Source organism: Enhydra lutris, unplaced genomic scaffold (assembly GCF_002288905.1).
Source record: "Enhydra lutris kenyoni isolate GAN:26980312 unplaced genomic scaffold, ASM228890v2 scaffoldscaffold20, whole genome shotgun sequence".
Classification (NCBI taxonomy): Eukaryota; Metazoa; Chordata; class Mammalia; order Carnivora; family Mustelidae; genus Enhydra; species Enhydra lutris.
The window spans coordinates 17981463-18053551 of NW_019154104.1; the positions used below are offsets into that span (position 1 = coordinate 17981463).

At 41.3% G+C, this 72089-nt stretch overlaps 1 protein-coding gene across 3 annotated transcripts; it reads right to left on the reverse strand.

Annotated features, from left to right (window-relative positions):
* Positions 1 to 6178: 6178 nt before the first annotated feature.
* Positions 6179 to 58753, reverse strand: LOC111148497 (G-patch domain containing 2 like). 3 transcript variants are annotated; one of them, XM_022505093.1, is made up of 10 exons: positions 58705 to 58753; positions 55877 to 56548; positions 40692 to 40756; positions 34812 to 34988; positions 33133 to 33212; positions 29965 to 30023; positions 27548 to 27698; positions 24793 to 24878; positions 12548 to 12642; positions 6179 to 6536 (listed from the first exon to the last, which is right to left on the reverse strand). In XM_022505093.1, the coding sequence occupies exons 2-10, from the start codon at positions 56536 to 56538 to the stop codon at positions 6376 to 6378; spliced, it is 1536 nt and encodes a 511-aa protein (XP_022360801.1). In that variant the 5' UTR covers positions 56539 to 56548; positions 58705 to 58753; the 3' UTR covers positions 6179 to 6375. The 3 variants fall into 3 exon arrangements, with proteins under 3 accessions (XP_022360801.1, XP_022360803.1, XP_022360802.1); XM_022505095.1 differs by having other exon boundaries at positions 27659 to 27698; positions 58705 to 58746; XM_022505094.1 differs by having other exon boundaries at positions 27548 to 27602; positions 58705 to 58745.
* Positions 58754 to 72089: the final 13336 nt, after the last annotated feature.

The following is a 72089-nucleotide window of genomic DNA, read 5'->3' on the forward strand; positions in this document are numbered from 1 at the left end:
AAAGGAGAGGGACGGAGGCATGGAAGGGATTTGCCTTGGGCAGGGCAAGCACTTACAAGGAAGAGGTGAGGAAGGGTGTATGTAAGCGTGTGCAATGGGGGACTCCCGTCTAATGCATTATTCCCTGGAAGGAGATGGGGGAGATTAGCTGCTGAGGTGGAAAGAAGGTGGGGGGTAAGGAGTGTGAAATGGCCACTGTCCACATTAGCTAATGACAGGACTAGGATAAATCCTGAGAGCAGTTCCAAGTGTTGCCACGATTGTTCATGTAGAAATACATGGCCCACTGGGAGGAGCAACAGGTAGAAACTACACAGTGAAATGGGTTGATTTAAGTCCAAGCCACCAAGGCCACTTATAAATTCTCTGATATTCTTTTTCTTTTTCAGTTAAAAACATTCCATTGAGGGATCTGCAAGGGTTAGAACTCCCTTCTAGAGAAAGAAAATATTCATTTTCGTAATTTGCATCTTAAAAATCTTTTTATATTTCCATAACTTTAAAGCATCTACTAACAACACTTTTGGCCAGAGGTATTTTTAACTGGTTTTCAAGATGGAAAAGAAAAATTACATGGTTTTAAAAGACTGCAAAAATCGAAAGGAGAGCTTAACAGCTTCCACATGTGTGTTAATCGTGTTTTCTGCTTTCTATAATAATTATTTTTTAACGGAGTAAAAAACCTTTCTGGCTGAGGGAAAACTACCTCTCCCAAAGCTAGCTGATTCTTAGAAAGATAGCAAAGGACTCAGCCAGCACCATGCTTTCGATGTGCAAACGAAACCATGTATGATACAGCCATACCCTCTCCATCTGACCTGTTACACTCTAGGAAGCAATCATCCCAGGGCCAGGTACCAGGCAACCAGGGACTAGACTATAGCCTAAAGGCCTAAAGGTCAAACTAGCCATTTCTAGACTGTTCACCCTGCCTTCCCTTCCCTTCTTAGAGGAAACCCCAATAAAGGCTCTGGCCTAAACCTGCTGCTTGCTCCAGTCTTCGGCCTCCTGACCCAAACCTGGTATTCATCCTCTGGTCCTGTGTGGCAAGCCGTGCCTTATTTCCAGGGGAACTGTAATTTCAAACTTTTCTTTGAGTGGCACAGACCTCTCCATGTCCTCACTTAATCACCTTTGTAAATCAAGCCCCGGGCACAAAACAACATGAACACCTGAGAGATGATACCAGAGAACTCCTCTTTGGCCAAACAAATTCCCAGAGAAAACTTGGGTTTGTGGGCTTTGGTCATAAACTAGAGCCTTGCCCAATTCATACAAATAAAACCCAGAGAAAAAAATGGTTATGATTTCATTTCAAAGCTTTAAGATTAGAGCATCATATTCTGAAATGATGAATCCATGAGTTAGAAAAAAAATAGAACAAGCAGTTGCTATTGGCCACCAAGCCCTGCAGAATCACTGAAATGTAAAACAAAGACAATAGGGTGTGATTAAGTGGATCACTGAAAATTGATTTTTACATGCTCTGAAGTACCAAGATTAAGCCCTAGCAAAAGACCACCAATAACTCAACAAGTATTTATCATACAATACCATGTTCTCAGGGTGGTTTTCTTCTTCCAAATATTTTCATTTTTGTGAGCCATACCTTAACAACTTCATCATTATTATGCTGGAAAATGCATGACATTTCCCCAGGAAATTAAGATGTAATTATTAATTATTAATTAAAATATCATGAAATCATGGATAGCAGTATCTTACATAAAATGTTTTACCATCAATTGTGAAAAATGACTACCACTCACAGACTAAAAATTCATTGTTATATTTTAATCCACTTTAAAGGTTGTTTCTATCCATCCAAATATGGCCTTGATGGCAATTTTCTCCACATCATTCTTTCTCAATATTTCCAGATCTTTTGGAGGCTTTAGGGGAAAAGTGTGGGAAATAAAGACATTAATTAACAGTTGCTGCAAAGAATCGTGTACAAAACATGTCTATACTGATGGAGGGAAATGTAAGTGCACCTCAGAGCTTAGGGGGATGCCAACATACTAAAACATTTAGTTTCAGCAAAGCCTGTGGTTCTCAAATGTCCACGTGCACCAGAGTCCCCAGAGGGCTTGTGAGACTGCCGGGCCCACCCTGTTTCTGATTGAGTGGGTCTGGTGGAGGTTAAGTATGTGCTGCTGCTGGTGGTTGAGGGGCCCCAACACCCCCCCTCTGAGCATCTCCCCTTCTCTTCCTCATGCCTTCTCACTTCTAGACGTTGCCAAGATTTGTTTTCCCTGGTCAACATCTTTGGGATCTGCCTCATTCTTCAATACTGTAGTTGAAGAGCTTTTATTCCAAAAACTCGGCAATTTTAGTAAGTGCTTATCATATCTATTTGCGGTGGCAGGAAAAGTTCTCCTTTTGGCAATAAGTTTATTTTGTCAGGCTTCTTAAGAACCTTACAATCCACACTCTTTGGTGAAACATTCATTCTCCTTGCTTCTTTTCGATGTTGCTGTTTCCAGGCATTTGACATTTGTCTGTTTGGGGATCTTAATGTAGTGTGAAAGCATCTCTGGGCCATCGAAGCAGAACGCACTGATCCCCTCACCTTCCTCTGTGCCATTTCCTGATGGGGTAGGAACCCATCCTGACTGCTTCCACCATCAGCAATTCTACTAGCTGGCACGACCAGAGCGGGAGATAAGGAAATACGGACAAGTAAGACAGCTCAAGCATTAACAAAGGAAGCAGCTGACACCAAGGGCAAGCTGCTTCTACCATCCCTCCCGCCACCCCGTAAATCATGACGGATCCTGTAAACTGTGCCCCCGACCAGACCGCATCCGCAGTCCCTAGAGTAAGCCATTCTGTTCTCACGCTGGCTCACAAAAGGTTCACCAGACTTAGGGAATACCGACTGCGGCTCCTAATGCTGAGACTTCTACAGAGCCTTGTCCCCAGGAAACAAAAGTGTATGGCCCGCACTACAGTAAGGAGGCCAAACTTAAGACCTGAAATGAATCAAACATCACCTGGAGCCCAAGCAGAGAGGCCACGGCATCAGCACTGACACTTGCCAGCCTAGCTCCTTGCTCTCGTTCAGTTTCAAGTGACAGAGGTCTGTGATGGCTCTGCTCCTCTGCGACTCCATAACTTCCAATGCTGTGGTCTAGACTGGGTCTCTGATGCCAAAAAGCAAAAAGATAGGCCACAGTCCTCTACGTGGGAATCGTGTAAGTGGTTTAATTACCTATTGTCAGTGTGGAACTTTACTCATTAGCAAAGGACGCCACCAGCACCAGAGAATAAGAAATTTTATTTCAGCTTTTGGTCATTTTGCTGCCAAAACAGCTTTGTTTGCAGCCTGTTTCACAGCCCAGCAAAACAAATTTTCAACTGCATTTGATTTCAAAAGAATTCAAGGTTAAATGTGCCTTATTTATCAAGCACACACCACTCAATAAAGACCACACTCTGCCTCTCCTAAATTTGGCACCATGTAAACAGCTAATTCTCTCTTCTGCACAGGTCTTACCAAAAAGCAACACAAGAGTTTTGATGCAAATGAACTTGTTCCCTTTAAAATGCTGTACCTGAAAAATAATCTCAAATTCCCTTGTAAGCAAAATTTTTTTAGGGATTTCTAGGAATGATGTTCATACAAGTGGATAATGTCTTGACTTTTGCTCCTTGTGGGAAACACAGAAGGTTAGGATTCAGACAGGCAGACTGTGTGGCCAGCTAGGATGAATCAGAAGTTGGAAATACATAAAAACTGTGGAACTCAGCTTCCTTACTACTTTTAGGCAGATAAAACTCATGTGAGCTCCATGATTATCCTCAAAGGAAGTCATGCTATCAGTTTTTTTAAGAGACTACAAAACCTGATTTTGAAATTGTATCTTTCGTTAAAAGGTAACAGACTTTACTCAGTGTATGATATCATACACTTTGCTACGTAAAAAAGAAATTTAAAATTTATGGTTCAAAAAACACTCAATTCTAAGGTTATTCCTCTGGAATTGACTCATATAGAAAACAAGCGAAGTTAAGTTGGTTAAGAATTCTGTCCGCACGCTCATGCAGCAGCTTAAAATGAGGAGCACAATTTACAACCCTGTGTTGCAAAGTATTCATAGCTGTTTCTTAGGCAATTAATTTTCTTCCCCACTTATTACAGGCATATTTGGCATTTTTGGATAATCCCCATTGAATGCATTCAAAGTAGAAAAGCATGCCCAAGAAAGATGATAAACATTCATGACATACTGATTCAAAATTATGGGTCTCAGAGTGACTCAGATATACCAAGGGAAAACAAAAGATTATAACCCAGGGCAGAGGAAGTCTGAAAGTCCGGGATTTTAGTCTTGGCTTGATCACGTGATTTTTTTGGCAAGTCGCTAAACTCTGTGACCATTCTTTTCTCTCTAAAATGGCAGTACAACCTAGAGATGTTAAAAATGTAAATAAAGTCATATATAGAAGTTATTTGTAATCACAGGTAGATAGGAGAACTGCCAGGCAAAAGATTCTATCTGCACTGTGGAGATCTGAATAGGACATGATCACAGGACCCATCTCTGCAAGAGCCAGAGCCTAGTGCAAAGAAAATAAAATTGTGTCTGTGTATTTTTCTCTTAAATCCAACAAATTGTGTTAGAAATGTGTCTCAGGACACGATGGGGACTAGGTAAGAATGCACATACGACAATAATGCACATACGATAATAAAACCCCCCTTCATTGCTAAAACAATATAGTAGTGCCATTTCATATTCAATAGGCACTTTATTTTCTGTACTGCCCTGGATGCAGCCCCAAGGGGTGACAGGAGAACTGGGGGTGGCTCCCCAGGGATGCTGGGCTGGCTTTAATGCTGCTCCTCACCTCCTAATCTCCCACCTGCCCCTCCCTCCACCAGACTCCTCGTTATGAACAACTGAAGGACGTGTTCTCCCTCTTACAGAAAGTGCCATTTAAATCAGCTTCAAGTCCCCCCTCCCAAATAGAGTCACACCCACCCATCAACAAGGAAATCCTAGAGTTAAGCACTGATACATAAGGACTATCATTTTTAAAGGGAACACAACAGAGCAGCCCACCCTCACGTTCTGTGCGAGGAAAAGACGCAGCTGCACTTCAGGGAAAGGAGGCTCTGTCCCACTCGGCACCCATTCAAGCACAGAAAATATCCAGGGGCAGGACGTTGCCCCTGGGTAACGTTGCCAGAGAAGTGGGCATTGAGAGAACAGTTTCTCTGTATTTCAGAGCGAATGTACTCAATTCATACAAAAAAGAACCCTTCCGTCAACCAGGCCCCCAAATGACACTCACGATAATACTTCAGAAAGGGCGGCTTTTCTCCAGCAGCTCAGGCAGCCACTAATTCCTCATTTTGACAAAGTAGCATCCAACTTCAGGCACGGCCGTATATATAACTCCACACGCAGCTGAGCCGTCATACACACACCAAGTATAAAGGCGTGTCAAAAAGACATTTTTCTCCCCAAAGTATGGCCCTGAGAAGCCATTATTATAATAGAGTGTGGATTTCTGCTGCAGGTTATTGACCTATAAGCTAACAATAAAAGTCCCATTTCGTACATAAAAGCTTACACTATGACATGAAGTATTAAGACACGATCCACGGACTATTTTAAGTTTGCAGAACAACTCAACCACTTCTTCATTACAGCATGAATGTACACATCCTCCTGTGGGAGAACACCAACTCTGGAGACGCGGCAAAGTACAGTCCAGCCGCCGAAGATCCCATGAGGCCGTCTAGGAAAATGGAAGAAGTTCCCACTGTCCGTGCTGCTGGAGTCTCCTCTGAGGCTCCCGAAGGAGAAAGTGGTGAATTTGGCTTATGGCACTCTCAGTGAATCAAGACCAGGCTCAAAGGCAAACTCTATCTCCTGTAAACACAATGTCACACACAGGTCTCAACTCAGTGTTTACATCTGTCCAGAACTGGCTGCAAATTTGGGACTTCCTCAAATGATATTAAAAGCTCTACATAAAAAGTATGCAAAAGCAGTTACTAGTTTTTCAGGAAAAGAGACATACCTGCTAAAAGCAACAGCTCTGCACACAGGGCTGTAGGAAGCTGCTGGGACTACAACAGCAATGTAACAAACACAACATAGGATGACCTTTTTTTTTTTTTTTTTTTAAAAAATTGCTGCTGCAATAATTTAATTAAAAAAAAAAAAAAACAAACAGAAAACCAAAAAACAGATTTCCACATGATTTCATAAGAGAAAGAGTCCACTGCTTGGTGTGAAAGAAGGGTCATCCTGGCGGTGGAAGGACTGGGAATGTCAATTACGATATGCGAGACTGATACCAAGTTTAGGATGCGTTTCACAGCATCCAGTGGGCTCCTGGTGGGCGGGATCCTGCTCTCTAGCTGTATCCGGAGCTCTTTTCTGGTGGCATTTTAAAAAACGTAGCTGGAGCGGAGTCAGTGGCTCTCTCTGCGGCAGAGGTCCTGACCAACCACTCGGGGTTTGGAGATTTCGGGACCTGTGATGCTGGCGTGCTTGGTTCCGCTACATCCACGTGAACTGGTAAGGTGGTTACAATGAAAGGAAGGAAGAAAAGATCAAGGGGAGACAAATTAGAATCAGAGACACTGCAATGCACAAATCTCGGAATGTTTTTATTTTTTAACCTATGAATCCAAGTGGCTACACAGGTTTTTTTTTTCCCTTTCCAAAAATACATACATACATACATAAATAAATAAAGGCAAATTTCAGAGAGAGAGTAAATATTTCTCTACCTGAGAAAACGGGCTGAACAGAACAAATAAATAAATTCAGTCATACAAATTCTTAAGACAGTCATGATCACTTATCGAGCACTCACGAGCCGTGCACTGTGCTATGTAAGTACTGTCCAACCAGAATCTGATTTCCTAATGCAAACCCTTCCAAGTAGGATTGTCATCTCCATTTTCTCGATCAAAAACTGAGGCAGAGAGACAGCAGATACACTGCTCGGGGACACAAAAGAGCTAGTTAAGTAGCAAGATTTAAACTCAGATACTGGACGTCAAGCCCTTAGGCTCCTTCTGTTACATCCCATGCCTCCAGTAACACAGCATTTCCAATAAATAGCGTTATCATAAGAAAATCACACAATCAGGCCCAGTGTTTTTCAACAAGGACACCAAAGACATTCTGGACATGATCATCACTGCTTGTGCAGGGCTGTGCTGTGTATTTTAGGACACTTACCATTCTGGACCCCACCCACTGAATGCCAAAAGGACTCCTCAGTCATTGTGATGACCAAACACTGTCCTCACATTTCCAAACGCCCCCTGAGCTGAGTGGTACAAACCACCATCACGCCCACTGCTTGAGAGTGAATGAATATACACTAAAATACAGCAAAATCTAGAAAATTTTCATTTTTACCTTGTCACTCAATTAATTTCACTCCTAGAAATGTAACTAGAACAGTAATTTTCAAGTTGTAGGCCATGACCAGTCCTTTTCTTCTTAATGGAAAGGAATAGGATAGGTCAGAGCGAACCCTTATTTCATATTTACACATACACTCACATACATATTCAAACAGGAATTTCTCACTGTGAGTTACTGCAAAAAACAATCCACAGGCTATTACTCTGTGGCACATATATGAGAGGCTCTTGAGGGCAACAGCTTTCAAACATTTTGGAACCTCAACCATGGCAGCAAGAAATACATTTGACACCACAGCCCAAATCTCTGTCTCTCCCTCTCACACAAACACACACACGTGGGCACGCACTCGCTCACTCACATTTGGCTGAAAATAAATTTCACAAAACTGTATTTACCGTTACTATATGGTATTCAACCGCAGTGGGGGAAACCCCTTATCCTAGGGAAACTGGGGTTTTTTGCTCTATATTTTTTTACTATATTTTTTTAACTATAATATTATTTTACTACAGTAAAATACACGTAACACAAAATTCACCAATTTAATCATTTTTACAGGTACAGTTCCGTGGCATTTACGTATATTCGCACTGCTGTACAAGCATCACCACTATCCACATCCAGAACTTCCTGACTGGCCCAAAGGGAAGACTGTACCTGTTAAACAGTAACTGCTACTCTCCTCCTTCCCCTTTCTGTCTGCACGTATTTGACCATTCGAGGTACCTCACACAACTGGGATCACACAGGATTTATCCTTCTGTGCCTGGCTCATTGCCTTTAGTATTATGTCTTCACCTGTGCTGTAGCATGTCAGAGTCTCCTTCCTTTCCAAGGCCAAATAATACTCCCCTGTATGTATAAACCACATTTTATTTATTGATTTATCCAGCAATGGACACATGGGTGGTTTCCACGTTTCAGTTCCTGTGAATAATGCTGCTATGAACATAGATGTACGAATTATTTGTTTGAATCCACGCTTTCAATCCCTTTGGGTAAATACTTAGAAGCAGAACTGCTGCAGCATATGGTAGTCCCGGGCTTACAACTGTGATGAGCCACGACCCTGGGCCCCACGGCGGCTGAACTATTTTACATTCCCACCGGCAACGCCCAAGGGTTCTGATTTCTCTCCATCTTTCCTAACATTTCTGTGTTTTCTGGTCCTTAACAGAGCCATCCTAAGGAGTGTGAAACAGCCCAGAAACACTTTCGCACACGTTCTCCCAGAGAACACTGCAGTATTTTTCACAGTGGCATAAAATGGGATATAATCCAAATGTCCATCAGGAATGTTTAATTATAGTGTACTCAGCACAGTCATACAATGGAACACAGTATGTATATGGCAGTAAAAAAAAAAAAAAAAGATTTTAGCAGGACAAATCATGAATGAATCTCAAAACATAACTCGGTAAAACTTATAACTTATAAAATAAGACATTCCATTTACACAAGCCTCCAAAGAATGCTAACTAGACAATATATTGCTTAGAGAGCTATAGCTTAAAGCTAAAAAAATAAAAAATAAATTAAAAAAAAAAGTTAAAGCTAGCTGAAAAAAATCCCCAAAGAATGAAAAATGATTAACAAAAAAGCCTATTCACATAACAAAAAAACCATATGAGGATAATGGTTACCTATGAGGACAGTGGGAAAATTGTAAAGGTGATGTTCATGTTCTTTTTTTTTTTTTTTTTAAAGATTTTATTTATTTGACAGAGAGAAATCACAAGTAGGCAGAGAGAGAAAAAGGAGGAAGCAGGCTCCCTAAGGAGCAGAGAGCCCGATGTGGGGCTCGATCCCAGGACCCTGAGATCATGACCTGAGCCGAAGGCAGAGGCTTTAACCCACTGAGCCACCCAGGCGCCCCAAGGTGATGTTCATGTTCTTGAAGTGGATGGTAGGTACAAAGATATTTGCTATTATTGTTTTTCTTGACACCTTATCTATTTTCCATAAATAGTCTTTTATAGCCCTTCAATATTTACTATAAAGCATTTTTAACTTTAAAAACCATTTGAACTTTAAAATAAAAATAAAAAGAGGCAATAATAATCTGTCCTATGACACCTGAGATAAGGGTGAACCTACAATGGAACTACTGAATCCAATCACAGGGTTTTAGAATAACTTTTAGAATAACTGTTTCAACTTTAAGATTCTATTCACTTATTCATATAAGAAACGCCAAGTGAGGTCCTTCTCCGTGCTGAGTATTATTTTAGATGCTCAGGTTTCAGAAGTGAGCAAAACAGATAAAAATTCCTGCTCTTGCAAATGCACCTCTAGCATCACTGGCCTGGTATTTGGAATCTGATGTAACTAGTTAACAGATTAACTGCGGAGTACCCTTCCAACAGATGCCCGAAGGACACATAACCTACCCCGGAGACAGGAAGGTCAGAAGAGGCTTTGGGGATGGCCAAAAGAGGGCTCTGAATACAATGTCTTATCCTCCCCCGATTCTCCTTTACCTAAACCCACATGTTTAATTTTTGAAAGAATGGGATTTGTACACCAAAGGCTCCATTCTTGTCATTCATCTCACGGACATGAAATCGGTTTTCATCTGAGTTCCTTGTGCTTCTTATAGCCACTTCATCTCATGTCTTAGAGAAAATAACCCATTTTTTTCTTTTCCAAGTACATTCTTTAAGAGCATAGAGGACCATCCCACTTCAGCGTGAGTTACAGACTTGCCCTGTTCTGGTGTTACTGAAACAGAAGCAGGTTTACACGGTTACTCGCTAAAATCCAAGGGTGGCTCTGTGTACCAGATACCTGTGTAGGTTATAAAGTCATAAAGGGAAGGGCGTGGAGATAAAAAGGAAAAAAAGATGCTGCCCTTTCAAGAAGGACCTACTTGACCACGCTAATGAAAAGCTCTGTTTCCCTGGCCTTTCCTGAGTGTTAATATAAAAAGACAAGGAAGACAAGCTACTCCTTTCTGCTCTTCACCTCTCCAGCCTTATTAGTACCTTTAAATTCAGTCAATCTCAACTCAAAACTTTCCACCAGTGGGGGAGGGGAAAAGGGAAAAGATTTGTGGCTGCATGTTTAAGAAAGAAGCTGAATTCATCACAGTGACAGGGGAGAGTGTTGGCAGAGATCTGAGCTATTTATTCTTTTAGGAAAATCCTATAAAGAATGACACAAGGAAGCCTCTATCTGCAGTCTTGTTCATCACACTGGTGAAGAGTCCGATAACAGATGTATGCAGTAGCGTGATTTAGTGCCAGGAGCTGGCCCCTGATGTGTATTAATACAGCGGCAAAGCGGAACGCACCTCTCTTCATCACTCATTTCTATAAAAGAGGTGGAATCCGAGATGGCCCGATGTTAGGCAGAGCAAGCCCATTTGTTCTACTGACTGATGGCGCGGGCTTGGGCTATGTCCTTCACCTCCACGGGGCACTCAGGTTGTGGATAGAAAAAAAAAGAAAATGTTAAGTGAAGCAGACCTTAGTCAACAAGTGAGAGGAGGAGTTGGGCTCAGGAGGAGAAATGTTTAATGCCCAAACCTTGTTTAATCCCTCCCAGTAACATTTCCTGATTTGGGTATGGAACAAGGTTTTTAAACTCTACTTACAGCTCTCGTCTTATGAACAACTAAAAGCTAAAAATAGAAGCTAGATATTGAGGGGGGGAAGAAAAGAACAAAAGACAGAAGAAGGGAGACTGTTGTAATGCTTCCAATACCGTAGACTGGATTTTGATGCAGTCAGTTCAGAACCAATGCTATCTTACACAACACAGAACACCTAAAGTGTGGAAGAGGGCGGCTCTCGAAGTCATAGGAAAACTGATTTGAACTTGGCTTGCAACTTATCATCCATGTGACTTTGGAGAAGTGATTTAACCTCTGCAAGCTTCAATTTTCTCTTGTGTAAATTAGGAATAAAAACAGCATCTACCCTTTAAGTTGTTGCAAAGATTAAGTGAAATAATACAGGCAAAGTAATCAGCTCAGGCCATGGCCATGTAGAAATCACTGGAAAAAATTCACTGTAAATATCAGGTGTATGATTAAGATTGTCCAGTAAGAACCATTACCAAGCAGCAACCCTAAAGAGAAGCTGAAAGAGGTCAATTTTAAAGTATGCTAACACCTACTGAGTTAAGGGAGAGAGAAAGAATTCCCTATCTCTCTGAGGTCTATTCTTCACTCATCAATCAACTGTTCTGATCTATATAATATATAGTATTTTCTAAAGAAAATACAATATCTATGATATATTCAATTTCCTCAGAGTGAATCCACTATCATCAAGAAAATAACTGGGTATTTCTGATAGGTCCTACAAAGAGATATGCTCTTTTTGGCCGGAGAAATTCCTCAACGGCACTGAAGTAACACAAAAATTTCCTCGTTACTGATTATGTTTAACTATCTTCTTCTAACTCCAAAGAAAAATACTGATAAACATCCAATATGCTTTCTGATATAATGACTACCCCCCATTTTTTAAGGATAATATATGTAAAGAGCATAAATCATAAACATACAGCTCAATGAATTTTTACATATGATATACCCATGTAATTCTTATGCAGTTGATGACATACAGCATTTCTCAGAAGACTTCTAATTACGTCCTCTCCTAGTCACTACCCCTCACCAAAGATAACAGCTATTTTGGTTTCCAAACAACTGGTTTTGGCCAGGAAACTAAAAGGTTTTAACTTGAAAAACAGTTTTTAATTAGAAAGTTCATGACTGGTAAAGTATTAGCCCTCTACTACACATAAAAACAGTGCGAATGTACTGTATCGTGTGCCAAGTAAAAAAGTAAATAAATCCATGTTTGGCTACTGACTATACCATCACCTTAACTGGATTTTCAGTAACACAGACCTAATTTCCTATCTGTGCTATAACAAAAGCACAAATGACTGCGAATTGTGGATTGTGGAACACCGGGATTCAGACTCAAAAAGCCACATGACACAGTGAAAAAACACAGACTTCAGGGTTAGAGAGAACTAGGTTGGGATTCTTAAAATGTGTGTGACCTTGGGCAAATTACTCAAAATGACCTACCTTATCATAAAGGTTAGATGAAAAAGTATATAAAACATAATTTAGTGCCTGACACACAGTAGGTGCTCAATAAATGAAAATTACATACAGTTACCTGCATTTGGGCTGGACAGAGATGCTGTGGCCACAGGTTTCCGTTTCCTCTTGATGTCACGTGAACATGGGGGTCCCAAATGTATGTTTGCCTGTCTACAGATGTGAGAAAAAAAAAAAGTTTTCACTTTGTAATTCTTATTGTAAGACATTATGTTCAGCCCAAATAAAATCCTTGACCCATTATAGACAGACACTAATAAGACAGGCACCATTCTTTGTCATCAAGTGTCAAGCACAAGATTATTCAGAATTAATCATAACTCATTCTTCATGCACAATATAGACCCATTCTAAACTTTTTACCTAATTTCAGAATAGCAGACACTCAAGATTAATTTCAATAAATGTGTTTCATTACATGCTGATTTTTGTACAATTATTTTTCATAAAAACTATAACTGCAATTGTTCTAAATTCACTAATGAAATACCTACTCCCAAGTGGTAATATATTGAAAAGTTTAATGCTGCATGAACACAGAAATTTGCATAGAATTTTAATAGGAATTTTAACCCTTCTGTTGCTACAATCTGGATTTTTAATAGTGTTTGTATCACAAGTTAAGTAAGTGTGATTTCTGTGATTTTTAAAAAAATTACTTGCTAATAATATATTCCCTCATCTGAATATTCAGCTTATATTAAAAACAAAACAGTGGGTATTCCAAAGCTGGAAAAAAGCAAAAGACTGAAAGACAATGAACCTCATACTGAAACAGCTGGTCACTACGTTAGTTGCCCACTTCCTCCTTCCTCAAACTAGACAGATCCTACCGCTGATTAAGGACCACGCTGATTATCACCTTTACACAAAGCTTTCCTTGGACATTCAAGGCCTTACTGACCATGAATCATTATTTAACAGGTAAACATATATCTTGTTTCCCTAATGAGGCTTAATCTCCTTGAGAACAGGGACCATGTTTATACTTCTTTGGTAATTTTCCAATGATCCACCAACCTCAGTACAAGGCACTCAGCTGACGGCCATTAAGTATCTGTTGACAAGAACTGATAGAGATGAGTAAAAGCTTTAAAAACCAAGTAGTCAACTGTACACTTAAAGTGGTTAAAATGGCAAATTCTGTATCCTGTATATTTTACCACAGTTTTTTAAAAAATAGCCAGAGTCTGTAACATATAAAAAGGAATCTAGTAAAATTATACCAGATGAACTCCAAATTGGTAGTCTTAGCTTGGGGAGTAAGTCTCATGACTAAATGATCGTAAAACTAGAACCTCAGTCAAATCTAAGGGCACCCAGCTAACAAAGCACCAAGACAACTACTGAATGGACAAATTTTCCTATTAAGAGGGCCCCCAATCTGGCAACTTCCATAGTTTAAAAGCATGCATGTATATAGTTCTTTTCTCTACATGCGAAAGCTTAAGAATCAATTCACTTCATAAATGAGAAAAGAATTTAACTGCAATCGTGATTTTTGGAATGCAAAGAGCACTACAATAGGCAGAGATTTACAGTATAAAGCCTGTGTTTTGGAAAATTCCATCCAAGTCACCGCGTATTGTCACCGCGTATTGATACGTCTCTCCTGTATATGGAAAAAGAGTTAACTTTTGAGTATCCCATGAATAGTTAATTCTGAACACCCAAAGTGAAATGTAAATTTAAATGTGTAAATTAGGGGAAAACAGTTCATTTTTCATAACTTAGCAATGTCCTGGGACTAAATCAACATGTTGATTTAATAGTAAGAAACACAGATGACAGAATATCAAAGGTAGACAGGCCTTCAGTCTCAATTGGAAAGAAGGTAATTCCTTTGAAGCCAAAAACACAGACAGAAAAGAGAGTGACCCTACAGAATTTTGGTTTCTGTGAAAACAAGAGAAATATACAGAAATGTACAGAATAGGGCTTCCATCTTTTCCACGAACAAGGTACTTGAGTACACACAGATTCAAACTCAAAAACTGGTCACTTTAATCCAATCATGCTGCTCCTGAAGCACTTCAGAGAGAAACAAGTCAAATAAAGGGTAACAGTATATATTCATGCTTCTTTCTTCTTTACCTTAAGAATGACTCCCCAAAACTTTTTAGCTTAAACGTTAACATCCTTTCTTCAAACTAAACTCTGTTAATAGACGTCGAGATAGTGGTTACCCTTGAGCTGGGGGACAGAGAGGAGGAGGGACAGTGACTAAACAAAAAGCACCAGGAGCTTTTGCGGTTCTTTCTGATCATGTTCTGTTTCTGGATCTGGATGAGGGTTACCTGAATGTGACTTCATTATCCTTCATTAAAAAGTTTAATTAAGGGGCACCTGGGTGACTCAGTCCATTAAGTGTCGGCCTTCAGCTCAGGTCATGATCCTGGGATTCCGGGATCCTGGGATCAAGCCCCAAATTGGGCTCCCTGCTCAGCGGGGAGTCTGCTTCTTCCTCTCCTTTCCCCCTCTTCCTTCCCGCCCACCACCCCCCAACGCTGTCTCCTTCTCTCTCAAATAAATAAAATCTTAAAAAAAAAAAAAGTTTAATTAAAAAAATGCAAAACATTCTTTTTTTCGTTTCCTCTATTTTCTTCATTGCTTCTTCAAGATCAATGTAAAACGCTGAATTTTATGAGACAGATGCAAAACGAAAAGTATAAGAAAAGTACTCAAAAGAGTTTTAAGATATTAACTCTCAGAGTATCCACTGCGAAATAAATACTGCCTTTTATTTACACACCATCCATCATTTTCACAGCTTTGCATGTTCGATAGATGTCAGTAAGACAATTAAGGGACCATATCATCCCTCCTTTATTGACCTAGTCAGTAACATTTATCTCACATTTTCAAGAAATGACACATTTGGGAATAAAAAGATGAAATCATTTATGTACGAAAATATTTACATTTTTAATCATTTTAAATGGAAATAGGGTGCTTTTTAAAATGCTTATTTGTTTTAGTAAAATGAAAGTAAGTATTACTTATACCTACCATGATGCATCTAGATTATTACACGGCCCTCACTACATCCGGCAGCATCCTTAGGGGGCTACTGTGGACACAAAGGCTCAGGTGGTCCTTCCCATGCCCCGCCCCTCTGGGCCCTGGTTCCCAGATCCCCACACTGCCCTGCTCCGTGATGGCAAGGGCTTCAGGGTTAATTGTCCCTACATTAAATGACCCCTAACCGCCAAGCCTCCAGACTGTTACTTGTTTCTGCGGTAAATGATCTACTTCTACTACCTCACTCCCACTCTTTTTTTTTTTAAAGATTAATTTATTTACTTACTTACTTGACAGAGGAGAGAGAGATCACAAGTAGCCAGAGCAGCAGGCAGAAAGAGAAATGATCTACCACCCCATTCCCACTCTTTTTTTTATTAAGATTTATTTATTTATTTGACACAGAGAGAGAGAGAGATCACAAGTAGGCAGGGCAGCAGCCGGGGTTGGGGGGCAGGCTCCCTGCTGAGCAGAAAGCCCAATGCGGGGCTCGATCCCAGGACCCTGAGATCATGACCTGAGCCTAAGGCAGAGGTTTCACCCACTGAGCCACCCAGGTGCCCCTATTCCCACTCTTAATTGTTAGCCTGAACATGCTAAAATCCTTCAAATTTTGTAAATTCCTCTGGTGATAACTTAGGAAAGAACTAAAGGCTTTCTAAGGAACCCAGTTAATAAAGCTTACGAAGTCAACCACCTTATTTTGCCGTAAAAGTACTTTTTGCCTGGACTATTTCCTTTCTACTCTGGGGTTTTTCTGCATCTTTCATTGTTCACTGCTTCTACTGAGGTGAGACAGTCCCTTCCCTAAAGGACCTTGTAGCCTAGTCCTATTTCCAGCCACACAGCTTTTCTAGTTAGAATCTGGATAACAGAGAAACTGAGGCAGGGATAAAGAGAAGCCACATTCATTCCTAGAATTCAGTTTAATGCTCCTTCCCTCTTAACACATTTCTCTTAGGACCATTTCCAGGTTGGAGAGCTATTTTGTAAGAAGTTAAATAACATCACACCTTAGGTCTGAGTACAGAAGAGATACTTGTCTCTCCCTACATCCCTTCCTAGCAAAGATCTGGGAAAGGAAGAAGAGAAACAGTCAAATTATTACAAAGAACAGCAAGACATTTTCCTTCTTTTTGGTTTTAAGTGAACACTAGAAATGGAAGACTTCACAGCTTGGGAAAAATCTATTTTTCCTTTTGAGGGCTTTGTCTGCCTTGGAAAAACCTTGGAGGACAGAGAGGGAAGAAAACCCAGAAGCATGGAGACTGAGAGCCTCAGGAAATCACAGAGGAAGCTGAGTGCTTAGTGCAAGAAGACTCGAAGGAGACAGGAAATGGAAGCTGCCGCCTGTATAGCACATTCCGAACATGAGGACACCCTGTTCGGGAGTGGAGAATAATGTGTGTGATGCTGGAAGGGCCCCCTGTGTTATTTTTGGGAACCTGAGCATAGGCGTATGCACCTGCTGCAGCTACAGCTTCCTAATCAGAGGCAGTTCCAGTTTTTGTGTGTCCCCAAATAATTCAGCATCAGTAACTCCAGACATAAAGACTGAAAGAAAGGGAAACAAAATAAAATATTGACCTCTCCCCACCCTCATTTTCACTCAGGTGTATTTGGCTCCCTTTCTTTAATTTGTGTTATTTTATTCATACAGTATGTCTGTCTACTCTCACAAGATAGAAACTGAAAAGGGTCAACACACAAGCAGCTCTCACAAAGGACAGGGAAAGTCAGAGCTTCCCCTTCTCGCCAATACATGGTAGGTAGAAAGGGTAGAAGACTTAACAAGATTTTTAAGAGCAGTATGTAGTCGTTCCTGCACTGCAAATCATGTACTGTGTGTGGAGGGAGGGGATCTTTCAACGATGCAGGAGCAAAAGGCTAAGTATCACTTAAGCTGAAATTTCCACCAAGTCAAAACTTCCTTCTCAATTGGAGTGGCAATGGTTATCAGAATCACGTAAGGAGACTTTTACGAAACAAGCATACCCCCTCCATGCTGGGGTGAGAGAAGAACCAATAATACGCTTACTCTGAAATTTCTCCTCAGGTAATTCCAATAAGCTTCTACCTGCTGTGAAAAGTACTGAGTTAAAGAATAAAAAAGAAAAAAGAAAGAAAGAAATGTCAAATTCTCAAAGCCAAACTAGTTAATAAAAAAGATCTAAAAATTTAACCTAAAAAACAACAGAATGATTAAATGAAAATGAACTGAAATAAAAACGCTGTTCCCTAGTATACAAACAATTACCCTAGAGAAAAGAAAAGGCTATCCTGGTTCTGTTTCATCTGATCTGGGCCTCGGAGTTCTTGGGGCACGCCTCCTTTCACAGCCCAAGTCCTTCCCCTAAATGCACCCCATTCAGCAGCACTGGCCAAAAGGAACTGATGATGGGGCGGGGGGGGGGGTCAGCATTAAAAGCAGAAAAATACATTCTTTAAAAATTCTTACTCCAGGAAAAGTAACTAAATTCATTTCACAGATGTGAAGGTGAATGCTGAAGATTAGCAATTAATTGAAAGAGTATTCTGTATATCTACACATAAACACAACATTTCTCTTTCACTTTTTAGTGGAGGTAACTGAGAGATCAGGTGCGTTGTTAAACGGCAGGGTTACTTAGGAAACTGGGCAGATCACTATGTCCCTGGGGCAGGAATGTACTTTTAGGGGGAAAAAAATTACTTTGAGAAATACATGCATGTTTAATAGAACCAATGTTGGGAAAAAAATAACTGAAGTGGCTGCTTTAGATTTAAGAACAAAGATGTTTAGAGTCACTCCTAAGGAGTGAAAACAGTCTTTACCTGCCAATGGCAAGCCAATTTAAGGAAGAGTTCACCTTCAAAAATTCACTCGTTTTAAAAACCCATTGAAAAGTTCACGTTTTTAATAAAGGAAATAAAAATAAAATGTATTGTGAGAATGTACTTATTTGCTGTATTTTTTTTCTTAAGCACATACAAACAAGTAGTATCAGAAAAAAAAATTATTGATATTTCTAAGGACCAAAGGTCATATATATCATATATTCCAATTATTCTCCTTAAGTACCAATCTATTCCCCTCAATTATTGTTAACACAAATTTATGGAGGCCTACCCTGTGTAAAGCGCTCCGATGATACGGACAGGGTACACACAAATGACCGGGCTGAGGGCCTGACCACCCGGAGCTCACAGCATAGTGAAAAGGCCGATGCGTAAAGAGTGAAAAGATACTAAGACACTGAGCTGTAATCAAAGAACAAAGTGCCAGGGTACAATGAAGGAAACGAGGATCAAGTCTAGGGAAGTAGAAAGGCCCCTTCCTCACATGTGATTTTATCTTCAGGGTTAATGGGCATTTATGAAACACCCAGTAGGGGAACTATTTTCTCAGATTTGCACCGAGGACAGGGGCCAGGCCTGACACTAGCAGCCGCTAGTGAGAGAAAGCACTTCATCATTAGAGGACACAGCCGAGGCTGATCTAACAGGAAGAGATCCCAGCAATTCCCGTAGCGTTTGCACTCAAACCTAACCCTCAGCAGTCCGTGCCAAACAGCTCACTAGCGCCTGGAACTTCTCGGCACTCTCCTTCCCTCAGCCAGGCTGAGGCCGGCAGATCACGGAGCAGCTCCATGCCACCCGCAGGAGCAGCAAAATTTTGCATCAACTGGAGAGTTGGGCCAATTACAGGAGCCAGGGAGGGAAAACGCTTTCATCACTCCACTTAGGCATAAGATGCCAGCCGGCCGAGTGGGGCTGTCAACTAGACTATCCGGTGAAGGACAAAAGATTCAAGAGCTGTGCACTCTCGGAGGGGAAGTTCCAGTAGGACTGAGCAGCTGCATGGACACGGTCCCGGCACAAACACCCTCACACACGGCCAGAACGAAGGCGCTACGGAGGTGAGCACGGCTGCGGTGCGTCACGGCAGCCCCAGCAGATATGAGACTAATAAAAGGTTCTTTCCCCTAAGCCCTGAGGTAAAACCCGAGGCTGTTTACTATGGCTCCAAAGGTCAAAATTAATAGCATGAACTGAGTCTTCTTCTCGCTCTTTGAAACTCCTTGTCAAGTGGCACAGCCAGCTGGGCACACAACTCTGATATGCAGATCGTAACGTTTGTGAACAGATAAAATGAATTCCAATGAGCATAGCCCATCATATTTCAACTCTCTGATGGGCAGGAAGGTCTCTCTTTTTTATCCACTGTCCAAATGCCTCCTCTTCTATAGTCCATTTGAGGCTATTTAAGCACCCCAAGTATCTGTACAACACCCCATTAGCAAATGACTCCGGAAGCCAACTCCAAGTTTATAAAACTGCCATTATCCTAAGGACAGGGTAGGGGTAGTGGCAATGTAACGTAAATAGTCGTATTAGCTACCAGTATGCTAAACAGTCAAATATGTGATTCCATTTCGATCTCCGCTAGCCCAATAAAAATAAGTATTTCCATTTTAAAGATAAGAAAATTGAGGTATAGGGGGGTTAAGGCACTTGCCCAAGTAACGCCAAGGTTCTTACCCAGGACTGCCTCACACTAATACCTGCTAACGTGAGATTAAAAACTTAAAGGAGGTCTAAGTGGAAGTGGTGATACATTACCAAACCACCCCCTGTGAAAGAAGAAAGGTCAGGGAAGTTGGGGAAAACTCAAAAATGCCACGAGACACTCAAAAACCACAAGTGGTGGGCACCTGGGTGGCTCAGTGGGTTAAAGCCTCTGCCTTCGGCTCAGGTCATGATCCCAGGGTCCTGGGATCGAGTCCCGCATCGGGCTCTCTGCTCAGCAGGGAGCCTGCTTCCTCCTCTCTCTGCCTGCCTCTCTGCCTGCTTGTGATCTCTGTCAAAAAAAAAAAAAAAAAAAAAAAAAAAAAAAAAAAAAAAAAACCACAAGTGGTGACTCGCACGTCATACAGAGAGCAGTAGCATTTGGTTAAGTTCTAGTTACGGTTTTCTACAGCAATCACGGTAAGAAAAGCTATCCTTCACAATCAATAAATCTTTCATTTTGGGAAAAGCTGCCTCCAGCACTAGCTCCTTATTACCATTCTAGAACTGTGTCCTTGACGGTAACACCACTGCCTCTACCTGAACACCGATCACACCATCTGCTGTTTGAGCAGCAGCAACTCCTAACACCAGTAACAGGTACTACTACTTTAATACAACATCCCAATACTAGCAACCAAAACAACCAAACCGAAACAGCTGGTTTACGAAGCTCATCCACACACCCCGCCAACTATCCAGACACCCACCCAGCAAACCCTCCCATCAGTGAATCACTGTGTGCCGGGCACTGTGCTAGACCCTGACATTCTCCGCTTCATTTCAGAAGTTGTCCAAAGTGAAGTCCAGCGTTTCACCTCCCATAAGGAATCACACACACCACCAAATCACAGAGCTCATGCTGATTACGAAATGGGATTTAAGAAAATTACAAAGCACCGGTCACAAAATCATATGCATTTAGGGCAACAGTTCATAACCTTGGCTGTGTATTAGAGTCACCTGGGAACTGAAAAATAATGCCAATGCCTCATCCCAGATCAATTAAATCAGAATCTTCGAGTGGGGCTGAGCATGGCTCTATTTTATAAAGCTTCTCAGGTGATTCGAAAGCGCAGTCAGAGTTGAAAAACACCAAATTCAAGTATTTCTAGAGTGGTAGTGCTGGAAACCTCACAACCCACACATCTATTAGGCAGTAAAAGATCACAAAGACTCCCTTGCCCATCCACTGCACCTGCCATCTGGGCTGTATTAAAATGATACATCAATATAGTGCTCTCTTAAAATCAGGGTCCCATCATTACCTTGTTTATAGCAATGAAATACTAACCAAGAGAGTACCTGAGGTCATGGGCGCTCCCCTGCCCCCTCCCTCCCACACCCCCTGCCGAGACCCAGAGCTGAATGGCTCCAGCAGTGAGAGGGTGGATGAGGGGTCCTGTCTCCTGCAGTTGAGTGTTTGAGTGAGTGGAACAGGCAATGTCCAGGCAGGAAGCAGCCTCAGCTCAGTAACCTGACAAGAGGAAACCTTCACAGTTCAGGCATGATTATCAAACTCTTTGTGCTCTTAAAGGAGAGTAATTATAGGCATGTGAAAAAAGGGAAGCACTCCCTGAGGAACTCTTCCTCACATGCTTCCCAAGAGGCACCAGGGCCATTAAAAATTCCATGATGAAGAGGAAAAACAGCCTGGGAACAGCCAGGAGGCAATACAGCAAATTAATACACCAGCCCTCCTCGGGGAAAGCTGTGATAAAACAGGAAACACTTTTCTCTTCGCAAAATAAAATTATACCACTAATGATAACATAGTCACCACACACACACACACACACACACACACACACACACATATCATTCTAATGATAGGTGTGAAATTCCCAAGGCTGCCCAGACGCTTTGAAAGAAATCTTTTCCTACTACAAATAAAATGGAACAAGAAAAAGATAAAATTTCCATTCGAAACAGTTTTTAATACAGTCATTCACCTGCCTCTTCCCTGCCACCATGGCTCTTTAACAGTCCTCGTTAGACACCAGGCTTTGTTAAATGGTGTCCACTCTGCAAAGTTCCAACCATCCAGCTCTGAAACCATCTTATCCTTCGGCCACACCAGAGCTAGATGGCTCCTTCTCAACTGCCCCTTTGCTGGGCAGGGACCACCACCCCCACTCCCCAACTTCAAAGGAATAAGAGGATGCCCGGAGGGCTCAAGGTTTCATCATCCACATTTTCTAAAAATTGCTTAGAGGTCACTTGTGCTGACCATTTCCCACAGAGCCACGGTTGCCAAACTTTATTGACTGTGCTCCCCCATGAGTAAAACATGTGCACAAACACCCTTTATGTAGGTAATACATACACATAAAACAAAAATACATACTACGGATGTCTCTATGTACAATTTAAAACAAAAACCCATTTTTTAAGGATCAGACAATAAATGGAAATTTTAAAAAATGTCTTCTCCTACCCTGAAAGAATGCAACCCACTTTGCATCCACTGCCCTGGGAATGATATCTAAAAGGACAAAGATGAGCTAGAATTGTCCACAATCTCTCACCTTGTTTGAGTAATGGTCTAAAGCAATGAGCAGTATTTCCCTAGAGCTGACCACACTGGAAGCACAGCCTAGACTCCCTTACTCTTCCAAGCCTGGCCACAAGCACCGCCAGCAGAAGGAAGACAATGATGTGGATAATAAGGTACATAAAGAAACAGAAAGGGGCGCCTGGGTGGCTCAGTGGGTTAAAGCCTCGCCTTCGGCCTCAGGTCATGATCTCAGGGTCCTGGGATCAAGCCCCGCATTGGGCTCCCTGCTCAGTGGGGAACCTGCTTTCCCCTCTCTCTCTGCATACCTGTGATCTCTCTGTCAAATAAATAAATAAATAAAATCTAAAAAAATAAAAAATTTAAAGAAACAGAAAGCTGACACCCACTCCAGCCAGCATGAGGCTTTAGAAGCAACAGGGAACCTGATAAAAGCTCAGCACAGCACCACACAGCTCTAAGTAACAGAAGTAAAGGGAGGAGGGCAAAGAATCCACTTTCTACATCTGACAGGATATGGTGCTATTCATATAATCTTGCCGAAGAGCCATTATTTCACACGGGATTAAGACAAAAAGCTGGAGGACTGCTTTCTTACGCATTGAAATCTTGGGTCTTTCGAGACAGCCTGAGGATCACCACCTGTAAGAAAACCTCCCTGAGCCTCGGACTTAGAAGCCTCTCTTCTGGGCTTTGTATCATTCTGGTGCGCGTTTTTACACGCTGTCTCTCCACACTGTAACTGCTGATGTCCACGCCTGGCTTTCTCGAGAGAATGGAAGCCCCTGAGGGCAGGAGCTAAACAAAGAGCCTGGTGCACGGTACGGAGCCAGCAAGGAGCCAGCAAGGAGCCAGCAAGTGCCGAGTGAGTGAATGATGAACAAACTGCAAAGAGAAGGCCTTAGAGAAGTCATTTATTACTTTATTACTACTTCTCCAGTAGCAGCTCTGGCAGTTAGCTGTAGGTTAGGGGGCAGAATTTATTATTATAGCCCATAGTGGAAGTTCTCATTGGATCTGTGAAAGGATCACTTCTTGTGCCTGCACACCAACCTATGAACATATCCATTTAAGAATGAATTAAGAGAAAGGGGAAAAAAAACCCACATCAGAACTTTGGGAAGAAATCCTTTGTGCCACTAGAAATTATAAAAGTTCTGGGGTTCAGCCTATTAGCTCCTCTTTTGTGCAAAATAACCTTGCACAACCTTGGGATACTACCATTAAAACCGTGTTTACTTCCCATGTCACCTAATTCCAGAGAATTTCTGCTGAAAAACGCAGGATTCATTCTGACAAATATATACTGAATGTCTAGTAAGTGCCAGACACTATGTTAGGTGCTGGGGATGTTATCAGGGAACAAGAAAAAACAAAGTCCCTACACTACAAAGCTTATATCCTAGTGAGAGAGACAGGAGAAAAAAGCTGTGAGGGGAACCCAACAGGCAAATTCATTACAGACTGTGATAAAGCTTTAGCAAAAAGAAATTGATGAGCAGAAAGCGGTGGATGTGGCCTCCTTAGACAGGATGGTCTGAGAGGTCCTCCCTGAGATGAGAAGTAGCCAACTGTGAGAAGAGGCTTAGCATGGGACTCCAGACAAAGGGAACAAGTGTGAAGGTTCAGGAGTGGAAAAGGTTGCTACTTTTGATGAACAAAACGGAGCTGAGCTTCCTGGCATGGCTGGACCTCTCCCCCAGCGAGGAGAGAGAAGTATATGAAAGGAGGCTGGACACGCAGGCAGAAGGCAAATTACACAGAGTTCTGCAGGTCAAGGGAAGGATCATTAATAATGTTCTTGAAGATGGGGCTTTTAGCCGAATAGGAAATACAAGCCAGAAGACTTGGGGGTGCCTGCGTGGCTCAGCTGGTTAAGCGTCTGACTCTTGATTTCAGCTCAGGTCTTGATCTCAGGGTTATGGATTCCAGCCCCACGTTGTTAAAAAGAACAAAATAAAAAAAGAATCCATGCTCTAATACAAGTCAGAAGACAGGTCACAGTTAAGACTTAAATCACATATCAGCCATGTGATCACAGGAAAGACACTTCAACACTCTGCCTCAGTCTCTGTATCTGTAAAACATCCACTGGCCTTTAAAGGTTGTTGTAAAGATCAAATTGGATATTATACACAAATATACTTAATAATTTGAAGAGTGTTGTAAAAAAGGAAAGGGTCTTGTCTGGAAGAAAACCATCACCAGTAGACACTTACCTGGCAGAGCAGTGTGCTGGTGAACATCTTCGGTGAGAAGCGTCGGTGAGAACATCCAAGGAGTAAAGAGGAGACAAGGGATTAAACTGCAGGAAAAAATGAGATTATTTTAGAACAGCTTCTATGAAAAGATCTGATCCCAAGGAGCGGCCTATTATTTGATTACTTTGCCCCTTGGACCGTTTGACTCTTCGACCATATGAATGACACCATTCAGTGAAGTTGCAGCCAGGAATATAGCGTACTGATGCCGCACACCTCAAAAAAAAGGCTATTCCCGGGCGCCTGGGTGGCTCAGTGGGGGTTAAGCCTCTGCCTTCGGATCAGGTCGTGGTCTCAGGGTCCTGGGATCAAGCCCTGCATCGGGCTCTCTGCTCAGCAGGGAGCCTGCTTCCCTTCCTCTCTCTCTCTGCCTGCCTCTCTGCCTGCTTGTGAATCTCTGTCTGTCAAATAAATAAATAAAATCTTAAAAAAAAAAAAAGGCTATTCCTTGGTAAGTAACAACTTTGCAAAAAATTCTAATACATGACAATTACTTAAATGGCAGAAGATAGTACTTTCTATTTGATATAACAGGAACTTATGCTATTGACTATTAGCTCTTGTTCCTAAGAAAACTAGCAAGAAGTTACCTTTTTATTTCCTTATCCTGGTCAGCGCATCTAGTAAATAATGGTTGACACATGCCAACAGTCGTTGTTCATAGAAACAGAACTAGATTAAGATCCCTAACATCTGGTTCCGGTCTATCCCTGAGTTGCCATACGTTAAAAGCAACACTTTCTTTGAGCTTTACTATCCTCAACTGTATAACGGATGCACTGCTTATCTTATCTATTTTACAGGACTGTTATGGGGCTAAATTAAATACTGCTTTCAGTTGGGGCGCCTGGGTGGCTCAGTGGGTTAGGGCCTCTGCGTTCGGCTGGGGTCATGATCCCAGGGTCCTGGGATCTAGCCCCGCATCGGGCTCTCTGCTCCACAGGGAGCCTGCTTCCTCCTGCCTCTCTGCCTAGTTGCGATTTCTCTCTGTCAAATAAATATTAAAAAAAAAATACTGCCTTCAGTTTATAATTCCAGTTTCTCTTCTGTAAAACTTCTATTTATCTCAAAAGGTGGTTGTGAGGATCAAACTCGGATACAGTACACAAAAATACCTCGTTTTCTGTTTTCTAGCTTTCTTTGGACTTCTCCCAGAATAATCCTTCCCCCAAATTTCAGAACTAAATATATCTTAAGACTGAAGCTCTGAATGGTAATTTCAAAAGAACTTACAAAGAAATTTAACTTTGGGCAAATTGTTTTACTCTTATTTGTGAGTAACAGATCTGGACTAGGTAATCACCACAGGCCTCCTTATGCCTTTCAATCCTCTGACGCAAACACGATCAGTACCTTGGCTTCCTGTCTTTCACGTACCACCTTAATCACTTTGTACCTGCCACCATCTGCACTATATTTACTCCATATTTTTCTTCATACCAATTATTTTTACTCAACCTTGTCCTTACTATTTCTATGGAACGATATTTTTTCTAATACATATTATGACTTAAAGTAATAATCGTATGTCCACACACCATCTAAAATCATAAGTACACACCAGTTAGGTATACTCTAACTCTATGCTCTAGTTCATTCTGAAATAGTAACTTCAAGAGGAAGGTTCCAAGTCTAAGCTGTACATCAATTTAATAAGCCCTAAAGAGTCTAACACAAAACAAAAACCGGTAAGCAACAGGAAACCTGGTATTTCCACCTATCGGTCTTCACCTGTTTTGTACCTAATTGAGATAAAGCAACCTCCATCCCCACAAAAATCGAAAGCTTCAAACATTAAAGGAACATACTGTTGCAGCAGCTCTTTCTGCCCATGGGTCCTGTCCCTGTGCTTTAATAAACCACCATTTTGCACCAAAGATCTCAAGAATTCTTTCTTGGTCGTCGGCTCCGGACTGCACCCCACTGACCCTCAATTATATTCTAAAATTTCATCATTCAGCGCCTGAACGTGGGGCTTTGAGTCTTTACATCTGGACGCTGAGCTTCGGTGCAAAATTGGTGAGTACTTTCTCTACTCTTCCTTTACTCTCATTTCAGGGGCTTTTCAAGGAGTGTGGTCTTATTGGAACACTTGCATGTCGACTGCTCAGGCCGTAATCCTCTAGCTCATGGCTGCTCTACAGGGAGAGAAAGCCTACCTTTTGGCTGGAAGTTAGTACCCTGACCAGAATGGTAATAAGACCCAGAAACTTGATGTACTCTTTTTATTCCTTTTCTTTCTTTAAAAAAAAAAAAAAAAAAAAAAGGAACATACTGTTAGCCATAGTCAGTAATTTTTAAATTATGACCCCTTATAAAGGCCTACATTTGCCAAAGGCCCTCTCCAGGGGTAGCCAGACAACAGACTGAGACTAAGTGGGCAAGGTCCTAAGGCCTTGACTCCACTTCACTCCCAGCAGCCCTCCCTCCTTCTGTTTCTTATGTTCAGGTCTCATTGCTGTACTTCTCAGAGTAGGATGCGGGTGCTGAACTAAATCATAGACAAACGAGGTTCACTCTGATTTCTTACTGCAAAGTTCAAAACCAAAATAAAAACGATCCCTATGAAATATGCATTACAAGTAATAAACAGAAAAACACAGTTGAACCTAAAAAGGGGAATTAGCTACAGTTCTTATCAGTGAGTATCAGATAATCTTAAACAGTCCTCTTTAAAAAAAAATCAGAATAACATAGGGAACAGGGACCTTACCTCATGTGCACAAGCAGAAATGTGAGGAAAATCAGAAGCCAATGCTTTATTCTTTCTAAAGGAAAGGAAATCAAATGATAAAATAAAGATGACAAAGAAAAGCGATCTTACCTGATTTCGTTCTCTTTTCCCAGCTGACGGTAACCAGAAACTAAAGAGAGAGAGAGAACAACAGGGAAGAAAACAATAAAAGAAGCAGTTGGAAATTACAGAAGAGCAGAAAAAAAGATGCTGGGGTAACCAAGTGAAGATGAAGAAAGAACTGGGGAAAAGAAGGAACTAGAGGCTAAAAGGAGAGAGATGGTAACTGTATACAAACTTCTTTTGTAAAAAAAAAAAAAATATCTTCAAAACAAAAAGCCTTGTAATGAAATGCAAACCACTGTACTCTCTAAAAACAAACCCGAGATTACAGTGTGACACCAAGAGACTCTCAGCTGTGTGGTAACAACAGGATCCCCAAATTCAACAAGAACATAAAACAAACTCACATCTTGCCTATTTTGTAAATGACAAATTTGGCCAGGCTAATGAGTATAAGATCACAACTAGATACCAACCATGAAGCGTATAGGGGACATCAAACAGCCAATCGTGTTAGGGGACAAGGCTGTCACAAGAAAGGTTGGGGGAATAATTCCTAGAAGAACACAGGTGATAAGTTTCTTGCCATGGGTCTCTTTTGACTTGGGGGGGTGGGAGGTGGGATCTGACTCCAAAGGCAAGGGAAACAAAAATAAAATAAATGGGACAGCAGGGCGCCTGGGTGGCTTAGTGGGTTAAAGCCTCTGCCTTCAGCTGAGGTCATAATCCCAGGGTCCTGGGATCGGGCCCCACATCGGGTCCTCTGCTCGGTGGGGAGTCTGCTTCCTCCTCTCTCTCTGCCTGCCCCTCTGCCTACTTGTGATCTCTCTCTGTCAAATAAATAAATAAAATCTTTTAAAAATAAATAAATAAATAAATAAATGGGACATCAGACTAAAAAGCTTCTATGCAAAGGAAATTATCAATAAACAAAAAGGCAACCTATTGAATGGGAGAAGATATTGCAGATCATATATCAGATAAAGGATCAACATGTAAAATGTATAAAGAACTGGGTGGGAGGCTGGGTGAGCCTGGTGGTGGGTATTGTGGAGGGCACGTATTGCATGGAGCACTGGGTGTGGTGCATAAACAATAAATTCTGGAACACTGAAAAGAAATTTAAAAAATAAATAAAAATTTTAAAAAAAATAAAATATATAAAGAACTCATATAACTCAACAACAACAAAAACCCAAACAATCCAATTAAAAAATGGGCAGAGGGCGTGGAAGACATTTCCCCAAAGCATACAAGCCCACAGGCACATGAAAAGATGCCCAATACCACTAATTATCAGAGAAATGAAAATCAAAATCACAATGAGATATCACCTCACACCTGTCAGAATAGCTATTAACAACAAAACAAGATATAACAAGTGTTGGTGAGGACAAAAAGAAAAGGGAATCTTAGTACACTGTTGGTGGGAATGCAAACTAGTGCAGCCACTCTGGAAAACAGTATGGAGATTCCTTGAAAAACTAAAAATAGATCTATCATATGATCCAGCTATACCACATCTGCATATTTATCCAAGGAATATGAAAACACCAATTTGAAAAGATACATCCACCTCTACGTTCACTGAAGCATTACTTAAAATGGCCAAGATGTGGAAACAATCTAAGATTCCATCAACAGATAAAGAACATGTGTATACATCATACACATACACACAACGGGATACTACTCCACCATAAAAGAGAAGGGATCTTGCCATGTGTGACATGAATGAACCATGAGGGATTAGTTTAAATGAGTAAGTCAGAAAGAGAAGACAACTACCGTATGACATGATTTATATGAGGAATCTAAACAAAAACAGTAACAACAAACAAACGAAAGAATAAAACAAAACAAAACTCATAGATACAGAGAACGGATTTGTTGTTCCCGAGGAGAAGGGGATGACGGGCGGGTGAAAGGGCTCCATTTCAAGCTGATGTATGGTACCTAGATTTATGGTGATGATCACTTTGTAGTGGATACAAATACTGAATTACGATGTTGTATACCTGAAACTTACTTAATGTTATACATCAATCAATCAATATAAATAAATAAATAGTAAGAGCACAACTGGAGGTTACTTTTATAATGCAGCATCTATATACACAAACAGCAAAGAAATAAAAACTAGTCTAGAAGGAAAAAAAATCACTGTCTTGAGTTTAGGGCATTAGCCATGTTAACTGTTGTAAAGTACAAATCTTTAAGATCCTCTCATTCAGCTGTAAAGTCAGATTTCTAGGTTCCTTTCACAAAACCTCCCTCTGTCTCCTACTCCAACGAATGGGCTAGGATAATGAGTAAATTATAGAAGCACTTACTCCTTCTGCCGAGGGTCACTAATGATGTGGCCTATTCTCTCAGAACTTATGCTGGTCTCCTGCAAAGGCAAGGAAGACAAGAGTGTCATCTAACCACAGAAACAAATAAAGTATGATCTGTCATCAAGTTCACACTTTCCAATAACTGTGCCAGCAACCTCAAAGGCACATGTCAAATGTCAATCTTAAAATCCAATAGCAAGTTTATTTCTTTTTATGGAAATTTATCTTGAAAGTGTTATATTATTCTAGACTTATTTTTCTCTAGTGTTCCAAAAAAGTCATTATAAACCTTGTTTACTATAGATAGCATTTTAATAGTGAGTTATTAAAGTATACAGAAATAGAAACAATTTTTAAAAAATCCAACAGCAGCTGATTTTTAATGGGCTACACACCAAGTTCCCCAGCTCAGACACAGCCCCTTCATAATGGGAAATTCACCCCATCCTCACTGGGAACACCTAAAATCTGCTGACTAAATGTACACGTATTAAAGGAATTTTGCTAACTTACAAAAACTGTTACCCTGTCTTGTCTGTTAAGCATCATCTCTTAAAGTAAAACAGAAATTTGTAAAAACTGGTTCTTAAATTTAGGGTTCTTAAGACTGTAATATGAAATCTTATCCATAATACCACCAGAAACTAATAATCTCCAAAAAAACTGAAAAATGGCACAAGGCACTCACCACCCTTCACTTCACTTGAATATATTTACAATGACTGTCTATCACAGGACCTGGGGAAGCACACCGATAGCACACGAGTAAGAGTCATGCACACACGAGTAAGTGCTAAGATAGAGCGTGTAAGTCACAGGCATGAATGTCAAGTACGTGAAGCCTGTTACTCAAACACATTTGTTACTGGGCAAATATGATCAGTGTTCATGTATGTGTGTGGATTAGCTTAGAATATTAGGGTATACATTTTCGCAGTACTGACCATAGGAAAATTAATTTGAAGTCAGATTCTGGGCGGGAGTGGAGCTAAACGAAAAGGTTTCACAGACTGTATTCTTCACATTCTTCATCCCTTATGCACATGCCTCCTGGTCACAGACACAGCCATAGTAGTGGGGCCAAGGGAAAGGATGGGTGAAAAATGAGCTATTTGTTACTGCAGAAAAATTATTAACTTAAAGTGCCGTAATGTTTAAATTTACAGTTTATTACTGTGTAAATTACAAGCAGTACTTTGCGTAATTAGCAGCTCGCTGGCAGGGAGCTGTGAATGAAACTCATTATTTATGATTACAATTTAGAGAAAGAGAAGAGAGGTGGGGGAGGGGGAAGAAGGGGGGCAGAACACTGACCTCTGCTAGAAATGACAAATATCCCTTTAAGGTGATGAAGATGAATTAAACAAGTAAATATTATCCCATTCATTTGAAATTCTTAGAGGCATACCCAATAGGCCCTAGAATTTCCTTCCAGGCAAGCTAAAGGGAGCCTTCAAGACAAACTGATTTACTTCCATGGAAGTGGAAGGCTCTTATTTTATAGGAGCTGAAACAAAGTAAGGTAGATAGTAGGTAGAACATTATCTTTCAAGGCCAACTGATAAAGGAAAAAGTAAAACCATCTCTCTGTTCCCTACTCCCAACCTCCTGCCTGCCTCTACCTATTAGCTGTCCTGTTAACTAAGAATAAGCTCTCAGAACAGTGAAAGCAGCATTTGAATGTCTGTGAAATCAATGAGCCAAAAGAAGAAGGTATCATTCTTTCAATAATCAAATGTCTTTCCAATTAAGAGATTTGAAATTGAATTTAAAGATTAAAAATATCTGACTTTGGGGTGCCTGGGTGGCTCAGTGGGTTAAAGCCTCTGCTTTCGGCTCAGGTCATGATCCTAGGGTCCTGGGATCAAGCCCCGCATCAGGCTCTCTGCTCAGTGGGGAGCCTGCCTTCTCTTCTCTCTCTCTCTGCCTGCCTCTCTGCCTGTCAAATAAATAAATAAAATCTTAAAAAAAAAAAATCTGAGTTCACCTGGAAATAAATAGCTTTTTACATAGCAAAAATTTCAGAAAACGGTTCCCTAATTAAACTATAAAAACACCTGAGGGTAGCCAGGCTGTGGCTGTGATCACTGTGTACCTGGCCTGGCACAGAGCCTGACACATAATAGGCATTCTAAATGTTTATGCATTAACGCTCTGAAATGCCTCTCACTCCCTTGCCCTTTGCCCACGACCATCCTCTCTAGGTATGAGCCCCAGTCTTCACCTACCTTCAATCTCAAAGCTACAGTAAAAAATTAATTAAAATAATTTTTACGGGTACCTGGGTGAATCAGTCAGTTAAGTGCCTGCCTTTGGCCCAGGTCGTGATCCCAGAGTCCTGGGATAAAACAGTTTCCTGTTCAGTGGGAGTCTGCTTATCCCTTTCCCTTTACCCCTCCCCCTACTTGTGTGCCCTCTCTCTAATTAATAAATACTTCTTAAAAAAATAATAACTTTTAAATTTTAAATTAGAAAAGATAAAAGAGAAACACAGCTGGGTTCAATTCTCTCTTCTGCCACAGCTTCCTGGGGAATAGCAGACATTACCTAGTTTCTCTGAACCCAAGTTTTCCTCATCTGCTAAGTGGGAACATCACCTATATGGTTGTTAAGAGGATTAAATGAATTGAGTGCCCAGTACAGTCCCCAGCAAAGGGGGAAGTGAATAAATGGTAGATATTCCTTCCATGTAGCCAAGGAGAAGCTTTCGAAATCTGGTAACAGGTTTTCTTTCCAGTTTTGGGTTTTGTTTTTTTTTTTTTAATGAATTCTGGAATAAAAGACCAAAGTTAGGACAGAAGAAGCATTTATGAATTCAGGAGGAGTTATAAAGAAGCCAAGAGTATTTTAACTTCTACAATAAAAATATAAGATTAATCAAAAGAATAGAAGACACTAGAGCAGGCCTACAGATTACAGACAAACTGTCATAATAGTACTTGCGCTTTGTCAAAACTTCTGTATGAGTTAAGCTTCATCTTTTGTGTATCCATTTATATCCTACATTAAGGTTCGCTCTTGTGAACTTGCAGAACATTTCAATTGGCTTAATTTACTCCAAGAAGTTCTGCAGCACCTCGGATTATTGAAAACAGTACACAAATCCCATAGGAAATACTGTCCTCCAGTCTCCCAGTGAGCCCAGTAGACATGGAGAGCGGTCACCTTCCCAACAAGCCTTCTTCGGCCCTTCCTGAGGCATCGAGCTGCAGCTCCAGGCAGACGATTCAAGCGTGCATGGTACCCTAAAAAAAAGAAGAAAGCCCTCAGAAACAGAATGCAGAAGATTCATTACCAATGATATGCTTCTAGTACACCCAAAGGCCTTCCTCCCCAGGACCTTACTAGAATGACCCTTAAACTAGTATCATTAGTCTATATGCCAAGGATTTATTATTCTTACGTCTTTGCGGTATGATCTTAGGTGTGTCTTTACCTCTGACCTAGGGATCCTCACCTAGAAAGGAGGGATAATCACTCACTCAGTCCTAGCATACAGGGCTGATGGGAAGACTCAATTAAATAACACAGGGAAGGTATTTTATAAATTGAAAACAGTACACAAATAAAAGGTGTTATCAACAATTTCTAATAATAAATTAAATCCTAGTTATTATCTCAAAAACACTGAAGTCATGAAATAATAGTAAAAATAGCCTGTATAAGTGTATAGCCATTTATACATTTATATACAAAATATATACATAATATACATAAAAATGTATAGCCATTTTTCTAATTGCTGTATGTGTTCTATACATTAAAAACACAACTGGAAAAATCCACACCCAAGTCTTATCGATGACACTGTCTCTGGGTATAGAATAATGGGCCATTTTAAGGTGTCCTTCCTGTTCTCATTTGTGTGCATTTTAAGTGGTCCATAACGAATTTTCAGAAATGGTCACTGAAATGTTTGACGCAAGTTATTAAGGTAGCAACACGTGCCTCAGCCAGGCAATAATCTCTACCAAGAGCCAAATGTTTTCAGAAGGACTTTCAGTCACGTAAATTCATCATTGGAAAACGCTATAGGAGTTTATCGCTTGGGCATAATTCTGATCACCAAAAGATGCCCAACAAACACATGATCACTGACTGACTCATGACTGATGACTGGGCACCCCAGAATCATCAGTTGACAGAGCTAAAAGAAACCTCTGAAACAGTCTTCTCAAAGCCACAATTATTTTAAGTGCCAACCCCCATCTCCCAAGGCAATGAAGTGACTCTGTCAGAGTCACAGAGCTAGAAGACAGTACCTGAGAGTATTAGCACCCTGTTCCTTCCTCCTGTCCTAGGCGCTTTCCACTCTACTTTGCTACATCGTAAGTAAAGGAAAAGCAAAAGGAAAGGATGTATTTGTGTTTAAGTCCACAATAATAGAATAAAATCAAATTATTTAAGGAAATATTTTAAAATCATCCAATTAAAAAAATGTCATTATACCTTGTATGTGAATGTTCTTACTGAAATCTGTTCTCTTCCAAGATCCAATACTTCAGGCTCCCACTGAGCACTCCATAGCCCATCGGTTTCACAGCAGGTAAGCAGCAGTGACACGCTGCTAGGCTTCCTAAATCTGGCACAAATGGCAATAGCAAGCTGAAGGAATGCCCTGCTAATAGGTATCCCAAGAGTCTCCATGGGTTGATTTAGGTATGAATGGAGAACCTCAAGCTTTGAGACTCACCCTTGAATCTTCTAGGAAAATCCCTGGAGTAGCTCCAAATTTCAGAGAGTTAATGCATACTTAGAGGGATGAGTATACTGGCCATGGGATGATTCTCCCCAAAGAGAACCATAAAAGTTGTGAAGTATATTTTGGTCTCCTCAGAACTTACCTCTTTGAGCTGGTCGAGAAGGTAAAAGGAATGTGGAATCGGAAAGTTTATCCAGTCCAGAATCCATTCTTTCTACTTCAGGGCAATGATCAGGAGCCCACTTTGGCAGAAGATTAGGGACAGTGAATCCTGGGACACATTCTCCCTCATAGAACCAATCGCTCTGCTCATCATCTCCTAAAATAAAGAAATCATATCATAAGCTGGAATTTTAACATGCTCTATGGAAAAGTAAATGGGAAGATGATTTCTCAGAGCAATGGATTTTATTATACTTTTTAAATAAAGTCGAAGTACAAAAAAATTTGTTTTGATCCTTCTTCTTGACCTATATTATGATGAAAACTAGAGTATCAAACTAGTTTCACAAAAATGTCATACTGTGTTATACTGGACTTCTTTTTAGAGTAAAAAACTAATAGAGCTACCATTTACTAAACCCTTACCACCTATGAGGGTCCATGCTAAAAATCTCTTAAGTATGTTATCTCTTCTAAACCCTACCCTAATTCCAACTTATAAATGAGGCCAACTAAAGCCCAGAGCAGGCAAGACCAAGTTAGTGAATGATGAAGGCAAGATCTGAACCCGAAGTCTAACTCCAAAGCCTTTAACACAAAAATAAGTTGCCTCTTATGTAGCATTCTGTGGTATAAATGGACCTGGGGGTTCAAAGCCCACAAATGTCTTTCAATTCAAAACTAGCTATTCATGGGCGCCTGGGTGGCTCAGTGGGTTGAGCCGCTGCCTTCGGCTCAGGTCATGATCTCAGGGTCCTGGGATCGAGTCCCGCATCGGGCTCTCTGCTCGGCGGGGAGCTTGCTTCCCTCTCTCTCTGCCTGCCTCTCTGCCTACTTGTGATCTCTGTCTGTCAAATAAATAAATAAAATCTTTAAAAAACAAAACAAAACAAAAAAAAAACTAGCTATTCCTCAGGATGTTTTATTTGTATTTGTTATAACGGGTGAATAAAAAATGCATACCCATATCTCAATTCCTACCACATTAACGGGACAGAAAAATCATCTTGACACTAGCAATCCAAGCAACCAGGAAAAAACTAACCACAAGGAGAAGCAATATAATCCCTTAAGGCTTGTCATGAAGTTACACCAGTCACCCAAGGCCAGACTCTTCACCAATGACAAAATCAAGAAGAGATCCATAGAGTCAGACTCTTGGTTCAAACCTTTCTCTACTGGCTAGGATGACAGCTTCTCAGTTTGCAACAGAACTTGCTCCCACCCACAAAAAGTAGTAAGACAGATAACTTTAGGTCTGCCACTCCATACGCCTTTCAAAATAGCAAGGATGAAGGGAATTACTACAAGAACATCTAAATAATTCACAGTGCATTCATTCTCTAATGTATGCCAGATCCCAGGGAAAGCTGGTCAGGCCATGGTTAGGGCACGAAGTATCAGATTTATGAGCCTCTAACACAGGCCAGGATAATGATAACTCTTAACCCACCTTGAAGATCTCTAAAAGGGAAAAGGAAAATGTCCATTAAAAAGTTACTCGAAGGGCGCCTGGGTGGCTCAGTGGGTTAAGCCGCTGCCTTCGGCTCAGGTCATGATCTCAGGGTCCTGGGATCGAGTCCCGCATCGGGCTCTCTGCTCAGCAGGGAGCCTGCTTCCCTCTCTCTCTCTCTCTCTGCCTGCCTCTCTGTCTACTTGTGATCTCTCTCTGTCAAATAAATAAATAAAATCTTTAAAAAAAAAAAAAAGTTACTCAAAGTGTTCCCTTATAAAAACACACCACCAACAACTACTTCTCTAGACCAGTGGTTCTCAAACTTCAATTGCATCAAAGGAAGCAGAAAGGGTTGTCAGAACACAGGCTGCTGGGCCCTACTCCCAAAGTTTCTGATTCTGGTCTAGAAAGGATCAAAAATTGAATTTCTAACCAGTTCCCTAGTGATGCAAAGCTGACTTCAGTACCATATTTTGAGAATCACTACTTTGAAAGCATCTCACCAAGCCATGTACACAAGATGAACTACAGATAGGCTTTAGAATTAACAATGAGGGGCGCCTGGGTGGCTCAATTGTTAAGCGACTGCCTTTGGCTCAAGTCATCATCCCAGGATCCGGGGATCGAGCCCAGCACTGGGTTCCCTGCTCAGCGGGAAGCCTGCTTCTCCCTCTCCCACTCCCCCTGCTTGTGTTCCCTCTCTCGCTGTCTCTTCTCTCTCTCTGTCAAATAAATAGAATCTTAAAAAAAAAAAAAAGCAATTAACAATGATTAGTTTCTCTGCATGTCAATATATTAATTCCTTTCTTATTCACAAGCATTCCTTAGGCCATTTATTAAAACAGTATAGTTAGTTAGACCATACTTCCTGAAGACAAATGGTATCCCATAATGGCATTTTTTTGTTGTTGTTCTTAAGCATTCACTCAAGATTTTTGACAATATAAAAAGGGACTCACTGAACTGGAGAAAACCTTGTGAAGTCATCTAGACCAGTAGTCCCCAACCCTGGGCTCACCAGGATGCATGATGTAGCAGCTCCCCTAAAAGACTACTGCCAGAGAATAAGGAAGAAGCTGATGGGTCAGACTCCAGACTTCCTGCTCCTCCTGCTTTTTCCAAAATAGGTTTAGCTGTTTCATCATCTGAGGTTCTATGTCTAATTCTGTTTGAGGGAGAAAAAGGAGAATTTTCCCCTTATCTGGCTTTCCCAGTAAGTAATTATTAAGAGCTTACTATATGCCAGGCAATATGTTACCCACTGTAGCTCCAAATAGTTAAAAAAAAAAAAAAAAAAAAATTCCTGCCTTGGAAGACTTCAGTGGAAAAGACACACATCTACAAATAATAACATCATGGTAAGTGATAACAAAGCAGTAAGTTCAGGCAAAGAGTAGGGGTTCTAGAAGAGGAGACCTGCACTGAGTGTGTATCAGTCGGAATCTTCAGGAAATGCACGCACATTTAAATGGGATAATCGAGGGGGGCCTGGGTGGCTCAGTGGGTTAAAGCCTCTGCCTCAGCTCAGGTCGTGATCCCAGGGTCCTGGGATCGATCCCCACATCGGGCTCTCTGCTCGGTGGGGAGCCTGCTTCCTCCTCTCTCTCTCTGCCTGCCTCTCTGCCTACCTGTGATCTCTCTCTGTCAAATAAATAAATACGATCTTTAAAAAAAAAAAATGACTTTAATGAAGTGACTATTTACGAAAGTGTATACAGTATTAAGAGGAACCAATAAGAGACAGTGAAGCACCTGGGAGCCAGCACAGTGGGGAACCTTTACCCTTCCTAAACCTGCAGCAGCAAGGAGAAAGAATGGTTATCAGAGACCAGAGAGAACATTGAGGTTATAGAAGACTGCCCAATAGAAAGGGAGCCAGGGAAAACTACAATCCAACTCAGTAGATTGCATTATTGTTGCCAACTCTTCACTACCTCCCTATGATAATACATCCATGCCTTTTGTCCTTTATCATGGAATTCCAGAGCCTTCCCCTTGAGGCAGAGCATACTTCCTCATCCCACTGATAACTGGTTTGTCAAGTAACAAGCTTTTAGGTAGTAGAACATTAGAAGATGTGACCCGGGGCACCTGGGTGGCTCAGTGGGTTGAGCTGCCTTCGACTCAGGTCATGATCTCAGGGTCCTGGGATTGAGCCCTACATCGGGCTCTCTGCTCAGTGGGGAGCCTGCTTCCTCCTCTCCTCTCTGCCTGCCTCTCTGCCTACTTGTGATCTCTATGTGTCAAATAAATAAATAAAATCTCTAAAATACATAAAAAAATAAAAAATAAATAAAAGATGTGACCCAAGCACAAGCTTTAAATAAATATGTATGCTCTGGTTTGGTCACTTAGCATTCACGTTTGCCAGCATGAGAAGTCCATGCCACACACTGCCTCCAGGGGAAAGGTCCCAGGATAAGAAACACTAAGTAGATACAAATATAGTTTAAATCCTGGAGACCAGCTGAGTTCAAGTTGGGCCAGCTGACGCACAGCCAACCCCTAGCCCCACAGCAAGAAATAAATGCGGTACACCACCACTGAAATTCTGGGGCTGTTAAACACTATTATCATGATAAAAACTTGCCTAATACACTCAATTATCCGCCTCCCTGCCTCCCTCCATCCCTCCCTCCCTCCATTCCTCTGCTAATGGCTCCTATTGCCCAAACCCAATAAGAAAATGAGAGCAAAAAGCCCCACCGATGCAGTCCATAAATATGCCCTGGAGGGAGAAAACGAAAACCGTGTCTCGGTGGATGAGCAACCATTCAAGAAAAGGTAAAGATGAGATTCCTGACAAAGACACCAGCGTAAACAAAGGCATGGAAGCACGAAATAAATAGCTTTGTGCTGAGAACTCCAAGCATCTAAGTATCATCAGAACCTGTGAAGTTGAAACAGAGAGGAAAGCTGGGGCTCTAGAATAACCTAAAATCTTCCATCAGAAACCGAGGATTCCTTACCAGTAGAAAGGTTTTCCAAAGGCCCAACACATAACCTGTCATAAAAAGGTCCACGCTTTCTTAAACTTCTGGATAATTATACATCATAATCTTCAAGAGACAAATTTTGAGTGGCGCCTGGGTGTCTCAGTTGGTTAAATATCTGCCTTCCACTCAGGTCATGATCCCCAGGGTCTGGGATGGAGCCCTGCGTCAAGCTCCCTGCTCAGGGGGGAGCCTGCTTTTCCCCTTCCTCCCTGCTCATGGCTCCTACTCTCTCGCTATCTCTGTCTCTCCTTCAAATAAATAAATAAATAAAAGAGAGACATTATACTTCACAGAGCAGTATAAAAGCAAAGAAAAAGCAGCATTTGTAATTCTGAATAGTATGCACTAATTCATTCATGGAAAGACAACCAGACTTCCTGGTATGAAACAAAAGAATCAAGACCTGAGCCACACCCCACCTGGGAGTACACACACACAGCCTCTAATGACATGGCTCCCTCAGAATCAGAAAGAGATAGAAAAGTACTCACAATAACCTCCATTATAGTAGGAAGCTCAGCAACTCCGTCCATGCCCATGACTCTTGAGGCACGAGTGAGATACCCGCCCTCATGATCTCTCTCCAAAATCAGAACTTGGATCCTGAGTGTTACAGTCCCAGGATTCCTTCAGTTACTAGGGAGCCTATCTGGAACAACCTGGACATGTAGTCATTGTGCTTCTGTTTTCAATCATTAAAGAAAAATCACTGGATCTCAGAGCTAAAAGGGACTTTAGACATCTATGAATCCCTTATTTAGATTAACAGAAACACAATCCAAAGGAGCTACATGAAATTATCATTGGTACACAATTAGCATAGTCCTAAGCAAATGCAGAGGATAAAACACAGTTTCAAATTACTGTGTAGGCTGTAAAGATAAGGGACTGGTAATTAACATACACCAGCCCTATTCACAGTGTTCTATGCTAAACTTAAGGAGTTTTAACATTAGAAAGAAGATGTGTTTTATAATATATTCATCTAGAACACTATGTTCATTTATAAATAAGGTTATAAAAATAAATTCTTTTATAAAAATAAGAATGTCTTAATAGCCAATAAAAGAGTACAATACAGAAGGATATTTTTTGGTTCTAATAAAATTAGCAACTTCCCAGAGTCCCATCCTTGACACTATATTCCCCTAATTAATGATTCTCAAAGTCTGAACTACCTGCATAAAAATCACTGCAGGTACTTAGAAAAATTCAGATTCTAGGGGCCAACTCCAGACCTATCTGATTTCTAGGAACTCAGGAATTTTAACAGGTGGCCTTTAAATGCTCTAAAGTTTGAGAACCACTGCCATAGACAACCACCATATTCTCAGTGAGTCACTCATCTAAGCATTACAATCTCCCCAGAAATACTGAACCAACATCCCAAAGCTAGGATCAAGATTACCTTGCCGTCCTTCATCGTTGGTAAACAGCCCTGTGTCACTGCTGCTACACACACTGCTGGTTTCACTGGAAAAAAAGAGTCAAACACAAGAGAACACATCAGCTCCTGTGAAAAACAAAGCAGTGCCCATTCTGGTTGTCAAATCTAACACTCCAAGTTTCCGTGATTTTACTCCAGTTCATTAGCCAATCACAAATGCAAATTTCGTAATTAAGCCACAGAAGGGAGCTTATTTTTCTGTAAAACAAATAAAAGGAAAACTCTATAACTTTTGCTTATTATTTCAAAGTACTTTATAAACATCTAAAGTCATTTTGTTAGGTTAGCATTAGAAAGTTATGTATTACGGTTCATAGACGTAATCTCAACCTGGCTAGGTATATCAAACAATACAAAGCTATCAACCCATTTTGTTTATAAATCCTGTCAACTATCAGTTTCAAATGAAGCTATCCAACTTTAAGACATCTAACATCTATCATGTTTTTCTCCCCATTTACACAGCAACTAACAAAAATCCATGAACAAGAAGAAAGTCAGTATGACCAAAGTTATGTTTTCTGGGTTTAATGTCTTCCTGATATGAAGTGGGTACAACAAAACTCATTTTCAAAACAGAAGGTTAAAAATAAAAATACAGGAGCGCATGGGTGGCTCAGTCGTTAAGCTGCTGCCTTTGGCTCAGGTCATGATCCCAGAGTCCTGGGATGGAGCCCTGCAACGGGATCCCTGCTCTGTGGGAAGCCTGCTTCTCTCTCTCCCCCTCCCTCTGCTTGTGTTCCCTCTCTTGCTGTGTCTCTGTCAAATAAATAAATAAAATCTTTAAAAAAATAAAAATATAAATATAAAAACAAACTCCATTTGAACCCACTGAAATAAAACTTTTGCCCTATAGAATTCTGTACAATTGGTTTCATTTCCTGAGCCATCACTAACAGCTGATTCTTGCCCCTTCTTTTGCCTAATCATCATTAAATTTGATCGATCTGGTTCAAGAAAAATTACTCTATTCTTTACATTATGAGCTGTTTTCTTGAGTGGGAGTGTTTCCTTCCAAGCTAGCCAATTTTTTTCACCTACTCTACAAGATGGAAGAAACCAAAGCAAGGAAGGAACATTCTCATCATATGGCATAAGGAATAGGCTTGGCAAAATCCCAGTCTACATTTCTGGATCAAAAATCTGAAAATATTTTGTATTTTGCAACATTTCCAAATATCTTGCCAAAACTAAATCCTTAAAATCCTGATTAAATTAAGTAGTAATGCTTTCCTCACTTAAGTTTATCTCTGAATAGATCCAAGAAATTTGCTGTAGCAAGAGCCAATAAAACATACTCAATTTCTTTAAAGGCTCTTTCGTTTTATTTTCTTCTGTACTTGTAGGTGGGAACTTCCTCAGGTGTCATTCTAAGAAATGGCTCACAAAACTATATGACTGGATTCTGATGGATTTCGAATCTTCAAAGAGCTCTGTAGTTAAATCCAGAAGATATGCCCTCTGAGTTCTGTACTCTTCCTACTTCTGAGTTCAAGGAACTGTGCCTGCTGAACGTAATGGTGTTATTTTTGTGCTTCTAGCAAATTCCTAAGAGTATCAGTGGTCTAACTCCCTTGAGTCCTACTCACATTCTCTCATATTACTACTTTTTTATCCTCATCTGGCCTCAAAGATAAAGCAAATTTGACATTTTTTAACTCCTCTTGAAAGTAGGGTTTAAAAAGCACGTTAGGCAATGGAACAGATACTCTAGCCCACCATCATGTCATGTACTTTACTAGTTAGCAGTATGACTAACCGAGATTTAGGGACCAGCAAACAGCCTCCACCTATTTTTGCATGAGCTGTGAGCTAAGAATGATTTTTAGAGTTTAAACGATTGGGGATTTAAAAAAAATCAAAAATCATTTTGTGACATGTGGGAATGGTATGAAATTCAAATTTCAGTGTCCATAAATAAAGTTTTATTGGAACACGGCCAGTTATTCATTTACATATCATCGATGGCTGTTTTCACACTACAACTACAAAGTTCAGTAGCTCCAACACAGAACATATCGCACACAAATCCCTAAAATATTTACTATCTGGTTCTCTACAGAGAAAGTTTGCTGATCCCTGCTCTACACATATTACAAATTCTACTCTTGAGTAGTTAGAATTAAAAAATTAAAACCGTTTTGCTTGATCACAAAATCTATCAGTTCTTTTCCCCATTCATTTCTAGCCACCTATATGTCCTACAAGATAATATTTCCTTGATCCTTTTCTGCATGGATTCCACTCTCTTGTTATTCTAAACAAAGGGACAAGCTCAAAGAAACCCGCTCGATCAAGAAAGGTGCTAGTGACCTAAAGCCTTTCTGTCGACTGCACATTTCCTATTTCTGTCAACAGCATTTAAGAAGACTCACTGTTTTTGAAAAAGCCTGGACTAACCTTGTCTAAGCTTTCCCACTTATAGTTAATTAGAGGAAAGGCAATGATGTCACAGAAATATCACCAGAATTTTAAGACTACGATCAAGGGAGACGGGTATTTTCTTCATAAAGAAACTAATTTGTCATGAAGAATGCTTATTACACAAAAGAATCACCAGTCTACTGACATCTGGAAAGGACTACTTCACAAATAGCATCCGCCAATTCTATTTGTTCTCTCAGAAGGACTTGCGTTGTGGAAATCTAATCATATTTAAGGAACTCTTAGCGTAATTTGATGAAAACAAAAGTCGAAACGTTGTGGTATGTCTGCACATAAACATTACGATACAGCAAGCAAAAATGTAGTGTTAGCCAGAAAGCAGAAGCAAGTATCTCCCCTTCCAAGATACAGGCCAACGCTGTCCAGTCCTGCAGACTTTATTCACTTCTGGCTCAGAGATCATGACTTCTTTGAAAAAAAAAAATAAGATTCATGGGACTTTAATGACGATCTGGTCAACTATAAATGTTAAGTTAGCTAATAAAGCATAATGTTTAATATTTTATTAAAACTAAGCTCCCTTCTTTCAATAAACACGAGTTTCTTTTTGCACCTTTGTAGTTCACAAGGTCAAAAAATAAAAGATGTCAGGATCCTACATTTTCCTATTCCAAAACCTTCAAATTTGTTTGTAACTTTTTTGTTATGAGCATTTTTACGAGGCAAGAAAAAAAAAGCTCTGCTCCTCATTTTTGTAAGAAAAAAGTATGATCCTACCTTTAGGGTCTACTCTACTGGTGGTACGCTGAGGCTTAGTGAGAAGACAGAAACTCAGCCTTTATTAATCTTCAGAAAAAGTAACTAGACAAAACCCACAAAGATAGCAGGTGTGAAATCTTGTCTTTTCCTAAAATGGTAGCAACTCATGGAGGCATCAATGCCTCCTGCCTTTGCCTTGGGAGCTGTTCTGTACTCCCTGTTCTCACATGATTCTAAATATAAAAGTTTGCATATAAAAAAAAATCTTCCTAGAATATCTCTAAAATTTCTAAAAATGTATTAACCCTGCAAACAATTTACACATCATTCAAAAAACTCAATCCTAAATTGGGGCAATAAGAAGTTTCTCACAGAAAAAGGAGGAAGAACCCCCATCTCCATTTCTCCTAAGCCTTCATTCATACACTCGGTAAGCATTTATTATTTACCATACAGCAGAAACTGCTCTACCCAGTACTAAAACTAACAAAGAAACATGTCAGTAACAACATACAGGTGTACATTTTATTAAAAACCAAGTCCAGGGGCGACTGGGTGGCTCAGCGGTTGAGTGTCTGCCTTTGGCTCAGGTCGTGATCCCAGGGTTCTGGGATCGAGACCCGCATCTGGCCCCCTGCTTGGCGGAGAGCCTGCTTCTCCCTCTCCTGCTCCTCCTGCTTGTGTTCCCTCTCTCACTGTATCTCTCTCTGTCAAATAAATACATAAAATCTTTAAAAAAAAGTTTTTTAATTAAAAATTAAATAAATAAAACCTAGTCCAGACTACGGAGGAGGCTGTGAAAACAGAGAAAGAAGAATGCTTTCCAGTGAATAATACTCTGCAAATAAGGGGTTGGGCAAGCCTACAATTTAACCTTAATGATACTGAGGCAACCAACCCATTTCAGAAGCCAGAAAACACCTCAAAAGCACTCTTCTGTGAGTAAAAGTAGTAATAATATATTACACTTCTGTATAGTGGTCTTCACTAAAAAATGTTCCCACAATTAATTCAGTAGCATAGCCACCATTTTAAATAAGAAACAAATAAAATTAAAGCCTGGGTTTTAGACCACCAATTGTGTTACCTAATTATTATAATATTGTCAGAAAAGCAACCAAACCACATCCAAATGAAATAACGGACGTGTAAAGAAAATCACCCTAACCTGCGGTTCCAGAGGCTTTCCTCTGCCAACATTTTATAACGAAAATTTCTGAACAGATGAGAAAGTTGAAAGAAGTTCCAGTTACCACTCACACCCCATCACATCTACTGTACATCACACACTGCAATTAACATTTTGCTTTTTCTGTTTTATCACACGTCTATGTATCTAACCTTCCCACCCCAGCATCTTTGTAATTCAACGCACTCTTGGTAGACCAGATGATTGGGCATGGCATCCACTCTCAGAGAAGTAGATTATCAAGGAATCAAGCTTAATAAAACACTACTGATACCTCTCATCAACTTGAAGAATTAATTCCAGGGTGAACACTCAGCTAAACACTGTACACCTTGGTATGAACGTTAAAATGTTTTCCAAGTTCTGAAAATGAAGTGCCTGCCCTGTTAAAGGGTATTTTTTCAAGTTAGCAAAAAAGCTTAGTTAAAAAGTTTCTAAAACTACAGTGTTTTTATTCTACAGAAGAGATCAGTGTTTTGGTCTTACTAAGTTCTCTAAATCTGAAATTCATGCTTGTTGGTAAAAGCAAAGTCAATGAAGTGAAACCCCATCTCAGCACCTAGAAACACCAGCAGTAACTTTTTTTTTTTTAAAGATTTTATTTATTTATTTGACAGACAGAGATCACAGGTAGGCAGAGAGGCAGGCAGAGAGAGGAAGGGAAGCAGGCTCCCTGCCGAGCAGAGAGCCCGATGTGGGGCTCGATCCCAGTACCCTGGGATCATGACCTGAGCCGAAGGCAGAGGCTTTAACCGGCTGAGCCACCCAGGCGCCCCAGTAACTCTTTAACTCAATTTTACTCCTTTCCTCCCACCCCCAACACTGCACCCACAGGATCATCCGGCACTGTCTGGAAAAATATTTTGTCAGGACTTGGGAGCAGGGGAGGGGGAGCTGGTATCCTACTGGCATCTGTCGGGTAGAGGCCAGGGATGCTGCTGAAGATCCTACAATCCACAGTCCACGGGACAGCCCTCACAACAAAATTATCTGGCTCGAAATGTCAGTCGTGTCAGTGTTAAGAATCCTCACCTATAGGGATGAACAAACTACAGGATGCAGTGGGCAGGGCATCATGTTAAAAGAAATACCACTTCAGAGGAGAGGAGGCTGTGCCCTTCGGTTGGATAAAACCAGCCTCCAGGGACAGAGGTCAACATCCCATTGTAGTAACAATGTCATTCTCTTGCCAGAGCTTCAATGAGTCTCGGGCCTCTGGATCCCATGGAATCATGAGAAGGTAGCTGGACCTTCAGGCCAACTGGTAAACTGAAACTACTCAAGTAGTACAGAGGACCCCTCCCTGCCTAGCCTGGGCAGAAAGAAGAGCATCTATAGGGAAAGCAAGAGATCCAGGCTGGGTAAGAGGGAAAGATCTCACTCATTCCAATGTCCCCGATGCCTAGCAGAGCACCCGGCACAAAACAGGCCTTCAGCAAATGTTACATAAATGGGGTGAACTCCTTCAGATCAACTCTGTTGCTTCCCTCGTATGGCCTTTGTGGCACATCCTTCAATCTCTAATCCTATTTCCTGCATGTAAAAAGTGGATGGGTTCTTTAGAGGATGTGATGACATGAGGCATGTGAACCTACTTTGTGAATTCTAGAGCATTATACAGAGGCAAAGAATGAAAGACTCAAAAGCTACATCTATGGTGCTAATTCTTTTATGTGCCCAATATTATTACTTTAGAGGCTAATAATAGTAATTTCCTGATAGTCTTTTTATTAAAATAGTAATCTCAATTCTATAGGACTCTCAATTATACTTCCATAAAGAAAAAAAAAATTGTATGGGACTCAAATCTATTTTCATTTTGAATGGAAAAATAAATGTGGCCTATGAAGTCTAGTATTTTCCCTGGGTTTCACTCAACAGAGGCAGACGCAGCTCTGAGCAGATTTCCAAACTACAAGTATCTCAAGCAGCAGTTTGGTACTTGAATTGAGTTTAAGAAAAGTATTAATATATTACTGTTAATTACTGAGACCAGTAATATCATGTACTGGGAGTTCTACTATAGGCCCAGCGAAGTACTGAGTGCTCCAGGCTCCATGTACAGTACGGTATATGCTTGGGCTTCCCTCTCCCTCTCCTTTGCCCCTACCCCCTGCACTCTCTTCCTCTCTAAAATAATCTTAAGCAAAAAGAAAAAAAAGAAAGAAAGAAAGAAAAAGAAAAAGCTCTCTCTCTTAATGCCGTATCTTGAATTTTTAAAAATATTCATTTTCAGTATACATATTTAAAACACAACAAAATATACTCTCAGTGATCTATATATACCCTTGCTTGCCCTTTGAGTTCCTGAATGTTCTTCCTTTGAAATCAAAGTCAAAAACATTCTCCCAAATTCCGGGGGAAATATTACTCTGAGAATACCATTCCTCAAACTAGCTTCATACTAAGGAAAAATTTTCAGAGGATGGGGAGACATCTATGGTAACAAGACTGTCAGATGATTCCCAATGATCCCAGTCACCTGGTATTTCCCAGCCTGGTTAGTCTGTACAACCAATAGCATAGGCAGAAGTAATGGCAGGTTACTTCTGAGATTAGGTTGTAAGAGACTGTGGCTTCCATCTTGGGCACTCAGCGAAGGCTGGCATGCTCTCACTCTCACTCTTCCGCTCAAAACATTCCCTCTAGGGAAAAGCCAACTACCACGTGTCTTGAGGACCCGGACAGTTCTGTGGAGAGGCCCACATGGAAAGGAACCGAGACTCTCAGTCCAACAGCTTATAAAGAATTGAAATCTGCCAACAGCTCTATGAGCTTTAAGTGGATTCTTTGGCCCCAGTTGTGCCTTGAAACAAATGTAGCCAGGGCCAACAATCTGCAGCAATATGAAAGAGTCTGAACCTGAACCACCAGCTATGCTGCTCCCAGATACCTGACTTCAGGAACCGGAAATGTTTGTTGCTTAAAGCTACTAAATTGTAGGGCAGCTTTTTTCTGCATCAGTAAGTAATACAGCATTTTCATGAATCTTTTTTGAAAGTAATTCCCTGCTTCTGAGCCCTAACTAGAAGCTTCTAGTCTCAATAAAACCAATCTCTCAGGGGGCACCTGGGTGGCTCAGTGGGTTAAACCCCTGCCTTCAGCCCAGGTCATGATCCCAAGGTCCTAGGATAGAGCCCTGCATCAGGGCTCTCTGCTGGCTGGGGAGCCTGCTTCCCCCCCCCCCCTCTGCCTGCCTCTCTGCCTACTTGTGATCTCTTTCTCTGTCAAATAAATAAATAAAATCTTCAAAATAAAGTAAAAAAAAAAATCTCTCAGAATTCTCATAATTGGGAGGAAAAAACACAGTTTGTTCTCTGACCTGACGGCTTGCTGGTCTTTCATATTCCTAATCACAGAGAACTACAAATTTGGAATTGAATGTGAGTAGTTTATACCTGTCTCAATTAAAATAAAGAGGTACAGAATTAATTTATCACCTATAATCAAAAAGTTGGTATCAGTAAGTTAATACCTGGATTTCTCACCCATTGATTTTTTTTTTTTTTTTTTTAAGTAGCCCAAAAAAATCTTTGCTCAATTTTTTTCCTGGGTCAAGGTGGTAAACTTATAACCATATATAATCAGACTTCAGAGTCCTAAAGTAAGTATGACTGAGGGGGAGGTTTTTCAGAGAAACATCTCACATCAACTGTAAAATTAGTCTCACAATAGGTTTTAAGAATGTATAATGAAGGAGCTTGTTTTTCGGTTTCATTTGGAGGGAGGACACCATGCTAGAAAAACACCTCACTGGGCTCACGGGCTCATTAATGCGGCCCCTGCCCCAGGTATACGTTGTAAAGGTAATGATTTTCCTCAGGACTATGCCTCAGTTATTGCACTGGGGACCGTGCCTTAGAGAAACCCACCCATCCTTTAAGGACTTACCTTTTCTTAGAGCTAAGAGATTCATCTTCAGTTAGATGAAATGTCTTTTCAGAGTCAATTTTTACAGCGCATATATTCTGAGACCTGAATGTCTGAAAATGTCTTTCTGCTGCCTTTGCATATGAAATCTATCTAAGCTGTATGTAAAATTCAGGGAGGAGTGGGGAGAGCAACCTTACCCCCAGTGGAAATTCTAAAGGCAACTGTAGCCCCTCACATTTAGTGCAGCAGGGATAAATGCTGGTGTTGCTCTCATCCCTTTTAAAATTATTCTTTCTATCTGTTCTGCCCCCACCACCAACGCAGAATGCAAAATTTTGCCAGGATACGTCTAGGTAGATGGGGTTTTTTTCATTTGTTTTTCCCTTTTAATCTTTACACTTAATTTTTTCAACTCAGGAACACTTTTTCTCTTTAGTTGTATTTTAAAAATCATTATTCTATTCCAATGCTTCAGTTTCTTCCTGTGGAATATTTACTCACAGACCGGGCCTCTATCCTTTGTCCTCCAGATAGATCAACTTTTCTCTCACTTTTACCTCCTCTCTCTGCATTTTGGGAGGGCTTCCAAAGTTTTCCACATCAAATCGATTTTCAGCAAAATGAACTGTCTTTTTTTTTTTATTTTAAATTTATTTTTTTTAATTAACATATATTATTTGCCCCAGGGGTACAGGTCTGTGAATCGTCAGCCTTACACATGGAATTGTCCTGTTTTAACACTGCAATTACATTTCAAATTTCCCTACAATTCTCTTCCCATACTACTGGTTTTTCAAATAGCCACCTTGTCCTTATGATGTACTGCTCCTGTTTCAAAGTGAAATAAGTCATTCAAAGACAAATATCATATGATTTCACTCGTATGTGGAATTTGAGAAACCGAAGAGATGAAACACAGGGAAGGTGGGGGAGGGAGGCAAACCATAAGAAACTCATAACTATAAAGAACAAACTGAGGGTTGCTGGAGGGGAGGTGGGTAGGAAGTGGGCTAAATAGTGATGGGGATTAAGGAGGGCACTTGTGATGGACACTAGGTGTTACATGTAAGTGATGAGTCACTTCCTAAAACCAGTATTACACTTTATGTTAACTAGAATTTAAACAAAAACTTTAGAATAGAGGCACCTAGGTATGGCTCAGTGGGCTAAAGCCTCTGCCTTCAGCTCAGGTTATTGTCTCAGGGTTCTGGGACCGATGGGCCTTGCATCTGGCTCTCTGCTCAGCAGGGAGCCTACTCCCCCCACCCCACCCCACCCCCCCGCCGCCTGCCTCTCCACCTACTTGTGATCTCTGTCTGTCAAATAAATAAAATCCTAAAAATAAAACAACAAAAAACTTTAAAACCAACCAACAAAAAACCAACCAAATAAAAAAGTGACTACGTCTTCATGCATCCTAAAGAAGATTTTCTAAAATGTTCTTCTGGTTTCCACTGGCAATCATTTTCGAAGATGTGTTTTTCCTCTAAACTTTGAGAATGATGTTCCTTTTCCCTTATTCTGCAGAACTTGCTCAAAGGACTCTTCTTGAGAACTGGTTTACCTAAAATCTGGTTATTTGTGAATAGAAAGGGTGTGTAAATTACCCCTGGTCCCACTCTCTATTCCCCTGGACACGGGAAACATGTTCTTCTCACACTACAGCTGGCCAAGACAATGTGCAGAGGCGCTGGCCAAGTGCCCCATGTCATTGGTAGGCTTTTCTCTCATATAGCTATGTTGGACTAAGACAGGATCTTCTTCTAACTCTCAAGGGTCTGAAATATATAAAGGTACATAAAACATTACAATTTCTAGAATGCACCACTAAGTGATTTTTTTCTTCTCTGCCCATGCCAACAGTAAACTTTATTCTTGGAGAATCTATTTCCTAGGATTCAATTTGTTGTGACCGCCTCCTACCCCAAACAGAAACGCACACACAGAAAACACTAATTCCCTATCCAAGTGTATTCTGGGAGTTAGAGCCTCCAAATGAAGATGGAAAGATACCAACTGGGAAGTACAGTAGTTCCCCCTTATCCACAGCAGCCACTTCAACACCCCCAGTGGATGCCTGAAACTGTAGTTAACCCTCCATATGCCATGTTTGTTCCTACACATAAATCTGTGACTGTTTTATTTATAAATTAAGCACAGTAAAAGATAAGCAATAACCAATAATAAAACAGCATAACGTAGCATAATGAAAGTTTTATGAATGTAGTCTCTTTCTCTCAAAATACCTTATGATTCTCACTCTTCTTCCAAGGATCATGCGAGAGGATAAAATGGCTACGTCACGAGCTGAAGTGAGGTGAATAACGCAGGCTCTGTGAGGTAGTGTTAGGCTACTACGACTACTTCTGACGACAGGGCAGGGCTTCCAGACCGCACCAGACTGCACTTGCCTACGGGTAACTCAAACCACAGAAAGAAACTGTGAGTGAGGGGGGACTCCCGGAGGATCGAACACCACTCTGGCTCAAACTGCAGCTGCCTGATTTTCTGACTGAAATGGACCTTGCATTTGTGAACAAAGGTCTGATTACAGAGAAAGGAGGAAGGCTCTCGCTCCCTGCCTTCAGCGTCAGCTCGGCACTGCTGATGTGGGCTTCCAACCTCACATGTAGCAGCCTTGTGGTTTGAGGAAATCTTGGCAAGAGCCAACTCTAAGTGCTAGGTCCTGGTGATGCGAGTTTACGTGTTTTACGTCTTTGTAAGTATTTTGGTGGGCAGCTGATCCTGCCTATCCGATGCTTTTTCTTTACATTTTTATTTTTTAAAGATTATTTATTTATTTATTTGACAGACAGAGATCACAAGTAGGCAGAGAGGCAGGCAGAGAGAGCGGGGGAAGCAGGCTCTGCTGAGCAGAGAGCCCGATGCAGGGCTCTATCCCAGGACCCTGGGATCATGACCAGAGCCGAAGGCAGAGGCTTTAACGCACTGAGCCACCCAGGCACCCCAGATGCTTTTTAAAGTATGAAGTTACAATGATGCCCTGGAACGGGGCTATGACTGAAAAGAATGACAGAAAGATCATACAGCACAACCTCTACCAACTCTACACTAACTCAGCACATGGTCCCCAAGGCCCAGGCTTGAACCCCTTCAGTGACCTAGAACTCACTACCCCGTCAAACAATTCATTTCATTTTTAGAGTTCAAATTTTTCGGAATGTTACTGAGGCAACACTGAACCCTCTGTACTTTGAGTCCTACCACCGTCCTCTAGAGTCACACAAAATAATCCGAACACATTCCTTTCTTTCTAGGGACAGATCTTCAAATACAGTGGTATCAAATCCACCTCCCAAGCTGTCTTTCTTAACTGTTCCTAAGGATCTACTAGCAGAACTTTGAGTACATCTACATAAGCACACCATGCTGGCTATTCAATATTCCCAAATCCAAAAGCGCCATCTGCAACAATGGTACGCGTACTCTTGGTCAGCATCCCCAGTTATGGAACAGAAAACAGAACAACCTCAACCTACCACATATATTCTTTCCCACAGTTCCAGTGGCCCCTGATTAATGACCTCCACTTGCAAAGGAGGCTACTTACCTTAACCATGAAATAATGAATACTATTGATCCAACAAGCTACTGCTATAGAGAGTTACTGATCACCCAATCTTTGGTTAAAATGGTCCTCATTTAGCAATTTCACTGTCACAAACACCGGGAGCAAAGCATGCTCATAATTAAAGAGTTTGGGGGAGTTAAAGTGAAAGGTGATGGACAGAGATCTCAGCTTTCTCCCATTTATTCTTGCTTCTGAGCTATTGTTTGTGTCAGAAGGGATATTGATTTTCTATAAAAATAAGAAAACAAGAGGCACCAAGGGGCTGCAGAAGGTCAGCCTGGGCTGGAGAAGGAGGGGGGAGGTTTAGCACTCTATCTCTGTCACTTGCCTTCCAAGAGAAAGGAATATTTTCTTTCCTGTGAGATCGGCCTCTAATACATCACCTTAGAAAGGCTCCAGACTGAGACTTCAGGCCAACACCAAACTGATTCACTTAGAACAGAACAGAAACTAAACTATATTCAAGGGGAACAAACAAATGTGTTAGTGAAAAACAGAGCAAAATCAGGCTATGAATCACCTAATGGCTGCTACATAGACAATATGAATAAGGACAGTAGAAAGTAATTGCACAAAAGAACCGCTCCATTTTAGAATGGAACACACATACAAAGGAAAATATTAAAATAACCGATCTTTTTGCAGGCACAAAATACTACTACCTCATAACCACTTTCAGTTCCTCAGAATCCCTGAGGGATTGGTTGGTGCAGAATTGAAGGAAGAACAGAAAAAAAGAAGTAAAAAGAATTACTGGTCAAGTTTAAAGCTATTCCATGGTTAATTAATAAAGTGAGTTTAAGGAAATTAGAAATAAAGTTCTCTGGTTGAGACATACATTTTCAAACCTAAAACTTGTGACATACACTTTTTTAAAAGAACAAGGCTAGGTTAAACTTAATGATCACCTTCATCCTAATAATTCTACAAGTTTGAATCATACAGGCTGACAATCCTCAATACGACTGATAAAAAGTAAAGTTCTAGGGGCACGTGGGTGACTCAGTTGGTTGAACATCTGCCTTCGGCTCAGGCCATGAACCTGGAGTTCAGAATCAAGCCCGTCTCAGGCTCCCTGCTCAGTGGGGAGTCTGCTTCTCCCTCTGCCCTTCACCCGGCTCCTGTTCTCTTTCTCTCAAATAAATAAAAAATCTTTAGACAATAATAATAATTGAGGGAGAAGATTTTAGTTCCATCTTACTTGAGAGACTGAATATAATTTGCAGTCTCCTCTCTTTCTCCACAGGGTAGATTTTTGGGGGGAAATACAAAGCACTTCTGCTCATAACTACAGATGAATCAACGTAAGGCATATACTTAAGACTCACAAACAATGAGATTCTAAAGAAGTTTTCTCATTTTCGGTCTGCTACTACTCCACCTATTATTCCCTCATAGCTACAAGGCCTTGGGCATCCATGTTATTAAAGAACTCTGATGTCATGGACCAGGCAAATAGCACAAATGGCGGGGTGGGGGGACGACACAAGATCTTCTCGATTTAGAAAAGAATAAGAATTTCGTAAGAACTGCTGCCTGCTTCCACTTATCCAGGCTCTCATATAACCAGACTGTTTATTATTACAACCTGACTATAACATGCAATAGATGTGTCTGGGGTAAGAAGGAACTGGAAGGACTGAAGGCCTCACTGCTAGATTACAGACTCCGTATCTGGAACCATTCTCGGACTATTAAGAGCAGACAGAGTTAACAGTCTCTCACCTACAATTATGTCATAATTTAACAAGAAATTCTGGGGAAAAAATATATACAAGCTATCATCGCAAAAAACAATTTTTAAAAATCACTATTCTCAACAGTAAATTATTTGGCATATAGGTTTGATACTGAAACAAACTTAAATGCCTCAATCAAGGGTTTTGATATTGTGAAAAGCTGTAAGTTGACTAAACATTTATTTGATTAAAAATAACAACAAAAAAAACCTTTATAACCCAAAATCATACATATAAATTGGGCAAATAAGTCTGAGGAGATACAGTAAAGGAAAATTAGGAAGCCAAATTATAAGCCTATCTGGTTGTGCAGACTGGCAAATATAAAGTTAGTCAGAAAAATTGTTAAAGCTGGATTAAAAATCACCCATGAAAGGTACAGGGATAAACGCCTAAGCAGCTTTCCCTATTACTGACATAGCTTCACCTCATAGGTCCTAAGATTTATGTCTTTGTTTTTCAGACAAACTTCAATAGGAAAGTCCTAAGAAAAGCCACATATTCTAAGCTAAGCTGAGATGGAAAAAGAGCCATGGGAAAGGGACACTAAAGGGGCAGCAAAACATGGTGGTTAAGTATGAACTTTGGAATCAGGTTCAATTCCCAGTTTTGCCACTGGGTGACCTTGGGCAAATTATCTAAATGCTACTAATTTCCATCTCCTCTTCTGCAAAATACAAATGGCGGTGCCTACCACACAGTGGAGTCCTGAACATTCGATTGGGACTACCAACCCACTAGGAAGCCCCCATAAAGCCATTTGATTTGACGCTATGAAGGGGATAGGAACAATGTAGGGATATCAAATCCCAGGTAAAGCACGGGGTGGTCCCTCACCACCATGAACTGCACCATCCAAAACACCAACAGCATCTTCCTTGAGAAATGGTATCACACAATGATATTAAGAGTAATATTAAAGTATCAAGGTGGGGATTCCTAGGACTACCCGAGATATAAAAAACAAAGTCACCAAAAACTGCACTGCCATTTTAAACATGCACCCAAAAGACCCAAATGTTTCTGGCCCAGTGTCATCTAGTATAAGACTAATGGGATTTGGTACTGTTATTTTCAAAGCCCACTATGTGTTCAGACTACATGAATGTCAGCCGTAAAAATCAAGCTCCACAGAGTCAAACTGGAAGGAGCAGACAACAGAATTCTAGCCCAGTACCTAAAGCCAGGACTCTTGATGGGGAAAGGCAGCTTACCAGGAACATACACGAACTCCACGTGCCTGGCACCAACATTTTCTCGCGTACACAAACACGCCCCAGCCTCTGCTGAGACCCTCATTCTACCAACATCTACGTGTGATCTCCGTGGCATAAGCAGCAGCTTCTAAAATACAATTCATGGCTTCGCATGTGAAGTACACATTTTAAACCATTTTTAGAAACAAATGTGTTTGTTTATATACAGCCTTCTTGACAGAGGGAAACAGAATCATGAATGTACTGTAAAAAGCTAGAGATAAACCCTAGCTGCCTGCTTAAGGGAGGGCTACAAAGTCAACAGCACGGTGGCTGGTTTGGAAAGAAAGCTGAACTCATCAACACTTGGGGTAAAAATAGCCAGGAAAATCTCTGAGTAAGGGAGAGCTCACCATTCTGACATGTTCTCATCAGAGCCCTGTTTTTGTTCATCTGCTTCACACTCCATCCTTTCTTTCCTTCCTGTTTTGCTTAGGAAAGTCCTATTTTCTGCTGATTCACACAACCCATGACCAGAGGAGGCCCAGGGAGCATTCTCCTTCCAGCGGGACAGACGCTGCTTCTTAGCCGACTTGAACCTGCAGCCTCTCTCATAGCTCCAATCTGACACCTTGAGCTTCTGCTGAAGGCTGGCAGCCACCTCCGAGGTCACTCGCTTCACCTTCCGCCGGCGCCGGAGTGGTCGACACGGTGCATTTTCAGTAAAGGAGTCAGACTCGTGCCAAGAGTGCTGCTTACTCTTAACAATGGCATTGAGAGCTGGGTGCCGCTTGGCTACCATTGTGTCATCGGAGTCACTAAAATTGGCAACAGGGGCCATTTCTCGACAGTCCTTGATGGCTTCATCAAGACTCGACTCGGAGGCCTCGCTGTAGCAGCAGGTATGTTCCGCCAGGTGAGTGAAGTCGGAACGGCGCTTCCGGCCTCTCCTTTTGCGAAGCTGCCGCCTCTGCAGCCGGGGGCTCAGGGCCATCTCCTCCCACAGCTCACCAAGCTTATTCTGCTCCGATGTCTGCTCTAAGGCTGACGCTAAGTCATGTACCAGCTCATCCATGAGGCCACATCTGCCGAAAGAAGGTTCAGAAAAAGAAAAAGAAAACCTGAATAGGATTCTGTTGTTTAGAGTAATTTTATAAAATAGATCATGGCACTGCAGGGTCCACCCCATCTACAGAAAATAGTCACCTTTCATCTGGCTACACTTAAGACTCTGTTCCTACCATCCATGCACCTTTAAGACACTAAAAATAGAGGTGTTTACCCTTGTTAGGTACCTCAAGTCAACATGTTTTTAAAGCACAAAAAAAATATATCACTCACCAGATCACAACTAGGATATTAGCAAAAATGAGCAAACCCAGGTATATAAATTTTTCCTCTCCTTTTCCCCAATTAAACTTGTCAATAAATTATCTGATGATCAAATCCAAAAGATTAGAGAAAGTCTCATTAGACAGAAGCAGAAAAACACACAATTTCAAAACCATGGATAAAGAATTGTTCCATGGGCTAGGGTCACTTATGGAAGGGAGGAGAAGGACAACTTAGTGACACACTTTAAGGACCACTGCTTGCAGTTTCGGTGACCCAAGAAATTGTGGTGACCAGATGTGTACCCTGAATGGAAAAAAGACACTAAGTCTGCCCCCACTCTGGTCCCAACTACCACCTGGAAGCCAGCAGGGAAAGGATTTTATCGGGCATGTCATATCTTTTTTAACAATTAGCAGCTTCTAAGGTCTTCTCCCATCCTTCAGAAAATTAAGTGATCATAATTATGTGCTTTAGTACCAATCACAAAAAAGCAGGATGTAACTGACGCTGAAATGACAGGGATAGATGGAGTCTATGATTTGGAGCTAACCGCTTTCTACATTTTTCTATTCATTCCTGTCAAACCCTCATACTTCAGGGGTCACTTCAGAGGCAAACCTTCCAAGGGATGAGAGCAGTACAAGCAATTTTCAAAACGCCCTTTCAAAGGGAAATGTCTAATATAATTTGTACAACACCTTATTAAATACATATTCATTTAGTATCTTTTCCCTAGCCCTGGTTAAGCCCAAAGTATTTCAAGTCCATAATCAGAATTTAAAACTGTGTGGCACCACTCTCAGACCCTATTTCCACTCATGCAGTTTACATTTGCAAAGGACTTTCTAAAACCTATTTTCAGGCTGTCCCTATGCCAATGAATTCAAAGGCAAGAAAACAGTAGGCTGGCTTATCTACCACATGGGTGGGAGCAACGGGGACATCTAGTTCCACAACCACCAAACAAACAAAACGTCTCCAGGTGTCAAAAGCCACAGAACATAAAATGACCACGTCCTTTCAAGCAATACGAAGTAGTTTAAAACGCCCTGACTGGGGTCTGGGAGACAACTGCCCTTAAGACCAAAACATGTGGGGACAGCACGTCTAAACCTACTTCCTTATTAAAGAACTACTGCTTTTAAGACTCAGGCAGAACTGTACACTTTAACGTGGAGCAAAGTTACAGAACTTGCAGCTGTTTGTGCAGAACCCTTTCCTATCTAAGGGAATGCAATTCGAACAGCTGGTGACAGAACCCTGAGCTCCCCACACCTTCAGTCTCGGGTGCACGCTCCAAGAGGAACCCCTTGTCCAGCAAGCACTCGAGGAGGGGAAAGGTAAGTCACGCAAAGAAAAGAAGCCGAAAGGCAGCCGCACGGCTGGCTGAAGCGAAAGACCGGGTTGCGAGGAGCGGGGGAGGAGGCAGGCGGCAGGAAGCAACTTCTCCTGTGGGCTCACCGGGGCAGGGGGTCAGCCCTTCCCGGGCAGAACTGCAAAAAAAGGAAGTCCTGGCGACTAAGAACCCTCCGTAATCAGGGGTCGCAACATGGCCACATATGTGAGAAGGAGCTTGTTTGGAAGGACTCTCCCCCACGCCCCGGCCCGCCCCTGAACACTAGAACGAACACGGCTCGGGACACCAAGCCCTCACGCTGTCGCCTGCCCAAAAGAGTCAGAAAGAAGAAAGGAGAAGAGGTGACTGTCGCCCCGGAGACGCCCGAACCTCGTTCCCCGGGATGGGGTCGATGGGCCCTGAAAAACAAGGCCCAGCCACCCTCGCCCCTCCCGCCAACCTCCGCAGCCCCGTGGCGGCCATGGCCCCTAGGCCTCAGCCGGGAACCCCGATCCCCGCTGGCGCCGGCCCCCTGGACCCCGACCCTCTCAACCCACTCCTCCCCCTCACCAGCTGCCGCAGCCACCTCCAATGGCCGCCGCTTTTGGGGCCGAGTCTCCCCGCCGGGGTTTCCCTTTCTGACCTCATTTCCGGTCCGGGCCGGAGGGGTGGGGCAGTGGTGGAGGGGGAGGGGCTGGCTACTCGAGAAGGCCCGCCCCTGCCCAGCGCTTCCGGTCCGTGGCCACGCCCACTTCCGTCCCACGGAAGGCGGGGCCTTGGAGAAGCCGGAACAGGGACTGTGGGGCCCCGGGGGGCGGTGGTTAAGGGCGGGAGGGGTAAAGGATGAGGTCCACATCTGGGGCGGGACACTCCTCCCCAGGCTGGCTTCATCTGCCTCGGAGACGCCAAGAAATTGGGCACTAGGGAGGGACTTCGGCCTCTCCCTTGTTTGCTGACCTACTTTATAAAGGGTGTGTGAAATGGAGGGGAAATGGATCCTCATTCTTGACTGAGAGTTGGCACAACTATTAGCCTGGTACCTTTGTAGTGAATTACTCAGTCTTACAAATACAAATGCCTTGAGCAACAAAACAAAGTACTATGGGATTATAACTCTAAGTATAAAATCAATTCCCATGCATCTATACTGACATAAACTAATGAATACAGACATGAGTAAAGTAATAAACGGGGAAAAGGAGATAAATCTCTGGTGCAGAAAAATTCCAAAGACTTTATGTAGATAATTCACCCTGAAGTATAACTCCCAACTATTTGAATGTGGGCTGTGTGTAATGACTTCCTTCTAAAGAGCACAGTATGGAAAGAGGGGAAGTGAGTATAGTGGAGACACTCGGCAAGTACTACCTCCGCCAGGTGATCAGGGTTAACATGAACAGTGATAAATCACATTGATCCTGTGTAGACTAGCTATGATACAATGAAAGTGGCATTTTACCTCTTTGATATTTTCCTTCCAAATCCCATACACCCAATCTAATCCAGAGAAATAAATCAGACAACCCCCAAATGAGGGACGTTCTACAGAATGCTTGACCAGTATTCCTCAAAACTGTTAAGGGCAAAAAATTCAAGGAATGTCTGAGAAATTGTCACAGCCAAGAGGAAGCTTAAGGAAATGTGACAACTAAATGTAGTGTAGTGTCCTAGTTGGCAGACTGAAACAGAAAAAGGATATTAAGTAAAAACTAAAGGAACTTGGATAAACTATGGAAGTCAGTTAATAATAATGTCTCAATGTTGGTTCATTAATTGTGACAAATGTTCTATATATTAACGTAAGAAGTTAATAATGGGGAAACTGAGTACAGGATATACAAGAACTGCCTGTAGTACCTTTGTAATTTTTCTGCATACCTAACACTAGTCTAAAATAAAAAGGTTATTTTTTTCAAATGCACATACCTTTGACCCAGAAATTCTGCCTCTGAGGAATTTTATTCTGAAGAAAAACTGGAAATTGGCACAAAAATTTTAAATTGTGGAGAGAGGGATGAGAAGACTAGAAAGAAAAATCCTACAACAGGGATTAGTTATCTAAATTATGGTACATCTATGGGGTGGAATAACTGTATCCTTTTAAAGTTGATGTGGAAGAATAATGAATGAAAAGTCATCAGTTTCTGGTTGTGTACATTCCTGTATGACTGTGTTACTCCAATAAAAAGTTTATTCTAAAAAAAATAGAGTATGGTGTATTCATTTATACAGGAAATTAAATCTGTACTTGCCTGGGAATATAAAGTGATACACTACATATCACTGAAAATAGTTCCATTATAAATGACCATATCTTCTACCTGATATTTTTATGGATTTTCAGCATTTTCTCCCCCCCCTTTTTTTTTTAAGATTTTATGTATTTGAGAGAGGGAGAATGTGAGAGAGACAGAGGGAGCACAAGTGGGGTGGGGGGGGGGACAGAGGGAGAAGCAGATTCCCTGCTGAGCAGGGATCTTGACATGGGACTCAATCTCAGGACCCTGGGGTCATGACCTGAGCCAAAGGCAGATGCTTAACTGACTGAGATACCCAGGCTCCCCTTTTCAGAATTTTCAATGAAACTTAAAATGTAAAGAATTAAGGAAAGAGACAAGGAGGACTGAAGTTGGGAGCCAGCATGATGAAGAGAGTGGTCAGTACCATTTACACAGCTAGAGAAGTCAAGAAGAGAAACAGCTTTGGTGAGAAAGTGATTAATTCCATTTTGGACACACCGAATTTGTAACTCTCACAGGAGAGAAAAATTGTTCAAAAGTTGTCCACAACCATCAGCCCCCTTTTTTGGTTAAGTGAAGTTCTCTCCGACAAGCAAACTAAGTGTCCATTGATAAATAGATTAAAAAAAAAAAAAAGATGTGGTGTACACACACACACACACACGAATATTACTCAGCCTTTAAAAAGGATGAGATGATTACCATTTGCAACAACGTGGATGGACATAGAGGGTGAAGTAAGTCAGACTGAGAAAGACAAATACCATATGATTTCACTCATGTGGAATCTAAAAAAAAATGAATAAACAAACAAAAAAGCAGAATCAGACCTATAAATACAGAGAACAAACTGATGGTTGCCTAGGGGGAAGGAAAAAATGGGTTAAGAGGAGTGGGAGGTACAGATCTCCAGTGATGGAAATGAATGAGTCATGGGAACAAAAGACACAGCAAAGGGAATATAGTCAATAATACCATAATAGCATTGTATGGTGACAGATGGTAGCTGCTCTTGGGGCGAGCATAGTATAACATATAGAGAAGTTGAATCACTATGTTGTCCACCTGAAACTAATAAAAAGATTGTGTGTCAAGTATATTCAAATAAAAAATTTTAATAAATAAAATAAAACTATGAAAAAAGTTCTCTCCCACAAATCACAGCATCTCCCATGATGTCAGTTGCTTCAGTCAGCTCTGAACGCTCCCATATTTCTTGAAATCCAACTTTTATTTTCAGCTTTCTGTTAGTTATCTTCCCTGGTTTACTCCACCAGCATCTCCAATTTAAGACGTCGAGACAAAGCTTAGTTTCTTCCATAGTCCCTATCAAATCTTCCCCTTCTCCACTGTTCCCTGTTCGGGAAATGTTAACTCCATCATGCAGTCACCGAGGTGAGACGGTTTGAAGTCATTTTTAGTTCCTGCTTCTTTCTTTCTTTTTTAAAAGATTTTATTTATTTATTTATTTGACAGAGACAGAGATCACAAATAAGCAGAGAGGCGGGCAGAGAGAGAAGGGGAAGCAGGCTCCCTGCTGAAAAGAGAGCCTGATGCGGGGCTCAATCCCAGGACCCTGAGATCATGACCTGAGGCCGAAGGCAGAGGCTTAACCCACTGAGCCACCCAGGAGCCTCAAGTTCCTGTTCCTTTCTTATGCCCCTTTATCTAATTAAATGCCAAGCCTCATAGATTTTACTTTTATAGTACTCTTGCATCCACTCTCCCTGTTTTGCTTGTTCTGTGCTGTTGGCCTGGATAGGCAACCACTCTTCTGGATGGTCTGTCCCCAATCAAGTCATTCTCTACACTGGCAGCAGAGTGAGATTCCCAAAATACAATTGCACCTCATCTGTCTTTCACTATCTCCTGCATTATACTTGAGCACACCAGATCACTTACCTTTTTTTTTTTCTTTTTAAGGTCTTATTTTTTTATTTGAGAGAGAGAGAGAGAGTACAAATGGGGCAGGGGCAGAGAGACAGGGAGAGAGTCCCAAGCAGACTCCATACTGAGCACAGAGCCTGATGTGGGACTTGATCTCACGATCCTGATATCATTACCTGAGCTGAAATCAAGAGTCAGATGCTTAACTGACGGAACCAACCAGGCACCCCTCACTTCCTATTTCTTGAGCAATACTACGATTTAGGGTGATTTAAAGGCTGAATGCCTATGGGAACTCCAGAACACTTCCCCTTGCTTGTCTATGACCTCCATGAAGACTTCCGCTTGCTTGTCTACTCTGTTGGGCTCCCTCAGTATCACCTGGCATCTTTACTAGAGCATTTTCTCCATTCAACCTTGAATTAGAGCCAATTATGTGCAAGTTTGCCTCCCCAGCTAAATTACTCATTCCACAAATATATACCGAGCACCTATGTCAAGCTCTGGCAATAGAGCTGTGTGAACAAAAATGAAGCCAATCCCATTGCCTCAGAGATTCTGTCCTAGCCATTATATTCTCATCAACACCTAGAACAACACTTTGTATGTGGTAGGTGCCCAGTAACTGTTGTCAATTAAAAAATATATATATATATATTATATATAATATATTATATATATATTTGCTGACTAAATGCTGAAACAGGAAATTAGAAGGGATTGTCTCCATCTTAAGAGAAAATTTAGGGGCACCTGGGTGGCTCAGTGGGTTAAAGCCTCTGCCTTCGGCTCAGGTCATGGTCTCGGGGTCCTGGGATCGAGCCCCACATCGGGTTCTCTCTGCTCAGCAGGGAGCCTGCTTCCCCCTCTCTCTCTGCCTGCCTCTCTATTTGTAATCTCTCTTTGTCAAATAAATAAATAAAATCTTAAAAAAAAAAAAAGAGAGAGAGAAAATTTAAATAAAAGCTCCCACCTTCAAGTGATGATGGTAGTCAGAGGTGGGACCACTCAAAGAAAGAGCATGACAAGAGAAGCCTGTGGGGTTGAAGGAGACAGCTCAAAAGACAGAGAGCATCTGAAGAGAACCACTGTACAAAAGCCAGAAAAGGGAGAAATTTAAGAAAAAAGAGAACCAAAAGGAAAATTGGTGAAGACTAGTTCGAAGGAAATGCTATCACGCTTGATAGCGGAAGTCACTGATGACATGGAGTTTGGGGCAGACTGCAAACAGTTGACAGTAGAGGCAGGAGGGAAGTCAAGGGTAAAACGCTAGAACGGACTAGCTGTGTCCAGAGCTAACTGCTTAACTTCTTTGAGCACCTGCTTCCCCCTCTGTGAAACGGAGACAATAATAGAATGTACACATCCCTTCAGTGGAGATTAAATGACATAACGAATGCAAACCATTTAGCACAAAACCCACCATAAATTAAGTGCTGCAAAAAATTAGTAGTTACTGAGAAAAGGAAGAGAGTCTAGTCAACAAGTTTCCCTTAATTGACCATTAAAGCAAAAGTGTTGGTTGAATGAGAAAATCACCAGCTGAAAAGGATCCACATGTGGGAAAATTAATAGGTTTCTCCCTCTTGTGTCCCTGTGTCCTTCCCACAAAACACACACACAACACACACACCATAGGAAAAGCACCTCTGCTGCTGGTTCATTAGATTCCCTGCAGTTACAATAAACAGAGAGTACTCACCATGGCCTCAGCACCTATGATCAGGCCCCTGACTATGTCTCAGCTTCACCTCTACCCCTTTCCCCACCATACCAGCCCACGAAGTGCTCTCTCCTTGCATCCCCCAGGGCCTTGGCAAATGCTGTACTGCAACCAAGAATACCTGTCTACAGAGCTTTGTAGGCATGGATGGGGGATCTCCTCATCTTTGGAGTCTTAGCTAAAATATTACCTTCACATAGAGAGATTTCCCAACACCATCTGAAGGAATTCTATTCCCCTAGCCATTTTCTATCTCAACCTCCTTATTCCCTGTGGCTTGTGTCATAATCCAACATCACCTTGTTTATTTGATGTGTACTTGCTTATAGTCTGTCACCACCCACTAGAACATAAATATCATAAGAAAGGGGACATTGGGGGCGCCTGGGTGGCTCAATGGATTGAGCCGCTGCCTTCGGCTCAGGTCATGATCTCAGGGTCCTGGGATCGAGTCCCGCATCGGGCTCTCTGCTCAGCAGGGAGCCTGCTTCCCTCTCTCTCTCTGCCTGCCTCTCTGTCTACTTGTGATCTCTCTCTGTCAAATAAATAAATAAAATCTTTAAAAAAAAAAAAAAAAAAGAAAGGGGACATTGTCTTTCTTTTTGTCTTTCTATCTGCTGGGCACTGTTTGATGAAGGCAGGAATTCCTCATCCTCTCATCTCCACAGTGTTTTTCCAGGTCCCCTTTTCTCTGCTGTCATCATTCCTAAACTGATCCAGGACATTCCAGAATCTTTCCAGAATTGTTTTCCAACAGCCACTGGAGATATGTTACTAATACAAGCAGTGTCCATCAAGGAGAGTAGGAAGAGGCACCTGGGTGGCTCAGTGGGTTAAAACTTCTGCCTTCAGCTCGGGTCATGATCCCAGGCTTCTGGGATTGAGCCCTGCATTGGGCTCTCTGCTCAGCGGGGAGTCTGCTTCCTCCTCTCTCTCTGCCTGCCTCTCTGCCTACTTCTGATCTCTGTCTGTCAAGTAAATAAATAAAATCTTTAAAAAAAAAAAAAAAAAAAGGACAGCAGGAAGTGTCAGCATTTACTTGAATAAACGAATGACTCCCAGTGGGTCCTCCTTTGGCCCCAGCACTCTTTCTGCTTTGCATTACAAGAAACGCCCCGGATGCTGGGATGGGAGTGCGGGGGAGGGGTCCATCACTCTGTGGCAGCTGTGGCAACAGAAACAGAACTCCTAAAGAACACACCAGGTGTGGGGACAGTGGAAGAGACTATTCTGTATCCAGAGCAGGTAGCCACGGCCATTAGGTGGAAGCTGGCAGAGGTTTGCCAAATTCCTCCTATGCCTTGCCTTTCAGACTCTCACATACCCTTCTCAACTACAGAATTTTGAGGTATTGTTACAGTAACATTTACTGAAGGCTTACTGTAGACATCTGTATTAGTTTCCTATTGCTGCTATAACAAATTGCCACAAGCTTAAAATAATGTCCCCACATGGATAATCCAGGACAGTCATCCCATCTCAAGGTCTTTAACTTTATTTTTTTTAAGATTTTATTTATTTATTTGACAAACAGAGATCACAAGTAGGCAGAGAGGCAGGCAGAGAGAGAGGAGGAAGCAGACTCCCCGCTGAGCAGAGAGCCTGATGCAGGGCTCTATCCCAGGACCCTGGGATCAGGGCCTGAGCTAAAGGCAGAGGCTTTAACCCACTGAGCCACTCAGGCGCCCCATCAAGGTCTTTACCTTTAATCATAACTGCACAGTTCACATATTTATCCAGTATATTATCCCCACTTTTGAGATGAAGAAACTGAAGTGTTTAGAGGCTAACGAGTTTACCTAAACCCACACAGCTGGAAAATGAAAGAGCGACAACGAAGTAACAAGGGACGGAAGCAGCCAAACACAGATTACTCACCCCCTATGCCTGGCTGAGCTTGTTCTTACGTGGAAGGCATTGGAAGGAAAGGAAAGCAAGAAACTGGAGTGTTCAGATGACTGAGCCAAGGCAGTTGAAGTTGGTTCTGGCTTAGCTGGGTTTATGTGGTGGTGGGAACCAAGGTTTAGAATATTTACATTTAATAAGATTATTTATATGGTGAATGTATTAGTTGCTAGGGCTGTCATAACAAAGTACCATGGTCTTGGTGGTTTAAACGAGAGAAATTTATTTTCTCACAGTTCCAGAGACTTGAAAAATCAAAGATCAAACTATTGGGAGGTTTGGTTTCTTCTGAACCCTGCCTTCACATGGTCTTCCTTCTCTAGTTATGTATCAAATTCCAAATTCTTTTTATAAGGACACCAGTCAAAGTGGATTGGGCCCCAATACTAAAACCCAATTTTAACTTAATTACCTCTTAAAGACCCTTTCACCAAATACAGTCGCATTCTGAGGTACATCAACCCATGAATTTGCAGGGGATACAACTCAGCCGGTATGAGTTAGGTTTAAACCTATGACCTTGCTTTTTATTTTTTATTTGTCCCATCTGTTCTTTTGTTCCTTTTCCCCATCTTGTCTTCCTTCTTTTGGATTGAGTGTATTTTATTATTTCATTTTATTGCCACTATTAGCTTAGTAGTTATCCTTCTGTTTTATATTTTTAGTGGTTGCTTTAGGGTTCCTAGTACTCATCTTTAACTCATCTTGGTATGTCTTCAAGTAATACTGTAACACTTTATGCCTAGTACAAAAAGCTTGCAATAGTATCCTTCCATTTCCTCTTTCCCTGCCATTGTGTTATTGTTATACAGTTTACTACTACATATGGCAGAAATCCCACCATACCTTGTTATTTGTTTGCCTTCAATAGTCAGTTATCATTTAAAGAGATTTCAAAATAAGAAAAGTGATAATTCAAAAAAAAAAAGAAAGAAAGAAAAGTGATAATTCTACAAATACCATTTTTGGTGCTATCTACCATTCCTCTGCAGAGATCCCAGTTTCTGTGTGGTATCATTTTCCTCCTGCCTGAAGTATTTCATTAACGTTTCTTGTAGCCCTGGTATGTTGGTGGTGATTCTTCAGGTTTGCCTGAGAAAGTCTATATTGTCTTCATTTTGGGGGAGCATGTTTGCTGAGTATAGAATCCTAGCTTAATGGCATTTTTCTTTCATTACCTTAATGCTGTTGCTCCATTGTCTTCCGGTTTATATTATTTCTGAGGTAAAGTCTCTTGTCATTCTTAGCATTTTCCCCACTATGTGTGATATGTCTTTATTCTGTTGCTGCTGTTAAGATTTTCTCTAGCACTAGTTTTAAGTGTTTGATTATTTTGGGTCTTAGTGTCATCATGTTTCTTTCTTTCTTTCTTTCTTTCTTTTTTTAAGATTTTGTTCGTTTATTTGACAGAGAGAGAGATCACAAGCAGGTAGAGAGAGGGGGAGGGAGAAGCTGAGCAGAGAGCCCAATGCGATCTGGGGCTCCATCCCAGGACCCTGAGATCATGACCTGAGCTGAAGGCAGAAGCTCAACCCACTGAGCCACCCAGGCGCCCCTGTCATCATGTTTCTTATCCTTGGGATTCATGGAGCTTCTTGGATCTACAGGTTTATAATTTTGAATATGGAAACTTTGGGTCCATTATTTCTTCAAATATTTTTCTCCTCTCACTCTCTACTTCTGGGACTCTAATTACACATATTTGAGGTTGCTTTAGGTTGTTCTTTTGTTCTTTCTTTCTTTCTTTTTTTTTTGTTTCGTTCTTTTGGGGTTTTTTCCCTGTTTTATTTTGAATGGTTTCTATTCTTATGTCTTCAAAGGCATGTTTCCTTCTGCAGTGTCTAACATACTGTTAATTCTACCCAATATATATTTTTAATCTCAGATGCTGTATTTTTATAGAAGTTAGGCTTGAAAAAAACTTCCATGTTTCTCTTTAATGTGTTCATGTTTCTCTCCACTTTGTTAAACACATGAAATATAGTATGTAGTAATTCTGGGTTTATTTTTATTGATTGCTTTTCTTTCCCACTTCTTTGCGCCTGGTAATTTTTTATTGTTTTCCAGACATGACTAATTTTACCTTGTTTGATACTAGAAATTTTTGTATTCCTTAAATTATTTAGGATGGGAGAGTAAATATGGTCCCTATTATTCCATTAATGCAAGAAGCAGAAGTCCTAGGCCTTGTATTACATTGAGAATCTTTTTTTTTTTGCACCAGAATGCTTTTTTATTATATATTTTTAAATAAAAATTGTTTATATTTAAGATGTACAACATGATTTCACATATTCATAGTGAAATGATTCCTACAGTCAAGCTAATTAACATATCATCTCCTCTGATAGTTAACCAATTTTTTGCACAATTAGTGCACCTAAAGTTTCTCTAGCACATTTCCAGTGTTCAATACAGTATTAGTCATCATGCTTCTATATTAGATCTGGAGACTTAGTCATCTCATATAACTGCAAATTTGCACCCTTTGACCACCAGGATTTCCCCAGTCCTCAACACCTCCCAAAAGCCCCTAGTATCCACCATTTTAGTCTCTGATTCTATTCTATTCTATTCTATTAATTTTTTTTTATTCTACTTATAAGTGAGATCGTTCATTATTTGTCCTTATCTGGCTTATTTCACTCAACATAATGGCCTCCAGGCTCATCCACATTACCACAAATGGCAGGATTTCCTTCTCTCTAATCGCTAAAAACATTCCATCTTTAGGTATATGTGAGATCTTCTTACTAATTTCATCCGTCAAGAGACACCTGTGTTGTTTCCTGTCTTGGCTACTATGAATAATACTGCGATGAACATGAGTATGCAAATAAGTCTTCTTATAAGATCCTGATTTCGTTTCTTTTAGACATATACCCAAAAGTGGGATTGCAGGAGCATATGGAAGTTCTATTTTCACTCTTTCAGGAAACTCCCTACTATTTTCTTCAATGGCTGTGTCAATTTACATTCTCACCAATAAGATACAAGGGTTCCATTTTCTCCACATCCTCACTGACAAGTGTTATCCCTTGTCTTTTTGATAGTAGACATCCTAACAGATGTGAGGTGATTTCTCATTGTGCTTTTGATTTGCATTTCCCTGATGATTTGTGATGCGAGCACAAAACATATCTATTTGACCTTTGTATGTTTTCTTTTGAGAACTGTCTATGCAGGTTCTTTGCTCATTTTTTAATCAGATTGGTTTTTTGCTACTGAATTGAGTTTCTTACATACTGTGCATATTACTCCTTATCAAATGTATGGATTGCAAATATTTCCTCCCATTTAATAGATTGTCTCCTTAGTCTGTTGACTGTGTCCTCCATTTTGGAGAAGCTTTTTGGTTTGATGCAATCCCGTTGGTCTATTTTTGCTTTTGTTGACTGTGGCGTTTGAGGTGATATCCAAAATATTATTGCCCAGACTAATATCAAGAAGCTTTGTCCCAGGGACGCCTGGGTGGCTCAGTGGGTTAAAGCCTCTACCTTCAACTCAGGTCATGATCCCAGGGTACTGGGACCTAGCTCCGCATGGCATTGGGCTCATCTCTGCTCAGCACGGATCCTGCTTCCTGCTCTCTCTCTCTGCCTGCCTCTCTGCCTACTTGTGATCTCTTTCTCTGTGAAATAAATAAATAAAATCTTTAAAAAGAAAAAAAAAGAAGCTTTGTCCCTGGGTTTTTTGGTTTTTTGTTTCCCTAATAGTTTTGTGGTTTCAGGTCTTACACTTAAGTCTTTAATCCATTTTGAGTAACCTTGTTGCTGTCGTTGTTTAAGATTTTATTTTTAAGTAACCGCCCCCCCCCCACAATGGGGCTCAAACTCACAACCCTGTGATCAAGAGTCATATGCTCTACCAACTGAGCCAGCCAGGCAACCTGAGTTTAATTTCGTACATGGAATGAGATAATGGTTCAGTTTCATCCTTCCCCGTGTGAAAAACCAGTTTCCCCAGAACCAGTTGTTGAAGACTCTCCTTTGCCATCGTGTATTCTTGGCACCTTTGCTGAAGATCAGTTTACCATGAATGTGTGTGTTTATTTCTGAGGTCTCTATTCTGTTCCTTTGGTCTACATGTCTCTTTTTACGCCAGTACCATGCTGTTTTGATTACTATAGCCTTGTAATATACTTGGAAATCAGAGAGTGTGATGCCTCAACCTTTGTCCTTTTTGCTCAAGAGTACTTTGAATATTCATGGTCTTTTGTGGTTCCATAAGATACAATGAGATTCTTGAGACCAGAGATGAGAAACTGTTTTATCTTTCAACTCAACTTCTGGGACGTTTATATTCCCTACACATTCTGTTGATGAACAGTTGTTTCCTTTTTTCTGTTCTCTCTTTCTCATAGTCCTTTACCATATTCACTCATAAAAGTCAGTTGATCCTTTCAACATTCCACCTGGAAATCTCATTACTTAAATCCATAAGTTCGTTAAGTACTTTTTCTTCCCTCCAAATTAGCTCAGACACCAGTCTTATTGATTGATTCACCATTCATAAGTACAGGTCACCTTTTGTCCAAACTGCTCTAGTAGTTCCTTCATCATCTTTTCTGGACATCACTTGCTTTCCAATCCCAAAGCCATTGCCATGTATCCTAGGGTTAGGTTTTGTTTCGATTTTGGTTTTGGCAACATCAAACTTCTTGGTACCAATTGGTTATCTACTTTGCAGTAAAGCTGCCTCAGAAGCCACCCCGACATTTAGTTACTTAAAACGACAGCTACTTACTATTTCTCACAAGTCCATAAGCTTTCTAGAAAGCCTTGCCCATCTGGGCTAGGATTGGCAGACTGGCTAGGTTTGCTCATGTATTTTCAGTCAACTGAGGGCTGGCTGTCCCAGACAAGAACAACTCAGCACTCCTCATCATGTCTCCCACATGCCTCCAGCAGGCTGTCACCCTTAGGTTCGCATGATCAGAGGCAAGTCATGGAATGTTCATATGACTCTGGTAATGTCCCAGTAAAGTTACACACAGAGGTACATGTTCTGAGATAGAAAGGCACAATGCTTTTTCATGCATTTGCTTAAACCAAGCTACCCAAAGTTAGTGATGTGACTGGGCCCCTACTCAGTGCGGAAAAGCACTAACAGTGGGTGTAGAACAGGAAGACATGAAAAACCAGGGAAAGTTATGCCACAGTCTATCCTCCCTATGAAGTAGGTATTAGTATATGATCATTGCCCCCATTTTACAGATATGAAACTAAGGCACAGAAAAGTTAGGTAACTTGCCCAAGGTCTGAGCTACTGTGTGGTGGAGTCTGGGTTTGAACACAGGTGATTTGGCTGTGGAGTCCGTACCCACAATGCTGTGCTGCCCACGGGGAACAGGTGACAACATTAGAGGAACGTCTAAGCTATCTGGATAAAAGTCATCCAGCCTCCTCCTGGAGTCTTCCAGGGATGGCAAGCTCACTCCTTCCTAGCTCAGCCATGACCCCAGGGGTCAGCCAAAAGCCCCAGACCTCCAAGGTCTGCCTCCCAGGGGTCCAAGGGGAAGGCCCTTGCCAGTCCCCACTTCCCGACCTCCAGCGCCTGTGGCCGCAGTGAAGTCTGTCAGGGGTTAAAGGCAAGGAAGGGAGAAACAAAAGAAGGAATAAAGTCAAGAAATGTGCCATGAAGCTTCTCGCAGCGCAGAGCAGAGAAAGTCATTTCCAACTTCTTTCATCTCCTAGATGAAGCCACTAAATAAAGGGGCAAAGCGGCGAACACAAGGGCTTTTAATCTGTCTCATCTCCTTCATAATAACTGCAAATTTTCCCTGGGCCCCTGGGAGTGAGCCTCTTCCCTGCGCTCGGCCTTATCTCCCCCTCCACATTTCGCCGGCGCCGCGCCGCTCCCCGCGCGCGCTGCCCGGGCCGTCCCGCCGAGGCCTGGGGGAGCCGGCGCTCCCCGCCGCATTGTTCGCGCGGCCCGGGGCTCGCAGGAGGGATGAAGGCCAGTCAAAGGGAAGCGGGCTCGCCGCGGCTTCATTAACGGCGGCCTTTCAGCGGCGCGCATATCAGAGCCAGGCCTTTTCAGAGGCGCTAATTAGCAATTTGGAGCCTTCCCCCCTCTGGAGAGGCGCCTTCAATCTAACAAGTGGGAACGGCGCTGGCGCTCCCTTTTTTCTTGCACTTAATATTTATTGTTTTCCATTGCTCCCTCTCCGTCTCTCCTCCTCCCGGCCCGCCGCATTG

Bases quoted from the DNA above. Each gene is read 5' to 3' on its own strand.
- LOC111148497 (XM_022505093.1), bottom strand. From the start codon at position 56,538: ATGGATGAGCTGGTACATGACTTAGCGTCAGCCTTAGAGCAGACATCG. The intron at 27,699-29,964 runs GTAAGTGCTTCT...CTCTCTCTTTAG, and splicing joins AGTGACCCTCGGCAGAAGGA to TTTCTGGTTACCGTCAGCTG. The intron at 24,879-27,547 runs GTAAGGTCCCTG...TTTTTCCTGCAG, and splicing joins TTTCTGCTTGTGCACATGAG to TTTAATCCCTTGTCTCCTCT.